This window comes from Mastacembelus armatus, chromosome 6 (genome assembly GCF_900324485.2).
Source record: "Mastacembelus armatus chromosome 6, fMasArm1.2, whole genome shotgun sequence".
Lineage (NCBI taxonomy): Eukaryota > Metazoa > Chordata > Actinopteri > Synbranchiformes > Mastacembelidae > Mastacembelus > Mastacembelus armatus.
The window spans coordinates 14,307,400-14,379,488 of NC_046638.1; the positions used below are offsets into that span (position 1 = coordinate 14,307,400).

The window sequence follows — 72,089 nt, forward strand, 5'->3', positions numbered from 1 at the left end:
AAAGATGCTTTGAGCTGATCCACTTACATTCACTTTTTTGTCTGTTTCAGCTTATCACTCAGAACTGACTCTTGCTGGCAAAGAAGAAGCTGTGTGGTCAACAGTAGTTTGGATGATGACTGTATAGTGTATAGATTGTTGATTTGTTTTCATAGAAATGTCTAACGTGAAATAGAGACAACACCTTGACTTTCGGCTCTTAACATGGAGACTACCTGAATCAGATGTGTTCAGCCAGTCAGAAGATGGATGGACAGTATAGTTCGAAAACAAGCAGGGCAGTGGTCCTTGAGGACCAAAGTTCGGCACTTCTGGTTTACAATATGGCACAACAGCAGTAACTTCATTAATAATTTAAATCTGCTGCTGTGACACTGTGATCTCACTGTAGCCTCATTAACCTAAATGCTTTTCTGCACAGCACGCAGCCAGCTGCTGCACACAGATTCACTGTTTCTACACTGAAACAAAGTGGATGCGTTCAGGATTCCAGCACCATCAAAGCTGCCACTGCTGTTTTATTTTCAGCATAAATGTTGTTGAGGGGTTTATCACAGGGAGTTTTCAGTTTTATTGCTAATATCTGCAGCATTACTGTAAGCATGGAATTTATCAAATCATTAAAATATAATATAAGAGATAGTCACCTAATGATTATATGATATAATTTTTTTCTTTTTTTATGTGTGGACAGGAATTTTAGTGTTTTGTGAACCATGAATTCAAAGCAGAGAAAAATGTCAATGTAAAGCAATGGCAGTGTATTTTGGGTCTGTGTAGCATAGCCTGGTATTATTGTCTCAAACAGTCTTCTGAGTTTATAATGGAAGCATAATGCATTTGTTCCCCTCATTCTTTTAAAGGGTCACTTCACTCACTTATCACCAAATAAATAATATATTTTTTATTGTCCCTAGTTGTATCTGGAAAGTTGGATATCAGACTGTAAAAAGTATCCCTTATAGTTCAAGGGATGTAATGGGGTTTAATTTTTGATACAGTGAGTAATGTAAACTTTTGTTTAATGCAGGAAATTCTGAGTGAGTGCTTAAAATTCATCCACCTATGTAAGTTAAGATTAAACCCCAAACATCAAAAGTGTATCAATTACACACTCTGCTAACAGCTACGGTATATAAATATAAACTTTGCTCTTGTATTTTATTGTAATCATTTCCCTGCAAGTAATTTGTCTCAAAGTGTTGAGATGCGGGTAAATGAATATCTGGTGAACACTCTATCTCTATCTTTCTATATGTCAGTTATGGTTAAAAATACTAGTGCTTACTGCACATGCAGAGATATATCCTATTTTGTGTTATAAAACATTTTAAATGCACAAAAAATAAATATGTGGTCAAACACCCATGTCTTTCTGTGTGTAGCAGCAGACTAATAACATTGCCTGCCCTGCCATCAACAGGGACACATTGATTATATCTGTCCCATCCAACCCTGAGGGTTGATGTAATGACTTGTAGTGATCTGTGTTACCAGCAGACAACATTACAGTGCCTACGGTAGCAGTTGTGCTAACCACTACAGTAATGTATTGGTACGAAGCACCAGCTTAGAAAGGTAATTCAGCAAATACAGAAACACTGCAACAGTCAAAACACATACAAGAGAGAAACGCTGCATATTTGTGGAAAGGAAGTGCGCCAGGCCTCTAGGCGGACCCCAAACTGAGGGATGCTATGAACAAAGTTTGGCTAACTTTTACAAACCCATAAAAAAGGTACCTTTTCCATGTATTTCTTTTTAAACACGTGGCTGTCATCTTTTACAATATTATAAAAGAACAATATTGTAAAAGATGATGGCCAAGTGTTTAAAAAGAAATAAATGGAAAACGTACCTGCAGATGTCCCACCCTGCATAAACACCCCCCCCCCCCCCCCATGTCTCCCAACGTTGTATGACACTTTTGCTCAAGCAAACAAATGTAGTAGAACATTATTAGCACATATTAATGCATATGAGAACAATCATCAGAGGATGCTCATTCTGTTGTAATTCAAAACTATAGCTGCCTCTCATTGTGCAGCCTCTGAAATGAGACGCGGCTTATATCACACTACATGTGTCTTGGTTGCTTGCACTATTTCCAGGCTCTTGTATCTAATTTGTATCAGGGAGCTACTATGAATATGTGGGAGACACCCGGAACTGTAGCTTTTTTATGTTGCCTCTCCAAAAGTTAACCACAGTTTGTTCATAGCGTCCTTCTGTTCAGGGTCTCTCTAGAGGCCTGGCGCACTTCCGTACCATGAATATACAGCGTTTCTCTCTTGCATGTATTTTGGCTGCTGTAGCATTCAGCCGTTGAGGCCAGTTTGCCCTTGTCAGCCGCCATACTCGCTGTACAGGCACAGGAAACCCAAATAACTGTATAAAACATATTAAAAAGTTAGTTTTACATCTTGTGTCCTCTTCAAGGTAAACAATTTATGCTTCATGAGTGGACACTCAGAATATTACAATATTACATACAACTGACGTATGAAATCAAGCTATGAAAGCCAACAAAAATTTGTAACAAACTATGGAGTGGGTTTGTAACACTGTTCAAAACTGTTTTGCTTCTATTTCAGTCACTGGTTAGTTGTTAGGTAAAATAAGAGCTGAGTACCATCCTATGGTCGAGGCAGCTCACTGCCCAAACTGAGCCTGGTTCTGCTGGAGGTTTTTTCTTCCGTTAAAGGGAGTTTTTCCTCTCCACTGTCGCCAAGTGCTTGCTCATAAGGGATTTGTTGGGTTTTCTTTGTTTTTCTTTTGTAAAGTGCCTTGAGATGATTTGAATTGTGATTTGAAATAAAATAAAATTGAATTGAATTGAATGGCTTTTTCCAAGTGGTAGCCTGCAGGCCTGAATTTTGTTGGCTCATTTTTTGTGCAACAACAATAAAACTAGGAAGTCACCAACTATTGTATATGCAGAAAGTGAACAGGATTTTTTCTCACAGAACTGTGGACACCTGAAATAAAAAATCCATTACTGTGTGACTGCCAGCAGCACAGACATGAATGGCGCTGCTGTGGTTACAAATGGTGTCACTGTGGGTAAATCTTGTAGCTACAGCTAGACAGATCTTTATCGTGATTCTGTAAAATGTGGCCAAATGTTTAAGCAATGTGAAAGAGCTTCAATATTGCAGTAGTGTAAGTCTGCAATATAAAGGTACAACAGATAGTATGTATTTTTTTCCAGCTGGCATAATAATCAGGTGCAGACTGCTTTCCAAAATCAGGGGTAAATGTAAACACACACACACACATTCTAACAGAGTGGCCTTTATACAGTGAGTACAGAAATATCTCTGTGTTGTCAGTATTTCTGTCTAAACTGTAAACACAGACCATACACCACAGAGCAGCTGAAATAGGAAGGTACTGTATGAGCGAAAAGAACATACTACGAATCCAGTAACAGCAAAACTGCTGAAGCAGGTTTAGCTACACCCCAAAAAAAGGGTTTGTTTCACTGAAGAATACCTCTGTATAAATGTGGTTCTTAATATTTTATCTACAGAATTTAGGCAGTCGAGTGAACAGTAGGCAAACATCTGCGAGTATCTTGTCAGTGAAACAGGATTTTGAATTATGAGCCAAACTTCATGTTTGACACTACAGTAACTCATTACAAGACAAGATAACACATCGCGAATATAAATCTATCAGTTATACAGCACAGGATGTCTGTGTGTTCTTTATGCGTGTTGAACATGAAAAACATCTGTGACACAGTAGCACACTGTGGAATAAAGTTAAATAGTAAAACTGTCTACCCAGTGTGTAAATTAACTGACATGACCGAGCATACACACACCACCCACATTCCCTTTCCATCCACCCTGTCATTTTAAGTGGGGATGGTAAAGCCTTTCCAGAGTTTGCTTGGAACAGATTTGAAAAACGAAGTATTTATATCATCTTCTTCCAAGAAGCCTTGTCATTAGATGGCCTCATATAGCAACAAGGCTTGTTCCGCCCATCACAGCTCCACTCCCACACCCCTTTCTCTCTGTGCCTCCCTCTGTCATCAAGGCCAGCACCTTAGTGGTTTTGCCTAAACAGGGAAATCTTATTACAGACATGTGTGCAGCTAACTGGAAACCCCAACTTTCTCACTGTATCTCCACTTTTGTTGAGCCATAACCAGTGTTATGTGGGAAATTATGTTTGTCAAAATCTGTTAAAAACATATGAATTCTCCACTTTCTGTTTTTTATTCTGCTCTTGATGTTTAGTCCCTCTTAAATCCCTGCCCTTGTTGTTTAATCCCTCATCCTAGTGCAACCAGGCATAGATTTTTATGTGTTTTATTAAATGTGGGGAAAACATTTTTGCTGAAGGATTGAGGCTTCCTCACAGGTAGGACAGAGAGACAATTTTTTGTTTGTGCAGTGACTGCTGCATGGTGAGCTATTGTGGCTGGGTAGCACTGCAAATTTTACCAGTAGCTGAATGAAATGATAAATGCATCAGGGATCCACTGATGATGAGTAAATCACCATGAATGGACATACATGGAGGTAGGAGAGAGGTGGGTAAGGATGGATGTTAGAAGGAAGAGGAGGGAGGCTGGGAGAGGTTCTGACAGCCAAAGCAAGAGGTGCAGGTAAATTTGTTGTGTAATTACTCTTTTACTCCTAAATTAGAGTTGTCAACCTCCTGCTGTTGGACCAGCAACCCTCCTTCACTCCTTCCCCTTTTGTTCCTCTGCCTGGTGTACAACATAGATGATTTCTGCGAGCCTGCCATGATGCCATTTTGACAATCATTTTAATTTATGAGCTGACAGAGTGCCTTTTAGGTTATGCAAGAGCCATTATGCAGAAACTGGCTGTGATTCAAAGTAATGCAAGGATTTGACATCTGGATGTCAAAGAAAACAAGGCCTCTGGAACTAGGATGAGGGATTGAAGTGGCATTGATTTTTATGTGTTTTATTAAGTGTGAGGAAAGCATTCTTGCTGAAGGATTAAGGCCTCCTTACAGGCTGAGCGGACAAGAACAAGTTCTGTTCTTAAAATAACATAATTCCATAATACAGAAAGTCCAAAGAAGAATTCATAACAACTCAGTTAGGTACGCTTACAGTGTATGAATATTTACACTTATATGTATGTATGTTCTATCATTATGCAACATATTAGCAGATTATAGATGTTTAAAGTAGTCAAGGTAATATACTAATGAGCTGATAACACCTGCATGCATAAACAAAACACAAATTGCAACAGACTCACTAAGTTCTGGAGGCAGCTATTAGACAGTGTCAACTATCCAGTATTTACAATTTCTTGTTCTCCACCATCTGGTTGAGAAAATGTTCCGCTCTTTGGCTCCTTAATGCTCAGCTTTGTGTAATGTACCGCCCGTGCTTTTCTTTTCAAAACAAAGTGCTTTCTGTGACTGAAAACCTGGTTCACAAGAGTGGTGAGTTCGAACCGAAGCAATAAAGTTTCAGGCTGAAAGCTGAAACACATTAGCTTGGTGATATGCAAAGCTGAGTAGGCAGGAGAAGAAAGCTTTTGCCAGACTGAGGGTGAGAGGCATTATTATGTCCTGGAAACAGCACATGTCTGCACGTAAGCCTTTTTGAATACTGAACCTGACTGAAAGACTGCAAAAGTACTAGCCTGAGAAGATTCTTTGCTGTTTGTGCAAAAATGATAGCAATATAGTAGAAACATAAACTTTCACTCTGTCATTGTCCTCCACTCTCTTCATAACTCTTGAAATAGCAGGGTCCTTTGGTTTTTTTTTTCAAATTTTACATCTTCATTCAGCTACAGTCACAGTTACTGTCACTGATGACTGTCTCGCAGTGCATCTTTTAAGTCCAGAGCTTTTCCAATTTCCAGACCCGAATACAATTTCAGTCAAGTTTATACTTCACATTAATATATATGAACATGCACAATAAATATTCGAACCTGATCAGTTTGTATCCAGAGAGAAAATTTGACAAGATGAAATGTGTCTGTTTTTAGGGGAAACTGATTTTCATTATCCTCTTTTCATCCAGTCTGTGCTGCTCTGTGTTCATTCCTCTGCTTCTGTCAGACTGGAATGGAGGTTGTTGTGTGGATTAATGCTCCTCACACACTGCTGTCACAGTGTACATGCTGGAATACAATATGGTAACCTACTGACCTATGTATGACTGGAAAGCATAGCACAGCATTTAGTCTGTGGACTGTAAGTCTCACAGTATATCAATAGAGTATATTCTTCCAGCAGGTGCTGCATGGGGGATCCCTTTCCCATAGGCTGCACTCAAAATATTGTAAAATGTTCAGTCATAACTAATGTGTTATGTTGTTACAACGTGTTTGATTAAATTAATGTAAAATGACACACCTGCACAGAACAGTAATGGTACAGTTGTGACTCTTCTCAATCAGTGGTTGCTGAATCTTGCATGTTTGTTTCTAACATAGGAAGCTATGCAGAAATCAACCTGCCATGTTAGTATGTACATTAGTATGGATGGTCACGTCCTTCTCTTGGTCCACCACTTTGATCTTCACTGAATTATCTCAACATATATAATCTGGATCAGTGTGCAGACAGGGAACACTCCTCTGCAGCAGCCTGTAATTTTTACATGTAACCTGGCCTATTACAGCTTTAAGGAAGATGGTCTGGTAGCTCATTGCAGGGTCGGTGCATGTCAGTCATTACTGGTATCTGTATTTGATACTGGCAGCGAGTGATAATGGCTGTGTGTATCAGGTGGACTACATAATGTGACCATTACATATTTATGGGTAATGATGCTGTGATGATGTGTAAAGGTGAATATGCAAGGTCATCATTGTGTGATCCTGCCCTGGAGACCGAACAGGATGGACTTCCTGGCACTACCTATGACAATGTACTGTAAGTGCAACACTGAGTGCATTTTATTGCATTTTAACAAAAAGATGTTTTAAAGTCACTGCTTTGGTCTTCAGTCACTGTTCCGACAGAAACAACTTTCTCTAGCTCATTCAATGGGTCTGATCCCACTGGCCTTATTATTACGTCGCCTTTCTAGCAATGAGGAAACACAGTGGACCTGTGGCGAGGCAAGCTATGAAAGGCATGCTGAAGTAAGGTTACAAATCAATTAAAGCAGTTCCAGTGGGATTGGCGTTAACACTTGTTACAGTATAGTGTTCGTTAATCACCTTGCATCTAATCCTGCTGTTAAGAGTCAGTAGCCATGCTAGCTGCTCTATGTGGCTGTATTTAGGCACAGTGGTTCATGTTTATCAAGTACACTGTTTAATGTGGTCATTTTCATGTAGTGTATTAGCATGCTAAGGTTTGCTAATTAATAGTAAAAAAACAAGCCCGATGGGATCACCATTAGTATGAACAGAGCACCAATGTTGACCTTTTGATGACACGAAATCAAACGTTATTAAAAGTCATCCTGAGAGGAATTAGAGTTTAGCATTTGGCAAAACCAAACAGCAGCTTCATGTTGGCACAACAATACACTGAGGGTCATTAGGATTCATCTTCCAGGGACAATATTATGGTGGCCCTCAGTGCAAAACACCAGCAGAAAAGAAAGCAAAATACAATACCATTTCACATTTGCTGTTTTATGAAATGCTGTGTTTTCTCTTTTGCTGTTGTGTTTTGCACTCTAAGGCCACTGTAGTATGTGTATAAAATTAAAATTTTAGAGGAACCCACTCAGAGGTTGTTGCTATAGTTCAGTTTGGACAGACTGACGGTTTTCACAGTAACTGATCTGTTCAGCTCTTTACAAACTGAGTAACAATGATGAAAGAGAGGATTTAAAGATTAAAATTATGACTGAAGGTTACCAAAATGTTATAGTACCTCAGCACATCAATCACAGAACATGTAGATCCTCCCCAGCCGATTTTCCTCATAAAGAAACATGAAATCAACCTGACCACATGCTCGGTAAAGAGTAGACCATTATGGTTAGTCCTGAGCCAGCAGGCTGCTGTTTGGCTTCTCTAAATCTGCAGGGCAGCAGGTCTGTTATTATGTGAGTAGGGCTTTGGGTGTGTCTGAGAGGCTGCCAGCCAGAAACAGGAAACCAGGTCACAGCAGCAGAAACATCTGTCTTTCTGACTTCAGCGTGAGAGCACACCGCCCCCTGCTGCGTACAGCTGGTACTACAACTGCTTCCATGCCACATGGCTGATGCTTCAGTCATATATGTTCAATATGTAAACTACTTCACAGCACAAGATGTAGTCCTGTAGCATAGGATCACAGGTATTTGATTTAAATATGGCCTAGCATATGGCCTTCCTACTTTGTGCCCATGCAATGCTCTGTTATTAAACATGTGATGAGATGAAGAGATCAACACCAGTCAACTGGACTGGTGACAGAGATGATGTTTAAAGCCTACCTTACTTTAAGTATTCAAATGCTTAAGCAGGGAAAGTCCTTGGTTATGAGGACAGGATGTCGCTGCTGAAATTTTACTTGGTTTAATAATGTAATATGCATCACAAACTACTTTTTTTCAGTAAGTTTTTTCAGTAAGTTAATGAGTTTGCATGTTAATGTGTAAATACGTCGCAATTCTGAATGGGACTAAATAGGTCCTTTCAGGTTGTTTGACTGATCCCTTAATAGACTGGAAGACAGGCAGCGTAGGCCAGTTAAGAAAGAAACAAGAGAGACCGGCAAGTGGGACAGGAGAGAAGAAAAGAGTTCATAGGAGAAAGAAGACATTTATTACTTCATCTGTCTGGTGTAAGTGTCTGAAGCTCTGGGTGAATATTCACTGTGGAGGACGGACCATCTCTAGGACAAGAGTGTGGGTAGGTGACTTCAGGTGGTTATGCAGGTGTGTGTGTGTATGTGTGTGTGTGTGTATGTGTGGAGTTGTAAATAAATGACTGCATGGTACATAAAGGACTGCGGTGCAGATTTTTTGTGAAAAAACCTTGTCACATGTAGTACCTACATTCACATGTAGTACCACTGTGAGTCACCACAGTCCTTTATACACCACGCAGTCATTTATTTACAACTTTTGGTTGTGGTAACCATAGGTGAAAATTGAACCAGGCAGTTGTAATTGGTGTTTTCAACCAAAATTTATGAACTGTTGTTCTAGTACTGGTGTTTTCTTTGTACCAATACACAACCTGAGTAAGAGACTCACCAGTTGAGTTTATTGTAAAGCACAAAGAAAACAACATATATTCATTTCAGATTGTGAATATGAGTGTGAGGTTTTAGAACTGCTCATTTATCATTAAACATCATAAGATAGATAGATAGATAGATAGATAGATAGATAGATCACTGCCACCTCACTGCTCTTCTCATTGCTCAGCATTATACTGCACTCTGGTGGGGAAAAAGGGCTATAAGGGTTATGGTTTTCCTACTAGTCATTGAAATAGATTTGGATGAGATAAAACATCAACAAACATCAAAAAGGTATTTGATTGAAGCGTAAAGGTATTCTAATGGAGGCAACAATTTCTTATTGTTACATCCATCCATCCATCCATTATCTATACCACCGTCCTATTTATGGTCATGGGGATCTGCTGGAGCCTATCCCAGCTGTCTTCAGGTGAAAGTCAGGGGTACACCTTGGATAGGTCAGCAGTCCATGCAGGGCATTGTTACATACAATACTTTCAATACTTGACAAGTGTAAAGATGCAGCCCAAGGCGAACTGACCATTGCTCTTAAAGAGTTCTTTATATCTTTCCTTTTTATTGATTTTTCAGCTTTATTTCACCATTAAGTGTTACATACATGATACGTCTTTAGCATTTCAATTTGCCAATTGCTAACATGGGCTAATCCATTATTCTGTACTGTACTGAATATATGAATAGTCTCTAAGCTGTTGTGAAAATAACATGGAAATAATTATAATTAGCCAGTTACAACCGGTTCAGATCAGAAGTGTGCCTGGTAGGCCAGCAGATAGCCATCGTTATACATGTAGATCTGCTTGTTGGTGGGGTTGTAGTTCAGGCTGGCCAGGCCTTTGGCAATCTTCTCCAGGGGCAGTGCTAGTGAGGTGTCCTCTTTTCCTGTTGCTGTGTCAAAGGCGTAGAACACCTCCTCATGGATTTCATCCACATAACGAGTGGCATACAGCACACCACACACCATGAAAGCATTGCTCACTGCCCTTTTGAATAGCCTCGTCTCCCAGGTTTTTGTGATGTTGAGTGTCTGGGCCTCATTGTCCCAGACAAACTGGCTCACCACTAGGTTACCATGGTTACCAACAGTTGCATAGATGGCCCATAGTCCTGTCTCATCTGCCTCCACATCCACATCACTATTGGGACGACAGTCATAGTAACAATATGGAAACTTGTTGTTGAAACCCACTCCAGTGCCTGGAAGTGTCACCCGTTTGACAGTGTTGGTGTTGAGGTCATAGCGGCAGACATCTGCAGAACGGTAGCAGTGATAATACAGTGCTTCACCATACAGGACAGCGCTGGGACCTTCGATAGCATTGGCGTCCGTGTAGGATGAAGCAAAGGTAAAGTCTCTGTGATTGGTAGAGGCCATGAAGTCTTCATAGGTTTGGTATACACGGAGTGTGTTTCCCAAGATATTGCTGCTGAACAGAACCTGAACCCAGTAGCTGGACTTTTGCCCTTGACTGTCCTCCTGGGCCTGTTTGCCCCACGAACCAGAGATGTAGTTCTTACCATTGGGGGCAACCTTAGTCACAACAGGTTCACTGATGTTGGTGATCAGGCCCTTGAGGCAGTACCTGCCCTGGCCTGGAAACACAGGGATATTATACTGTAAGGCTCTGAAGATCAGGTAATGTAAAACAGAGTCTAGAGTATTACTGTTTATTGTATTACTGTATGTATTGTATTACTTATTATTGGATGTATTACTTGGGTTGTTCGTTCTGTGCTACTGAAGAAACATGGCAGCATGGCTCTACATTGGTTCTCAAATGAGTGAGACACTTTTGTGTTTACAATCAGCGGATAACACAACGCATAGTATATGAAAGGAGTTTCAAATTCTGGAGTTATTTTTAATTAAGATCACCATTCCCTCCATGTAACTCTCATCCATCCATCCATCTATCCATCCATCACTTATGGATGGACAATTTAGTCACCAATCAACCTAACTGGCTCCAAACTGTTTTCTTTGTTCTGCATAGACAGTGCTCTCTTACATTTTTACACACATATATTTTGTCTTTGTGTAGATGTGAGTATAAACATAACGTATTCAATAGCCTGGTTTTCTAACCCTAACTTAAATCTTATTCTGACCCTAACCCTTAAAGCAGCCTGTTGAAGTTGTGAGAAACAGGTAGAATATCCTGTCTTCACATTAATAGTGTCAAAGTAAAACACATAACTAGAAAAGACACGTTCACACACAATCACATTTACCTCTGAAGTCTTCAGGGATTGACTTGCAGGACTGAACACCGTTCTTCAGATAGCGCAGTTTCTCTTTTACAGTCTTCATGTTAATTGTGTTTGATGTTTGCATCCTGTCTACATCTCTACGCAATTTAACCACCTAAAACACACGCACACACACACACACACATACACATTGTATGCAGTTAACATACGTAGTACATACTGTGTGATTTTCATGTTTTCATATTTATTTTGTTATATTTGATATTACTACATTTCAGATAGATTAAAATTAGAAATTATGAATAAATAGACCTTTATTAGACCTTTTTGCTGTAATGTATTGCTATTTGCTGTTTTTACTGTACCTCTTTTGAGATTTTCTGTGTTTGGGCATTGTTTAACTGACTTTGGACGATGCTGACGTCAGCCTCCAGCTCACTGAGCTCCTGGCCCAGCAGGCGCAGGGACAAGGCTGAGTACAGGCCCTGGTGTTGCAGATACCGGAAAGGCTCCAGACGAGCAGTGATGTTCTTAACCACAGCTTGCATCTGAGGGAGCCGCTCACTGGACAAAGTCACCTGTGGTGAATCACACACAGAGACTCCTGTGATGGTGCTTGACATCCATCCATCCATCCATTATCTATACCCGCCTATTCCTAACCAGGGTGACAGGGATCTACTGGAGCCTATCCCAGCTCTCTTTGGGTGAAAGGCAGGGGTACACCCTGGACAGATCACCAGTCCATCACAGGGCTCGTGCGTGACAATTAAATGTATTTTGAGGACTCCCTGTTCATAATCTGAAATTTTCTCATTTCCACAAGATAAGCAAGTGAAGAGTCTGAACTTCTGATTTGTAATAGTTACAGCTAGATTACTGCTCAGTACCAGTTTTTACTATAATCCAGGAAAGTAGAAGTGGAATAGGACTGGACTCATGTAGTCTAAATTAAAACCCACATTCAACAAAGTATATCAGTAGACCCTCTTACCTGTTCCTGCAGCTTGTTCAGAGAGTCTTCACAGGACTGCACCTGCTGCAGCACAGCTTCATACTTTACAGTAGGGAACAACCACATGCTGGATTTAATCTCACACACACATGAGCCATTGTTTTTCTGCCCCACCACGCGCTCAGCCTGGCCGTCAACCTGCAGGCACACATATAACACATGCTACATTACATAGGAGAACACAACACAGCTGTATGTTGTCTAATAATGAGCTGAGCTAAAGAGTAGCTAACAAAAAAACTTAAAAATAAATAAGAAAATACTCTCTAATCTTATAAATTCCAATATCTTCATCATGAGTCCAGCTTCTTATTGACAGTAGGACATAAGGTGTAACTCACTGTAAATGACAGCAGCAGTTGGAGCAGCAGCAGCATGTTTACAGCTGGAGAAATCAGTAGTAAACTGACAAATACAGGAGCTACTGGTACTGGAATCACTAGCCCTCCTCTTTTCTTTAAAACATGCAATCATCCGGCTTTTGCTGACAAATGTAAATGTAAAACCCTAAAATTGTGAAATTGTGTTTCGTAAGCTCTGGAGAAGTCTTGGTTAACCAGGAGTTTCCAAAGTTTACTCCCCTGTCTGAAAGTAATATTTATCATTTTCTCTTTCGCAATTTTGCAGAAATGATATACTTTGCAAGCCTTTATGCTTTGCACGAGTGTCACAAACATTCATAAACACCATTTTGAGTCGGATGACAAGTCATCTTAATTAAATGGCCCTGCACACTTTTGAGTCCCGCTCTTGTTGATTTATGTCATGATTATTTAACACAGAAATATGTTATTTATTCCCTAGTCTAGATAGTCTAGATGTCATGAATGAGCAATAAGTGAGATAATATGCACTTTCTTACCTTACAAATATTAGTGGATGTTATTAATAAATAGACATGACTGATTGCTTCTGTTTGCCTTTCTTTATTAACTGCTACCAAGGGCACAATGCACAGCAGCTTCTTTACTTCTTGTTTTACTATATACTATTATGCTGTTTTCATGTATTTAGTACTTTATTTTAGATATGAGGGCAGCACGGTGGTTCTTAACCCAGCAGGGATCTTTGACTGGTGACTCTAATGGATAATGGATGGATGGGTTTGTGATCATTGTCTTAAGTGTATAAATAACTAATATATATAGCATGCATCTGTAGAGGTAGGTTATGCTGCAATTAATATTTTAATTATGAAGTAACTTTTTTGTCCCATTTTAGAGCAAATATTTCTGAAACCTTTTATACATTTAGTATGAGATCTGCTTGGAGACATGAGAAACTGTGGAAAATGTTTTTCTGACCTCTATAATAATTGTAAAGACAACTGAATAAGATTTCTGGCCGACAAGGGGCAAACGCGCCGCAATGGCCAAAACACATGCAAGAGAGAAAACACAATGGAAGTGTGTCAGGCCGATAGGGGGACCCCGAACTGAAGGATTCTATGAGCAAAGTTTGGCTAACTTTTACAGAGGCGAGAGAGACACATATAGTGATATAAGTCGCGTCTCATTTCGGAGACTGCGCAATGAGACACAGCTATATTTTTGAATTGCAACAGGATGAGCATCCTCTGATTGATTGTTCTCATATGCGCTAATACCTTTTTTATGTCACCTCTGTAAAAGTTAGCCAAACTTTGTTCATAGCATCCCTCAGTTCAGGGGGCCTGGCGCACCTCCGTGTTTTCCCTCTTGCATGTGTTTTCGTTGTTCTAGGTATATATAGTTCTTGTTTATATGTGTATGCAATTTTATAATATGGAGCACACTTTGACTCACATCATCAGTTCAATCGTGCTCAATATGTTCAGTCATTTGTCTTTTGTTAATATCAGACTGCTCCCAAAGTGTGAATGTTGAGCCCTTCAGGAGAATGATTATAGATATATAACAGGCTTATCACTCAACAGCTCAGCAAGTACTGTTGTTACAAATAATACATGGCATGTCTGACAAACCAGAGAATAAAAAATAACATTGGCATTCTGAATATGCACAGAATTTCACTGCACGACAGTAACTCTCTGTTCCTGAATCCTGTTACTATTTATTCAATATTGCTAATGTAGCTGCATTACTGTATTACGCCACAAACCAAAGGCACATATTAGTCACCACTCCTCTTCACTTCACTTCCTCTTTTACAATTCCTTCTCATTCAGATATCTCAGCCCTGAATGAGCACAAGGACCTTGTATTTAATAAATGTAAATGACAAATAAATGACATAAAAAAATTGTGGCACCGATCATGAGCAAAATTTAATCTAGTTTAAATATTTTTTTCAGTCCTGTTAATGCATGCCAGCCGTCCATCCATTTTCTATACCCGCTTTTTTCCTGAAAGCCAGGGTCACAGGGATCAGCTGGAGCCTATCCCAGCTCTCTTTGGGTGAAAGGCAGGGGTCATCAGTCCATCACAGGGCCACATAGAGACAAACAACCTCAAACATTCACACTCACTCCTATGGGCAATTTAGAGTCACCAATCAACCTGACATACATGTTTTTGGACTGTGGGAGGAAACCAGAGTACCTGGAGAAAACCCACACAAGCACAGGGAGAACATGCAAACTCCACACAGAAAGGCCAGGTTGCGAACCCACGACCTTCTTGCTGTGAGGCAACAGTGCTAACCACTCAGCCACCATGCTGCTACATAATGGCAATTAAGGTCTAAGCTCTGAATGGGCCCCTGCAAAAGGTACATTGTTTCCTTTGAGGTTATTCTGTTTTGTCGCTCAGAAACGATCCTGTGGGGTAACTTGATAAACTTAGTAGTGCATGATCCCTTTGATAATGACTTTGATAAGTAGCCCTACATGATAATGCTTCCTCCTCTAATTTAACTTCAGACATTAACGTCAGACAAGTTAACCAGCACCAACCGCACAGTTTGCACAGCATTTTTTTTGTTGTTCCTACATCCTCACTAAGAAAAGCAATGTTTTTTTTTTTTTATCTCCATAGGGAAATAATAACAATCAGTAAAAACAACAAATAATCACTGTTTTTATTATCATTATTAGATCCCACAATTTGTTTGTATGGGCCCTGTGTTCAACCAATTAACTCAACAAGAATCTGCTCTACCAAAGGGTTAATTAGACTGGATTCACATCATGTAAAAAGTCCATGTATTGCTACAGTTCCAACCACAAAGAGGAAGTGCTCACTCGCTGACATGCAGAGATTAGTGGGAGTGTTCACATGTTTAGAAGCTGCAGCCACGGTGCCAAAGTCATTTTCAAAGTGTGTTGAACGGTTTCATTTAGCTCTGCTGTCTGAAGCACCATGAAGCTGTATGTGATCCTATTTCTATATGCTCCGTTCACTCTCACCAAACAGGTAAGAGATCACTGGAAATATTGCGTTTTTTTATCTTTTTTAACATTTCTATCAACTTATAAAACAGGTCATGCATTTGGTTATTGGTGTTTATTTTTTCATGCCATGTCTAATATATTCCTGATTTCAGGCAGCCCCACGTGATAGTTGTGTCTGTGAATTGACTAATTCAGAGCAGGAATTCCCTCATGCCAAACTTGATACAGTAGAGGACAATGTATCAAAATGCATCACCAACATCACCCCCAAAAAGGTAACTAGGGATGTTATTTTCTAAGCCAGACTATGAAGAGTAGATGCTACATGTTCAGCAGTGATGTGTAATCCAAGGATCTACCTGCTCTCCATGCAGGTTCTGGAGCTGGAGAGCCTGCTGCTGGGTTTGGAGCGCCGTCTACCCCAGCTGCAGGAAGATGTGTCAATCCTAGAGAGGGAAAATGATGGGGAGCTTTATGGCGTTCTCAGCCTGCAAGTGATAGAGAATGAAATGACAGATATCATGGAGCTCATCCAAAAGCTCAACAGCACCATGCTGGGACACCAGCACCTGACTACAAGAACCACTCAGCAGGTTGATTCACAGCACACACCTTGCTGCATAACACTGATAGTAAAGACAACAGTGTCTGTGTTTAGTCTTAATGTTCATTTATCTATTGTGCCTAATGTTCATAACTAAATACATATATTGGACAAATATATATAAACAAATGTAGGCCTACACCATTTATAGCAATGAAATAATGATGCACATATAGTATTTACAATTCAGATCATTATTTTAACGAAATAATTCACTATGTTTTAAAACATTTCTTAATATTACAACATATTAATTGGAAATACTTTGTGTAAAAAAATATAAAAAATAAAAACGTAGTGATGGAAAACCCTTTGCTGGAGATTGAGTGGAGATTTAGGTGCATCATCGGCTATTTGTGGTGAGTGCTTTCACCTTTATCCAGGGCTGCTAACACCTGCAGGTGTTAGATAGAGCAAAATGTTTTTCAGTCCAATTTCTCTGGACAGGCAAAAAACTGTATAAAAATGCTTCTGTGTTTGTAGAAATAACTTTGAAAGTTCTAAATGTGATTGTCAGATTTAGTTTATATACAATATATATTTGATCACATTTTGTGATGTCTGCTGTGTCTCTCAGGTGGAGGGCCTGAAAGCAGAGATGGAGGAGCTGGAAAAATATGACAGCACGCAGGTGGTGAAGAGTCAAAAAGCTAACAGGATTCTGAAGCGAGATCTGGATGAGTGCAAGAACAAAAATCAACTCATCACCCAACCCACAAATCATCCACATGGCAAGTCCTAAAACCAGCCGACTTGCCAGAATGTTGTTTTAACTGCTTGTTTTTAGGCCATTCTTGTCCTCTGCATTTATAAGTGGTCACTTACAGATGTGAACAGCCTTCCACACTTATGAAAGATTTATCAGCCAGTGGATGACCACGCTCTCAACCAGCTGTGCTACATTTTTCACAATTTATTTTTCTATGATTCAATGTGAATTTCTCCCTCAGGTCAATGTTCCCATGGTCAGTTTGTGAACATCACCGGGCCCAGGGTGTCCACAGCAGGAGAGTATCCTGGTTCCTACAAGTATGGAGCCTGGGGCAGGGACCCCAAACCGCAGGCAGGGAAGGAAAGCTGGTTTTGGGTTGTAATGATGACCTCCAACAACAGACACTCGAACTATGTCCGTCTCTACTCCAGCCTCAGCTCTCTCATTGTTGGGGTGAGCGGGCCAGGTAAAGAACTGTTGAGGTGTTAGTCAAAAGGGAAAAGTTGGTAGGGGGCAGATTTTAGTATTTTTTTGTTGCTGAATCTCTACAAAACCTTTTAAAATGAGCCCTGCAGTGGTGAAACGTGTTAATGACAATATATTCCATGGTTTTTGGGGACTATTTTCAGCAGCCATACTAATGAGTTTTTCCATCAATAGGACAGTGTGTGTCATTTAAAAATACACTATAAAGTATGTGTTCCTGATAATGAAGGCACTGATTACAATTAGTTAGACTAATTGGTTGGTTTGGGTCTTTTCAATAGTTATTTATAAAAGATAAGGCAGCCAAAACTACCACTACTCTCTATAACTACCTACAATCTACTTAGGACAGCACATTCACTCTTCATCTCTTCTTACAGGTAATATCATGATCCACTCCTCTAACCCAGCTACGAACACCATCCAGGGTCCAAATGTTGTTCTGTATGGAGAGGCCTTATACTACAACTGTTACAACCAAGATGCTGTTTGTCGATTCAACCTCACCACCAAAACTGTTACCACCCTACGGCTTCCAGAAGGCACCAGGTTCATTGTCTGCCGTGTCTTTCAGTTCATTCATAATTCAATCCAGTCAAAATGTTATTGATTAGAGAGAAAATAAAAAAATTTAGAATACAGAAAATTAATTATCTCTGTGAAATAAATACAACATTGTAGCATGAACTAATATAAAATAAAATAAAAAACAAAATGTGAATTTTGAATTGACTTGAATTTGGATTTAAAGGGCATACATTACAAACAGTACATGTATGTTTGTATGTGAAGAGAAACCACAAAATAAATAACTTTTGTTCTTTGTCTTATCAGGTTTAACTCAAAGGGTAACTTCTGCCACCTTGAAGAATGCTACCCATTCACTGACCTGGACCTAGCAACAGATGAAACTGGCATCTGGGTGATCTACACTACCACCAAGGACTTTGGCAATCTGGTGTTGTCCAAGGTGCTGGAGGGGCAACCACCAACACTTGGCCATACCTGGCACACCTCACTTTACAAGGGTGGCGTGACCAACACCTTCATGCTCTGCGGTGTGCTCTATGCAACACGCTATGTCGACAAGCAGATAGAGGAGATCTTCTATTCGTTTGACACCGCGACAGGGGTAGAGAGATTCAACATTGGTGTCTTCATCAACAAGATGGCTCCCAACATTTATGCCCTGAATTACAGCCCTGTGGACCAGACACTATATACTTATAGTGACTCCATGATGATCTCCTATAAGGTTTTGTTTGGATAAATGGACAATGCTAACAACATTTTCTATAAAAGCCATACTGTACTTGGAATACCTATACATATACAATTCACCGTAAGATTTGCATTTTAACTCCAAAAATAGTCATGTCATAGTCAGTGCTCATGCTGCTCTCACTTTCTTTTCTGCTAAATTCACTCGTGCCTACTTTGTTGTTGCTTCAGTTGTGCTTCCCACAGATATTTTAAAAGTCTTCCAAGACATGGGTAGGGAATTTCATCAGAGCTGCTCGACAAAAAATTGTAATTCAATAGCACTGTCTTAACACTAAACACAAGAATATTAAAGTCGAGGTTTTGAATTATTTATGCCCACAGCCACTGAAACATACATGTGAAATTCATGGTGGAGATGAATAAATCTGATATAAATCTTGTTCAAACTGGCCACAACCAATGACCACCAAAAGCTCTATAAATAATATTATAGGGCATTATCAAGAAAGACATGATGAATATTATAACACAGAAAAAATTCATTCAGACATGTCTAACTGCTTTATTGTGTTCAATGTTGTATGCTTAGTTTGCTCTGTAAACAGTGTATGCATGAAGAGAAAAACAATAAAGTGGGAAAAAAAGGATAAGGCATCCCTACAGTGCCACATATCCAGGCAGAAGCTGTCTGACTGTCAGTCATGCTGCAAACCCACTTTCTCCTGTTGCCTGTCAATGTGTCTTGAGGTTACAGTAAACATCCATCAGTTCCCCAGTGACTCCATGAGATGGCACTTCCTTTACAAAAAAGCAGGCACATATACGTGTGACAGCCCAGAGTACACTACAAGCTCATGTTTTTTTGTTTAGGCCATGTTTTCTTCAGTTTCTTTCCCAGTCTTGCAGTATATGTTATAAAATCATCCTGGTTATCATTCATGTGTTTTCTGATTTTACTTTCAAATATTAAACTCAAATGGCGTTGCAGTAACACCACCAACAACAGCAAAGGTTGAGCAGAGATTCTCAATGGGCAGATTAGGTCCACCATGATGGAATTAATACTGCCTAGCTAGACTGCAGTCTGTATCTGTTGTATTAGACAACATTAGTTTTAGCTAAGTGTACCTATTAATGTGTAATATAATAACACATACACAGTGCTGGCTTTATAGTTATGTTTACATAACTGGTGTATTTATGGTGGACCTGCATGGTTAAATTTCTGAGAAAAATACTATAGAAATAGAATATTTATTCAGGGTAAACATGGAAAACAACATTCTTCGTCGTATCTATATTTTATTAAGCAGGACAGACAGCATCATTGCCTCAGTCACAATGAAAGATCAAGTAAACAACATCACAGGAATTCAAAGTAATGGAGAGTGAAGCAAGTCTTTTCTTTTTCACTTTTGGCTAAAAATACCCAGCTACAGTGGCAGATAAACCATATAATATCAAGAATAATACAATACTAAAGTTTACAGCTTGCTAATGCAATATGGTAGATAGAAGGAAATTAACTTACAATTTCACTACTACTGTGCTACTGTGTGCCTGCTGTGACACTGTCTGCATGTATTTAGTGGACATTTGTACGGCGTGAAATATGAAGCGAACTGAGTTGCTAATGCCTGTGAAGTGTTTCTTTATCTACACATTAGCGCTCAAATTTGTGAAACTGTCAAATAATCTTTAAATGTGTGCTCATATTTATGAATGTATCCATAAATCTGTGATGGATACTTAAGTTTATGAATTTGGTACTGTGCACAAATGTCTAAATCTTAAAATATAAAAATATGTATGTATATGATATGTAAAATATGTAAACGTATGTACTTAATGTGGCCATTTTTAAGATTAATGGAATTATTTTAAATACCTATTTTGATTATCTCCATTTTCAACCAATTGTTGTAGTATTACTTCCTGTCTGCAGTCTCTTGTCACGCACACACTGAAGTTGATTACAATCTAGATTTTGCACATATGTAGCACAGAAATTTACCAAGAGAAATTAGACATCTTTACTTCCTTTCCCTGATGATGGAAACCAGGTTTCTTCAGTTATGGTACAGCCAACTGTAACCAGGTCAACTCATGATTAGTTTGCTGTTTTGATTAGTTTTACTGCTGCAAATAACCCAACACTACCATCAGAAAACTAAGACCAGTGACTCAGTTTGAGAGTGAGAGCAGGGTCTAATCCTGAGTTATTCACACTTTAGTGTACGTGTTCATATATGTGCTTTTAAGTTGCTAAAGTTTTACTATATATTGAAAGAGGCTGTGCTAGAAATCAATGTAAACTCATTTGTCTTAGTTTTGAAAATAAAACATGATTACATTGAGGTCTAACATGATTTTATTTTAGTATGAAACACAGTAGAAAGAGACCTACCCACTTAGTGAGTTTTATTATAACTATTCTCATTTTTAAACAGACCATAGCCCTAGTAACTCAGTACAATCCCCAACAATAAAACTGAGTAGATGAGGATCTACCATGATAATGTATAATTCCTTTAATTCATAAAATCAAGGTTGACCTACTGATGAAGTTGCTTCATGAGAAAAACTGCAAAGGTGCTGCTCTGTTCATTTTATCTAGCTAGCCTGAAACAGTGCAGCTCCCTAAAGTTTCAAAGGTAGCAATCCCTCATCGGCTGGAGAAATAAGTAATTCTAAGTAATAAGTAATTCTCTTACTGCTTATTATAGCAGTTACAGTATAGTGATATTTGCACTTCCAAGCAAGAAAGATAGCTCAAATAATTCAGCTTCTGGGTCGCATCATGATGTTGCGCTACTCCAAGAGAAATAAGTTGATGAAAGAATAAGTAACTTAGCATTCTCACGTAAGGATGGCAGAGTGTGTGTGATGTTTATTTTCACACTGACAGAGAGTTGAGCAAACCCAGTGAGAATCCTTCATTCTGAATTGTTGCTTGATGCTGCTGAGAGCTCTTCTATGGCATGCTGTTAGAAAGGCCTACAGATTAAAAAACACCTCTAGGTGTCTAACACCTTTAAGCTTGGTGGCAGGCAGGGCTAATTCACAGACAACACAGTGCAGAGAAGCTGGAATAACAAAGAGGGGCTGCAGGTAACAGTGTCATATAGTGTAGGTGAGAGACACCGCATTCTGCCCCATTTTTACTTGCTTTATAAGACAATGTGGAAAATTTTAGTTTATGCACTTTAAAGTATTTTTCTGGTATATAATATTCTTGACTTTTCATAGCACAAGAATTAAATATGCATCATTATACTCCTCAGCTGTAAACTAAAGTTGATAAACTATGAAGTCAAGAATTGCGTTAACCTACTAAGATAATTGTATTGCTGTTAATGGTGTACTTATAGAGTCAACTAGCAAATCGCCAACTCATAGCACATCGATATTGGAAATAAAAAGTGACATGGAGATGATATAAGTATTTAAATCTAAATACAAAACAAATATTAACACAAACAGGCACTGAAAGTTGTGTAACCTAACCAAACTGTAGTAACAAGGTTCTCCAAAGTCTACAGGCAGCAGAAAGACAGGTTTGCACTGTGGCTATTTGCTGGAGTCGGTATGTGCTGGTGTGACAGGTCCAAAGTGATAGAGACTGAGAGACAGTGGAAAATGCAAATTAAGACATGCATTACATAGTTTCTTTACTGTATCACTCTGTTTAGCACACAACACAATGCAACATGTTATTTTTTACAAATCCTCACCCCTATTTTCCCCATAGTTGTCTCCTGTAATATGTAAAGAATGCTTAAGTGAAACCAGAACTTAAGGGTTCTTTTCCAGATGAGAAAACCTCAAAACTCAAAATCCTGTAACTATGCTAAAAGTACAGCCTTTGTCAGCAGTATGCATTGGAGTTTGCTTCAAATATGTGCATGAGGCTAGATTGGCCCAAATGTCATTAATTCGGCACACTATACACACTTGTGTTTTCTTTTTTCAGTGACATAAAAATTCTTTTGCAATTATTTAGAGGCACTTTCTGCAAATTAGAACTGTGACTGGGCTAAAATATTTGTGGTATTTTGTACTGTCAGCAAATTCCAACAGGCTTGGTAAATACCTCCCATCATGGTCATTAGTAAAAAGCCATTTACACTGAGGTTTTTAAGTAGGGATGTACAGACACATGTATATTTGTGTGCACTAAACATTATTCTTTCTTTTCAACTCCCCTTACTGTACGTTTACTGTACATAAACACATTCTCAAATCTTGTCACATGGTTATGTAAAGATTCATGTATACATTCACAAATCTGAGTACACATTTAGCAATTTTTGTACATGTTCCCAAAGCCAATTTGGGACACAGTTCTACACACACTGCAACATAATTGGCCCTACTTTTCCTTTCCTTACAACACATCAGCCAGCTGCTCTCCCAGTTGGTGGAATGTTCTGAACAAAAATGTAAAACATCAAAAGCTGAGGTTGGCCTGAGCAATGAGACTGCTAGCAAGCTTCAACTTGCTAACTTAGACTGAACTAACAATAGATGTTAGGAGCATTAGAAGCTTTTGGTACTGTTGGTGTGCAGTCCGGAGCGTGGGTGAGCCACCGTGCTGTTATTGTTGTTGCTCCTGCTACAGTTCTCTTTGCCCCCTGTTGAGGGTCTGCTTTCAAGAATATGGATCTTGCCTTGCTCTTCTTTCATGAAGAGATCTACCAACAGAATCTTTTCCTTGTGAATCTGGAGGCTGATGTCTTTAGGGATGTCTGGAATTAGCCAGTCCACAATGTCGCTCATCAGCATCACAACATTCTGGGGGAGATAATAGACATTTTTAATTTAATTAACGTCATCTTTTCTACTTTTCAACTCCTATAGTAATCTATTTCCTACCTTTCTGCATGTCACCTTACCTGGAAAACTATGACAAAGGCCAGTCGGACAGCCAGCACTGTCCAGAATTCCTTAGAGATCTCATATGGAGTGTCTGACCAAGGGGGCTCTCTGTAGTCCTTATACCTTTAAAGACAAAAATCAATCATTTTGGGGTTTTGTTTGAGGAGCTAAACTTTGTCACACAGTACTTGCTCGAAGGTTAACGGCTGTGATGTTTCCTGTGACTGGCAGTTTGTTTGGTAAATGACAGCCTTTGCTATCATACATCCATTTTAAGCCTGTTAACTAAAACGTTTTCTATGTGCAGCCCTGAGCTGGTACTTAGGAAATATGTTTTCTGATACTTATTTTATATGTCCATATTTATAGTCTACTAAACAGAAGGGTTGTCCTTAACCTAGATTTATGTTGGTTATGTAGCCCTAAATAAAAACATTAAGAGCCTTAAATAAAATAATTGTAAAAATTTATGAAGGTAGTAAAACTGAAAGTAATTTAGTGTACCTAAATTTAGAATATAAATCATTAATTGTGGATAAAGAAATGAACAAGTTTGTCAATAAATAAGGAGATTGTGAGGAAGAGCCAGCACACTTTACATGCTAACATGCAGCCATCACATACTCACAAACATCAATATAAAAAAAATAATTTTTTATACAAAAACACGTATTTAAAAAAGGAAATATATTCAGTTTTTTGTTGTTCCAGTGTTTCACTGTCATCTCTACTGACACACACACCTCTCTCTCTCTCTCTCTCTCTCTCTCTATATATATATATACTGAGAATGGAGGAAGAAGGAGAGGCATATATATATATATAGTTTGGATTTTTGAATAGTAGCTCTCTCTCCATTCCAATTCAATTTAAGATTTGTAAGCAGCAACAATGCAGTATTAATATTGTATTATACTGTGTGAGGAATTACACTGCCAAAACTCCATATTATTACAGTTTCACATCTATGTAGCTGCTGCATTAATGCATTGCCTGAATGTGATTTAATATTTGTTGTAGCTGTCTTATGGTATGTGTTTGTGAGCAGGTTCACATCAGCTACTATTCAAAAATCCAAACTGAGAATGGAGGAAGAAGGAGAGGCAGGCTATTACCAGTGCAAAGTACTTTCATGATTTTCAGTTTATCTCAGTAAAAAATGCAAAGAACATTATCGTCTGTTGTAAACTTGTGTTGGCAGCAAGATGCTGTCAACCACAAGAAATGCTACACCTTATTTATTAAAGCCTCTGATATGGCAGTACAGCAGTATGAACACTGAGGCCTCTGCTGCCAGTGATAAATGCACTTCAACCAAACAACTGGAAATGGGCTTTACAGCAGGACACACATTTTGATTGACAGTGGCACACTGATGTTTAAAACTGAGATTCATTTCCCACCTGCAAATCTCAACACGGTAGCCAAGGTGTAATGGATCCATGGTTTCTTTGCCATCCTGGAAGTGGCTGACATTAAAATAGGACAGTGTATGGTTGACAAATCCATGCATGGTGCCATCAGGGCTGTACATATACTGGTAGACCATCCGAGGTATGAAGTCTGAAGTGAAGGAGATGACAAATGCCTAGGAATTGTGGTTGGGAAGGTGGTGGTGGGGTAAGGGTGCAGAGATTAGGGACAGAAATGGAAGTTAGATTATGGAATGTAATAATAAACAGTTTCATATTGCAATGAACTCTGGACCATACTAGTTGCATTAAAGATATTTCATCAGTTGTACAAAAGGATCCTTTGCATCTATTAACTAGGAGACCCAGTCATTGTTTAAACTAACTCATTGTTTTGTATTTAAGGTCACAAGGCATTCATGGGACAGTCATCAGAGCCACATGAAAACAGGTTTGAACTGATGTAAAACTATCTGAGAATGGCTACCTGGCTTACTGTCAGTATATCACACAGCTGTTATCATTATATTTACTACTATATTTATATTATTTCTTATTTTCTGCATTGTTTGATGCAGAGACAGAATACAGTAGTACATGAGATTAAATATATTAGATTTTTTTTTAGTTTTTATCAAGGTGGGAGTTAACAGAAGTTTAACAGGCTGATTAATTAGCCCTCTGTCTGTCTGTCTGTCTGTCCGTTGATGCATTTTTGATTTCAGTCTGTTCTGCGTTGCATTTATATCTGCATTGACATTTATTTTTCTAGATCCAGATCACATATCCATGAATCTTAAAAATAGAGCTAATAAGAAAGGAGGAGGTGTGGTATGTAAACAATTATTTGAAACGTGAACCAGTAGAACAAATTGCAATACCAGAACTAATGGACTATAGCATATGATATGTGGGGATTTCAACATTGATTTAATTCGAGCCTAAACATGGAACATCTGATTTTTTAGAAACTCTGTGTAGTATGGGTCTATATCCACTAATCACAAAACCTAGTAGAATTACATCAAGTTTGGCAACAGTAATTGATAATACCTATATAAATGAATTGCAGAATTGCAGAGTGGTTTAATAATAAATGATATGTGATCATTTACCGGTATTTTTAGTATTGACTGCTAAATTAAAATAAAAATAGGTCCAAATATAAATATTTAAGAGTAAGAACTGAAGAGGTAATAAATAAATTTAGAGATGACTTAGTAAAAGAATAATGGAAAGGGGTTCATGTAGAAGATGCTAATAAAGCATATGAGGTATTTTAGAAAGAGTTAAATTGCCCAATAGTACAGAGAAAGAGAAAAAAATAAAAATAATGAAAAGCCACGGGTCATAAAAGAATTAAATAATGCATGAAAAAGAAAAATAGACTTTATAAGAATTGTATTATAGTGCAGTATAGAACTGAGACTGAAAAGCAATATAAGCTTTATAAGAATAAATTAACTATAATTCTAAGGCAGGGAAAGAAAGATTATTATAATGAAGTATTAAAAGAGAAGCAAAATGACAAAGGTTCATGGAAAATACAAAAAAATATAATGGGAAACAATTTTGGGTCAAGAGAATCTTTCATTGACTTTATGGATGATTATACTATAAAACAGAATATGCAAGATGTATAAAATGAATTTAATCAATTTTTTGTTAATATCGAGCCCAAACTGAGAAGAGCTATAAAAAAGATGAAGGGGGGAAGTGAAGTTGTAGAGTCTATGTTTTTAGGGAAAGTGACTGAAAAGGAAATAAGATCAATTGCTGCAAAAATTATAGTCCAGTATCTCTATTACTACAGTTTTCTAAAACAATTTAAAAAGTGTTAAAAACTAGATGATTTTCTTAAAAAGAATAAATTAAGTGACAATCAATATGTATTTTATATGAAGAGATACACAACATTAGCATTAATAAAGATAACAGAGGACATCACCACAGTGATTGATAGTAAGAAACATACAATTGGGGTATTTATTGATTTTAAAAGATTATTTGACACAATAGATAATAAAATACTTGTTTCTAAATTGTGGATATATGGTGTGAAAGGAGTTGTTTTAAACTAGTTAAAAAGCTATTTGGATAACAGTATGTACAGATTGATGGGAATAGATTAGAGTATTTAAAGATTGAATGTTGCGTGCCACAAGGCTCATTTCTGGGGCCAAAACTTTTTATTTTGTATATGAATGGCATATGTAAACTGTCAAAGCGTTTGCAATTTGCTTTATTTGCAGATGATACAAATGTCTTTATACAATAGATAATGTAAACGTTTTGTCAGAAAACACTGAAAAGGAAATGGCCACATTAAAAAATGGTGTGACATTAAAAAAGATGGTTTGGTTTATTGATTTATACTGATGGAGAAGCTGTTGAAAGAGTATCTGAATGTAGACTTCTGGCAGTAATAATGGATGATAAACTGATGTGGAGATCCCACATAGCATATGTGAAGGCAAAAGTGTCTAAGAATATTTTTATATTGAACAAAGTTGATATATTAGATTACAAGGCATTGTGAATTTTGTATTGTACACTTGTGTTGCGATATTTGTAATATTGTGTTGAAGTCTGGGGGAATACGTACATGACAAAGATAAAACAATTGTTTGTTTTACAGAAAAAAGCTACGAATTATAATAAAAATAAGGTGGATGACCAAGAATATACTGAATTCTTTATTAAAGTCAGGTTTATTGAAATTTAGAGAAATTAGTGAGTTGCAGACTTTGTTAGTTTGTTACTTTTGCTTAAGGCAAAGAATGGACTTTTACCAGAAAATATTCAAAAGTTAATTTTATTTAATATAAAAGATGAAGATCATAGAAGGAAATTTAATTTTAAGCATCAATATACTAGGACATTAAAACAGATGTGTAATGTGTAATTCCTTACATAATGATTTAAAAAGAGTATTCATCAAAATGTATAAAAAACTAAGGGAAAATATGAAACGAATATGTAATGTTTCAGTGTCTAGTATTACTGGAGACTATTTGTTTAGTCACAAGGTGATGGAAGGAGGTGATGCATAGATTGGGGTATATATTTTTTTGTATATTTTTGTATAATATTTTGATTTTCTGTTTTGAAAGGGACTGGTCAACATATAACTTTCTTCATTCAGTTCCTTTTCAAATATGGTTGATGGTGAATGGTAGTGTGATGAGAGATATTTGATATTCATACTCAAAATAAAATTTATAAGTTAATACATGTTTTCATTCTACTGTAAATAGTGTTTACTATTTTAGTAATATATGGTCTTGTGCACCATGTTTAATAGATCAGTGTATAATTATTTATCTGGTGCAGTACTACATGTATGTTTGTACATCCACAAACAGGCTAATAGGTCTGCAGACTTGCATGTTGGATTTTTTTAGCTTATTGAAGGGTTAAATCTAGTCTTGCAAGGTGAAGTAGAAAGATATTGCAATTCCCTGCTGTTAAAAACAGTACAATACCTCATTTTATACATATCAGTACTTGATTGATTAATAAGAGCCATATATCTGTTGCTGTGTATGTGCATGCAGGGCTTTTTTTTCCTCACAAAATTTTCTCTATAATCTCACTAGATTGGACTTTTGTCTTTCTATTTAATAGCCGTTTTCAGTGTATGTCAGTCCTGTTTATATATGCCAGTAGGTCCCTACATACCTACGGGAACCAACTGAACCAGCTGGTAGGTTCAGTAGGTTGTTTTTATTCCATAGGTCATCATTGTCATCATTATGTACATTACGTAAGTTACTTCCTTAAGTATAAGCACGACAATTACTTGGTTATAGTGCTCTTCTTCCTGACCAGAGGTGGACAGTAATGTAGCAAATTTACTTGAGTACTGTGCAGTTTTTGAGAATTTGTACTTTACTTGAGTAGTATTTCTTGGGGAAACATTACTTTTACTCCACTACATTTGAAAGATAAATATAATACTTAAAACCGAAAGACAATTGACTGTGTTCATTAAGTTTCTTTTTTGGTTGTGGTTTGTCGCACTTACACACCCTAAATATACACACTCTGGTATAGTAGGTGGCAGTGGGCACCTTTGAATGCTGGTTGTGACCCACCAAGAAGAAGAAGAAGAGTGGAGGAGTTTCAGTATCTTGGGGTCTTGTTCACGAGTGAGAGAAGAACGGAACTTGAGATTGACAGACAGATCGGTGCAGCAGCAATGCGGTCAATGTACCGGTTTGTTGTGGTGAAGAAGGTGCTGAGCCGAAAGGCAAAGCTCTTGATTTCAGTCTACATTCCTACCCTCCCCTATGGTCATAAGCTCTAGACAAGATCTCAGATACAAGCGGCTGAAATTAGTTTTCTTTGCAGGGTGGCTGGGCGCTCCCTTAGAGATAGAGTGAGGAGCTTGGTCAGCCTGGAGGAGTTTGGAGTAGAGCTGCTGCTCTTCTACATCGAGAGGAGCCAGCTGAGGTGGCTCTGGCATCTGTTCCGGATGAGTCCTGGGCGCCTCCCTGGAGAGGTGTTCTGGGCATGTCCCACTGGGAGGAGGCCCCAAGGAAGACCCGGGACATGCTGGAGGGACTATGTCTCTTGGCTGGTCTGGGAAGGCCTTGGTGTCCCCCGGAAGAGCTGGAGGAAGTGAGTGGGGAAAAGGAAGTCTGGGCATCTCTGCTTAGGCTACTGGCCCCACGACCCGGATAAGTGGAAGAAAATGGATGGATTGATTAGACCTAGTTCAGTACTGGTTTACTATTGCTACTTTCAGTCTTTGTTTGGATAGTCTTGATTTGAACATGGTTTCATCTCAGATTAGACCTGGGTTAGACCTGGTTTTGTCCTAGTTTACACTTGTTTTAGACTTTTAGTCTCTGTTTGGTCCATTAATGGATTTACACTAAAGAAACTTTCCTCTGTTTCTCATTTAGTGAGTGCGTACTCTTCTGTTCTCCAGTGAACTAGTACAAATACTGCAAATAATAACATTTGTGAATTTTTTCAATGCGAAAACTAAAATGAACTTTGAAATATGCCAGTTGGCAGAGTTGCACTGGCTTAGCGTTTGATGAAACAACATAAATGTACGTCTTGTGGTTCCTATTGTACTGAAAAGTACCCATTTCAAAGCAGGAGATAAAAAAGTCTCCTAAAATAGTGTTCTAAGAACTATTACAGTTGTCAGTTCCCATAGTTCCTACACAAAAAAAGGGAATGTAAAAAAGTTTCTCCACTGTGGGAGCACCTCCTGTTATGCTATCAGTCTTCATGCATGTGTCATGCCCTCCCTGCAATAAATCCATGCCCCATAGGGGTTGTGCCCCCACTTTGGGAACCACTAAAGTAGCCCAACCCCAAACTGTATATCTATGGACTGAGGGAGGAAACCAGAGTGCCTGAAGAAAACCCACACAAGCACTTGGGAACATGCAAACTCCACAAAGAAACGTCCCAGGTTTAAATGGCATTCAAACCCAGAGACTACTCTACCCTGACCATGCTAACCACTGAACCGCTGAGCTGTCCACAGCTGGATGTAGGATTTTCAAAACACTGGCTGGTCAGCACTGTCAAGACAGACCTTGTTTCCTTTTACACATGCAGCCCAAATTTTCCAGGTTATCAGCTACTTAGATTGCCAAACTGCTTTCATACAGACTCACATTTTGATTTATGTAGCTCCAGTGACTCTCACAAGATTTCCATGTGACCTTAACCACTTACTCACACTATGATGAGGGGGAAAGGGGTTATTAAACACAATTGCTAGACTTGAGCATGGAAACAGGTATTTGTGTCATAATAATTTCAATATTAAACTGCACTATACTAAATTTTCTATAATCTATTGCTATAAACTGTTACAGGTTACAGCCTAACACTGACTGTGTGCTTCTGTTTCCATTGACTTTATTCATCAGGTTGTAAAATGTGGAAATTAAAACCAATCACTGATACACAGAATTCATAATATTAGTACATGCTCAAAATTATAAAAAGAAGCAAATTAATGCCATGCAACATGTTGTGCAGCATGTACAAACTTGTGTATGTTAATTCAGAATCACAATGTATACACAGACACAATGGGTGATGAAAACAGACAACATTTAACAGACAGGAAAATTACAACAAAAGATGGCAATGGTCCTTGGTAACCATATCCTAACGATAATACTGTTTTTCTATCAAAAAATTGGTTAGACAGAAATGGTAAGGTTATCGGCTTATTTGTTGGGATAAAAATGTCATTATAGAATAATTTAAAAGTAACATCAGATGAAGATGTCTTGGAGACAGAGCAGCTTTCTAATCAGATTCATGTATTTGGCAATACAGTGACTATGAGGCCTGCCTCTGTACAAAGCTTGTTCTGGTGTACTCTGCTTGTGTCAGAATTTCTTCAATTTTGTGGCTTCTTAGTGCCTCCTGTTGCCCCCTCTGTCTACCTGTGTGTAATTAAGAAATGATGAGTGATATCAGTATCAAATCCTAAACTAACCTCAGCTCAGTGAAGCCAACCTTCAGCCTGATGTCTGACTTGCAGTGGTGCTTGCGTTCTTTTGAGGGATCTCAGATGTTGCACACAACTAGAATTATCAGCTGTTACATTTTTTTATTTTTAGTTTTTGAATTTTTTATTTTATTCATGCTCATGAGTTGCTTTCATGTGTTGTTTTGTGTGTATGCGTATAATTACTGTACATGGATTTGGCAGCATCAGACAGATGATGCTTCATGAGAGGCCCTGAATCTGATCATATATACTGTATATCTTTAGCCATATACTAACTAGTTTAAACATTTATCTTATTTGACTTAATTTCATAGTAAATTATTGACAGTGAATTCCGGCAGATCATTTGCGGATGTAGTGTTTAGGTTTGTGTTGTGGGTCAGGCACCTGTTTTCATGCTTTTTACTTTTTACTGTTAACAAATTTCAATGCAATTGTGTTTGTAATAAAAGGTCTGAGTGGATTTTAATGGATGCTTCATGTAATGCAGATAGATCAGACGATCAATTATTCAATTGAGATTGAACTTTCTCAAATACTTGAGGAAATTCACATACATACTTTTACAGTACCCTGAGGATCATGTCGAAACCTTGAAGTACTCCAACATTTACTGTATGTTTTAGAACAATGTTTTGTACATTCATGGTCATATTTTGATCGTTTAGTATTGAACAGTCCTAAATCGACGAAAGTGGTAAAACATTTATATGCTCACTGTGCTAGCATTGTCATTCTTAAGATGATAACATGCTAATGCTAGCATGTATCACCATTTTTTTTCTTATTGTTTATTTTATTCTGGACTAAACTAGTTTAAACAAGAGCTGAGAGCATTGGTAAATGAGCAACCTCAGTCAAGAAAAACAAAATGAAAAAAAGAATGGCAAGTTAGCAATTTGCACATATCTGGGGATGTGAACACCCTTAAATTAAAGCCGAATTTCTGCATCATTACTACATCATTTCAAATCAAACATCATAGAATAAAGAGGCAAAATAGTACCTACATACATGCATTAGCAGAAAATAATACATTCATGCATTACTTACATTAATGATAACCGCCACTTTTGCTACCCCTTTTAGTATGTTGTACCATATACCTGTAGACATACAGTATTAGGGTGCATCATATTGATGTGTCAGCATGATTTTCTTTTTTCTACAATGAAAGAAACAGCTTCATTGTTTGTTATGAGGAATATGCACTTTCAGTAACATTATATAAATCCATGTAGTCCACTGAATTTGAGGTCTTTTTTAAATAGAAGTTATAATATGTTGACTAACACCTACCAATGTCTTTGGCTCTTGCTGCTACTGGTCTTCGCAACTCGGTCACAAATTTCTTGGCATCAAGTCGTATTTCAATTATGTTGTTGAGCAGTGCAAATAGTGGAGCCAGGGGGAAGGATGCCACAAACAACGTAACAAAACCAAACTGGATCACTGGACAGATGAATACAAAATAATACATTAGACAGTCACAGCTACTATCTGCTTAGCCTTATATCTGTGATTAAGTCTAATTTAAATGGTTGTAATTACTAAAGCACTATACAGTATATTAACAATGCTGTGTATTACAATGCACAATTAGAAGATTGTACTGGAAACTAGTCTTCCTCAGTTCAGAACAAGGGCCAAAAAAAAAATAGACTTAAAACTGACAGTGCTCATGCATATATATTTAAGATAAAGCATAATCATAAAATGGAGGTGAAAAATTATTCTCTTTTTATTTACAATGATTAGTGAGATGTTTAATAAGTTCTTTTATTTTTGGACCTCTAGACCTCTATATCGACTTTATTTCTACTGGGGGCGAGGATTGGAGAATACATGATTAAGATTAAAGGACTTCACAAGTCCAGTTGGTTCAGAGGAACCAAGACCTGATGGTATCTAAATTCTGCATAGTATGATTTGGTCGGGTCGGATTCAGTTTTTTACTACAAGTCTGTGTGTCAATATGTCAAAACCCAATTGGTCAAGAATGAACTTAGCTTACATGGTATCAAGTGCTTTGAGACAAGGGGGGAAATGTGAACAGCTTATAGGAGGTTTGTTCTGATGAGGAAACTGAAGCTTATTTAATCGAAGACCAGTTCATATAAGTTTGTCCTTGAATTTCAATAACAAATCTAATTTCTTCCTTTGCATGTTGGTTCTTATGCCTGCTTGTAAATTGATCAAATTAGTTTGGGTCAACTGCATTTTGGAACCAGTCTAATTATTCTCTGGTCTTTTCAGATTGAATCTCGCTGTTCCTTCTCTTTTGAAAATGAATACTACACATGTTGTTACCAATATACATGATGGAATATTCCAAGAAATGGGTGAGCTTCATGATACTTGTATTATCATGTGGCCCCAAAGATGGGTTTCAGGCCCTGCCATCATAAATCTTCAGGGCATCATGACAAGTCCACCCGCCAACCCTAACCTACCCTAATGTGCACATCCACTGTTTTCATAGGCATCACTGTGGGCAAAATGCCAGCCATTCTGCTGGCAAAGACCACTGGCATGGTTACTTATACTCAGTGGCAACAGGACAGCTTAAGCATCATAGTTATAATGACAGTTGAGTTCGTGTAGGTTTTCTGTCAGTCTGTTTCGGGTTGGGTTCAAAAAAAGGACCTTTAAATGCTTCTAATTCAGACTAATAAAACACTGGTGGTCTTTATTTTACTGTATGACCACATAAAAATCATACTTTACTTTTGCTTATCTTGTGCTGAGATCATATATTACTGAGTGTGTTCATGTGTGTAGGGATATTGAGTGTGTGGTACTGACTCATTTCCATGTATTCAGGCGTTAATCCAGCAAATGGTTCCAGAAAGTGGTCGGTTTCATATCGCTGCAGCTTCTTCTGTCTCTCTTCTTCTTGAAAAGCACCTTGTTTTGATCGAATGTAGCGGATAAGCTTCTTCAGCTTGCTGAGGGACATGTACACACACACACGCACACACACACACACACACACACACACACACAAACAAACACAAACACATACAAAAAAATGCCATCAAACATGTAAAGCTGTGCAATTAATTAAAATTTGATATTAAATTCTGCACCAAATGATGACAAAAACAATATAATTGAGAAAAAATTACTATTTAGCAACATTGTTTTACTTATTTTTGTCTTTTCTGAATGGCAAGAATTTTCACCATTCCAAAAGCCTAAACTCACTCAGGTATAGGCTATATACAGTGGGTACGGAAAGTATTCAGACCCCTTTAAATTTTTCACTCTTTGTGTCATTGCAGCCATTTGCCAAAATCAAAAAAGTTCATTTGATTTCTCATTAATGTACACTCAGCACCCCATCTTGACAGAAAAAAACAGAAATGTAGAAATTTTTGCAAATTTATTAAAAAAGAAAAACTGAAATATCACATGGTCATAAGTATTCAGACCCTTTGCAGTGACATTCATATTTAACTCACATGCTGTCCATTTCTTCTGATCCTCCTTGAGATGGTTCTGCTCCTTCATTGGAGTCCAGCTGTGTTTAATTAAACTGATTGGACTTGATTAGGAAAGGCACACACCTGTCTATATAAGACCTTACAGCTCACAGTGCATGTCAGAGCAAATGAGAATCATGAGGTCGAAGGAACTGCCCAAGGAGCTCAGAGACAGAACTGTGGCAAGGCACAGATCTGGCCAAGGTTACAAAAGAATTTCTGCAGGACTCAAGGTTCCTAAGAGCCCAGTGGTCTACATAATCCTCAAATGGAAAAAGTCTGGGACGACCAGAACTCTTCCTAGACCTGGCTGTCCAGCCAAACTGAGCAATCGTGGGAGGGGAGCCTTGGTGAGAGAGGTAAAGAAGAACCCAAAGATCACTGTGGCTGAGCTCCAGAGATGCAGTAGGGAGATGGGAGAAAGTTCCACAAAGTCAACTATCACTGCAGCCCTCCACCAGTCGGGGCTTTATGGCAGAGTGGCCCGACGGAAGCCTCTCCTCAGTGCAAGACACATGAAAGCCTGCATAGAGTTTGCCAAAAAACACATGAAGGACTCCCAGACTATGAGAAATAAGATTCTCTGGTCTGATGAGACCAAGATTGAACTTTTTGGCGTTAATTCTAAGCGGTATGTGTGGAGAAAACCAGGCACTGCTCATCACCTGCCCAATACAATCCCTACAGTGAAACATGGTGGTGGGAGCATCATGTTGTGGGGGTGTTTTTCAGCTGCAGGGACAGGACGACTGGTTGCAATTGAAGGAAAGATGAATGTGGCCAAGTACAGAGATATCCTGGAAGAAAACCTCTTCCAGAGTGCTCAGGACCTCAGACTGGGCCGAAGGTTCACCTTTCAACAGGACAATGACCCTAAGCACACAGCTAAAATAACAAAGGAGTGGCTTCGGAACAACTCTGTGACCGTTCTTGACTGGCCCAGCCAGAGCCCTGACCTAAACCCAATTGAGCATCTCTGGAGAGACCTGAAAATGGCTGTCCACCAACGTTCACCATCCAACCTGACAGAACTGGAGAGGATCTGCAAGGAAGAATGGCAGAGGATCCCCAAAACCAGGTGTGAAAAACTTGTTGCATCATTCCCAAGAAGACTCATGGCTGTACTAGCTCAAAAGGGTGCTTCTACTCAATACTGAGCACAGGGTCTGAATACTTATGACCATGTGATATTTCAGTTTTTCTTTTTTAATGAATTTGCAAAAATTTCTACATTTCTGTTTTTTTCTGTCAAGATGGGGTGCTGAGTGTACATTAATGAGAAATAAAATGAACTTTTTTGATTATGGCAAATGGCTGCAATGACACAAAGAGTGAAAAATGTAAAGGGGTCTGAATACTTTCCGTACCCACTGTATATATACTGCTTGAAAAAATTTAAGGAACTCTTTAAACACACATCAGATCTCAAAGAGAAAAAATATGCAGGATATCTATACTGATATGCACTGGGTAATGTGTTAGGAACAAAACTTTTTTTTTGTTTTACTGAATAAAGGTTTATGTTATTAATCGATATAAACACTCCACATTTGTGACATAATAATCTGGTTGAAAATCAGTCAAAGCTCCCTTTAACAGTAAACAGTGATTTAAGACATTGTTGCGTGTACTTAATGACAATGTGATGCGTAATTATACTGTAAGTGGTCAGTTTAAGGCAATGCATACTTACGGTACTCCAATCTCAAAAAGGTTATTCTGAATTAGCTGCTTTCCCAACATGGTGATACTTAGTTGGATACAAAGCTCCATCAGACAGCCTCCATGAGCACACTGTAAAACAGTCAAAAATTACTTTTAGGACACAAGTCTGTAACTACTAGCTACATATATGTAAGGGTTCAAAGCATTGCTGCCTATGAAAGGACTGGTTTTAAAATAAATTTGGAGTTTTTTGTTCCCTGTATTTTTATTTGCTGAGCACATACAAGAAGTAAAATGATGCAGTTGTCTTTATGATTTTAAAAAGGCAGACACAGGTTCTGCATGTTCAGTTTTATTTTGAAAAAATGGCCAGTATGTCTCAAATTGAGCCAGGCAGGGGTATGTCAATTTATCAGCATAACTACCAGACACACTTGAGGTATTTTCTCTACAAAAGATATTAAATATTGTTCAGAAAATTCATCCCAATTCTGTTGCAGATATTCCCTCAAATGTGTAGGTTGCTTTGCTTTCATCCTTCTGCCCACTTCATCTCAAACCAGCTTAATAAGTCTGGAAACTTGATGCTTTAGTTCTGCCAGACCTCTTCCTGTCAGTTTCCTCAAATTTCCAAAAGTGCCTTTTGGTGCTGCAGGAAACTATACTGTCATCTTGGCTTTCTTCGAATTTTCTCTAAAAACAAGACTTACACTTTTAGAGGTTATAATGGTCTGCCTGTCTTCCTTTGCTAATTACTTTCTTTTTGCCATTATGAGAGCAATATACTACTTACTACAGAACAGTACCAGCCAAATATTGCTATACAGGATGTTATAGCACAGTCTGTTCCAGCTGTTTTTATACAGACTGAGGGTAATCAACAAAACTGGGAAACCTGTGGGAGTTGTTAGCATCAATTTTTGCTGCACAACAGCTCTAAGTTGTTCATCTGTTACTTTTCCCCTGGAAATAACCTTCTTGTATAACTCTGAAATTTACATTATTTTCCTCTTTTTAGTAACCTAAACTTTTTTTCACCTCTGGCAGTTTACTGCATATCTTTGTACCATTTCAATTTATTTACTGGACATGAATTGCTTAAACTTCAATTGAACCTGGAAAAATGGAGGTGTCAAAACTTTTGACTGATAGTGTATTTAAAGGACCATACTAAGTTGCAAATTCTGATTGTACCAAATTCAAAAGAATTTGTTTATTCCCTTTTTTGGCAGTACTAAGAACTTCTTGAATCTTGAACGCAATTTTGGAGACTTTTAAATAATAATGTAAATACAATCATTGTATAATTCTAATGTTTTAGGATTCAATTTCATTGTAATGTCCAAAAACCTGTATACCAATGTGCAATGTAAATGTCAGCAAATGGCAAGAGGTTATGCTTAATATAATTTGTTAAAGTATAAAACCTACCTCTTCCATTCTGTAGGATTCAAACACATAGAGGTAGCTGCCTGGTCTGCCTACCAGTCTGGATGGGAAAATGAATGAAAAGGTTATGCCTATATACAAAGTGTTGTTTCCATTTATTTACCATGTTTATTTTTTAAAATTATATGAGCAGTTGAACATTTAAAAAAAAAGTAACTATGAAGTCACACTTTAAAATATAAAGGTTACTAACCTGCCCCTGAAGAATGCAATGTAGATGATTGGAGTGAAAGCATTGAAAAACTTAAGAATGAAGGTCTTGAAGATGAGTCGTTCCTCAAAACTCTTGTCTGTTTTAGGAACCTCTGAAAGTGAAGAGTTCATTTATTTTTTATAAAAAGATAACAGTGAACGACTAATCTTGCTTTGTTAAAAGGTTCCATTGTCCAGTGTTGCCTGAGCCACTTTTACAGCTAAGCTAACTCACCTAACACAGTGAGCCATCGTGCCACAGCTCCATACACCTCGTCCAATATGAGGATGACTACCAGGTTAATAATGGCTGCAGTAGTTTTAACTGTCAGTTGTACATTGTTCCGAGTGGTGGGATTGGAGCTCATATGGAGAGCGGCTTTGGTGGAGATCCGGTAGAGTATCACACCAAACACAATGGCAAATGTAACACCAATCTGACAGTGACAGTGAAAAGGTTTGTAGGATTACAAAGCATAGACATACATGTACATAGACTCTGAGGGAAAAGAAAATAAACATGTCACATTATTTCAATTAATCATCAATTATGTACAGTATAGACATGTTTTTCATACCATCAACAGCATCATGACAATGTTAGTCATGTAGGCTGGAAGGCGGTCTCGGCAATTAAGCTTTTCCATCTAAAAAATAGATTAAAACATATTCACTACAACTGCAACATGTAGATGTAATGTACCTGCACACATTTTGTAAATATGCAATCTTGCAATTTTGAGAGAACATTGAGATGTGTTTTTTTATAAATGTGTTTTCTTATAAAGCTGCATTAGATCAAATCAAGTCATGACTCATAAATCTGCAAAGTAGCTTCTTTAACATTTGCAGTGTGTCACAATCTGCATCCACTTCCTCCTGTTGGACTCTTAGAGTTTCCTGTTTTCTGTTCTTAACTTTACTGTGTCTAGTTTTACTTTGTCATTAGCATCCTGGTTAGTTTAACATGTATCTTGTTAGCTTTCCTTATGTTTCGTATTTAAACCCCAGTCTCTTTGTTCTCATTTACTGGTCTGTTGTTGTCTTGTCAAGTAGCTTGCATGTCTTGTTGTGTTGGCATGTTACCCTGAATTTCCTAGACCAGGGGTCTCTGACTCCTCAAGGGCCACTGTCCTGCTTGTTTTCCAACTATCCCTGCCCTACCCACTGCTGGTTACCTGGATCAGGTGTGTTCAGCCAATCCCAATCCCAATCGGGATTATTGTTTGGACTCTGTGCACGCAGTTACCTGCTACCCCTTGGACTCACTTCCTTGGAATTATGCTGGTCAGGTCAGGTTAGCATTTAGTGTTTCCGTGGTGTATGTTCCCGTTGCCTGTCTGTACCCCTTGTGTCTGTAGTGCATCCTCACATCAGATTTTCCTGTCCTGTGTTCTGCCTGCATATGAGGCCTACTCCTGAGCAAATCCGAGTTTCTTTGGTACAAGTCTAACTATATGTGCAAGAGGTATAAAGACAAGTGCATAGTGAAATAATGTAAGGTTAAAATAAACTGAAAAGTTGTAAAAAAATTACCTTGTGTTGTGATTTTTGGTCTTTGCTCATAGACTTCTGCATGACCCTGAATTCATATTCAGCCCTGGGGTGGTCCTGTGACATTGACATGAAAAGGAATGATAGTTGAGTGTGAAACACAGGGCAGTTAAAATTGAATTGTATGGATATGTACACCTGTAAGTAGAAGAGACTATCCAAGAGCTCTTTTAATTATGTAAAAGAAGGAAAAAAAAGAACAAGGCAAAGGTTACAGCTCATACACGGTCAAACATACCTGCTGATGTTGCCATAAATGCTGAGACACATGCTGATAGAGAGAGCAGTGCCCTTTAAGGCCACCATTTAAACTTTCCCACATCCTAGCCTCCCCAGTACAGCATTAATGCTTCCTAGCCGCATACACATTCACACAACACCAGAGTCCAGACTCACCACCTAATCCACTAGTCATGTTATAATATAATACAGATTTTTTAAGAACTGTTTGAAGAAGTGAACATTCACAGCAAGAGCAAAAGTGAACAGAAAATAAAGCTTGAGGCCAAAGAAAATAATTACACCAAGAAAGGACACTATGCTGTAAAGGTTGACAGAGGTGATAGCAGACACTGCTTATGGAACCTGGGAGTGGGATTTTTCTAATCATGAATTATGCAGTGAAACGCTTCATATACTCTACAATAAAAACGTGTGGTTACTAGTAAATTCATTTGAGTATCAAGTAAATATTTTTTTCGTTGTTAAATATTAATGTTTAACAATTCATTTTGTCTTTTTGACAGTTTTAGAGTGTGGACTCCACTCTATGGAAATATACAGTGGTAGACAAGAAATCCCAGAGTTAGTTAGTTACATATTTTGATGATTTTGTTTTTAAGAGATAAAAATCCTGCTGCACACAGACATTTCTTCAAATGTTAAAACACAGTTTGTATTTCAAAAACTTAAGAGAAAAAAATGAAACAGTAATTTTGTGTGTACAGAAGCTTGAGTTCCTAACTAAATCAGTAATTAGCCCCTCGTTTAACAGATGTCAGAGCTCTTTATGTTGATGTAGGAACTAGGTAACATATTGATGTCACCCTTCCTGCTGGTCATTTCAGTTTCTGAGATATTTTAGGATTTTTATGTCTGCTTGCTTCAGGGATTGCATTTACTTATTCTTACTACAGAATCAACAAAATATGTCATGCTACTACTACATAATACTATACGTTGCCTAATTTGTGAATTTAATGTTGTATGTAATTTTCTTGTATCCATCCCAGGCTTAAGTCAGTGTGAGTGTCAGGGAGGAAACTGCAAATAAATACCGTATTTTCCGGACTATAAGTCACACAGGAGTATAAATCACTTTTAGCAAAAAAGAGCCTTGTTGAACACAAAAAAAAAAACATACATAAGTCACTTCGGTAAATAATTTAAATATACTAATTAGAGTCTAAATTAGCCAATGAAGAAGGTAGGCTAGGCATAACAGCAAACAGCAGTGCATTACCGGATTCATTCATCTGTGTGAAGTAAACGTCATAGAATCAAACGTCAAACGTCAGGGATATATACAGATATAAGTTGCTTCGCTTTAAAGTCGCACTATAAGCCAGAGGAGAAAAAAAGTGTGACTTATAGTCCAGAAAATATGGTAAGTAAAGTGATTCAGATGTGAAGCAAACATGGAGCCAATGTTTTCGGGTATGACCTCTCACACCTGCAGTACAGCAGTGTTTCCAAAAATCAGCTAACAATTTTTGTGTTTATGCTTGGTAGTTTGTGTGTACACATCAGTTCACATCAATTAATACATGATCCATGATACATGATTGCATTTGGATATATTGGAACAAGAAATATTAAACATTTTATGCTTGGGCTGTAATCTATTCAACCATCATCAGGTATCTGGGAAAACATATCATCTATATATGCAGAACTTCCCCCAAATTATACAATTAGATCACCATAGAAATCAAGTTTGTGAGTGGGTTTACCTTCACTACACTCATCTTCCCAACCATTTGGACATTTTGTTTTTGTACAAGCCAAAATAACCTTTTCTTCAAATCCTAAACTCCTTAAAAACATTTAAGGTATTTATTGTATTGTTATTTATGCTTGTGCTTTAAAAAAAATCTATTACTGAGCTTTAAATAATAATCACTTTTTTTTTTAGATCAGATATACTGCTAATTGGATCAGTCAGCTGAAGTCTTTTGACTTTGTCAAAATATCCATCCATCCACTATCTATGCTGCTAATGCTACTGAGGAAAGCAAGGGTGCTTGAGCTAATGCTTTGTCAAAATACTGCTTGTAAAACTACCCTAACAATGAAAAACTAATGGAGAAATTCTCAATTATGATGTATACCATGCAAGAAGAATGACTACATCTGCGAATGTAGTCTGCAGTAGTTTACAGTAACACCATAAGTCTTGTGTGATGTGTTATGATCAGAGGTTGGCAGCAGCTGCAGCAGAAAAGGCTAAAAAAGAGTAAAGGGCTTCATCTAGTAATATAAATTATCCAAACCTTGAGAGCTTCCTGTGAAAAGTAAACCCAGAGAGACAGAAAAAGAGGGATGGGTGGACAGGAAGGTGGGGGTGTGGAGGGTAGGATTATGTTAGAAAAATAACCATAATAACTCTGTATATGGCAAAATATCACTGAATTGAATTCTGTGTTTATGCACAAATAAATTTAATTTTTAGTTACTTTTTCACAAATTACAATACACAACCAGTGGTTGCAACCAGTCATCTAGTAAATATAGAAAAATAATTTTTGTCTTGTTGCAATTTTGAAGCCATAAAAAGGCAAATACAGCACAGTGTAATTACTATAATTCATTTACTACATTTATATATAATGTAATATATGAATGTAAAATTAAAACCAGTAAATGACTGTGATAGAAAAGGTCCAGAAATGACCCTGCTGATAAGTGCTGGTATCAGCTAAACAGCATTTGCACTTTAACAAAATAAAAGTTTGTTGTGCACAATTTAGCAAATAAAAAAACACTTCTCCAGTTAAACAGAAGATGCAGACTCCTGATACTGTCAATGCAAAGAGAAAGGTCATCCTTTCCCCTGGCAGCCTGGTGCTCTGGTTTGTCTGGTTTTTGTGAATTTTTCCTCTATCCATTTATACAGGAATTCAAAAGCTATAGATGTGAATGTTGAATATTACCTTAAATTGATTCCTTCAACCTAGGGCTATAACCACCAATTTGAATAAGGTTCAAAGGTGTTAATTTATTACAGTACAAACTGAGTAGTGACTCATCAATGAATGGATCAGCATTAGCATGGATGTCAGTTTAATGCAAGAACAACAGTAATATTAGCATTTGATTTGTTTGTGGATGTCGTATATCATTTTATCAGGAAAATCCTGGCATCTGCAACTGTAACAATGAGAGCAGCCTGGAGATATGGGGTAATGGTCTTACACTGTAGTACAATATATATGTCCACATTTGTTTGCTCAAGTATAAATTGTAAGCAACATTACAGGAAAATCTAATTTGCACTATTGGTCCATGTATTACTTGATACAGGTATAGCTCACCTTTCTCTTTTCAGTTTTCACAACTCATCTATTCATTCTCAGGGTGGTCTACTATTTTTGATTTGGGAATCACTCACCTCCTCATCTTCAAACCCAGTCAGGTCCCATTCATAGTTCAGTCTCATCTGCCTCCTCTTCCAATGCTCCATGAACATGGCGGCTTTGAACCAGAGAGAAAGATTGGATGAAGACAAGTATAAATAATTAATATAAGTTAAAATGAGTGGTAACAGACCCTCCCCCTTTTCTTTTTTAAATGTAATGCTGTAATGCTTACTGCTACTTTTACTTGATAAACTTTATAGATGAATGATGGCTGAATTTAAGAGCAGTTCTATGATATGCTGGTAGTATGAAAAATAATGGTTATCATGCTATGTACATTTTCTTATTATCAGTATTTAAAAAAGGCAACAAACAGGTAAAAGGATGTGTCCCATTAATAACCTTAATGCCCAACTAAAAAACATGTTAACATTTATACGGCAATTATAAAATGCACTGTCTAAATAACTGCTGCCCCATTATCTATGGTGGCCGTTCAGTAACATCTGACTTTCAAACACACACACTGACCCAGATCAAATCCCATTAAGAAGCATACACATAAGCTTTCCCTCCTCGGGGCTGAAATAAGTGTGTGTGTGAGCCAAGATCAGACTGGCTGCTGTGGCGCTCCTACAGTAAACAAGAGACTATTTTAATTAATGCTTAGAGCAAACTATCAGTCGAGCAATGTAGAAAATAATAGATATGATAGTTGCAGTTGGATACAAATTCAGTCAAAAGAGATCCACCTTTACAAACAAAGAAATCCTGCTTTTACTTTGACAAGACATGGTTAATAATATATAATAGTCTAACAGGCACTGTGAACATTTTCTGCATTGAATACCTTTCATACCTTAAGTACATTTTCATGATAATACTGCATTTTCAATGCAGGACTTATACTTGTAACAGTAACTTTTACTTAAAGGATGTAACTACTATCTGTACAACTAACATGTTATAGTTACTGTATGTAACGTGTTATAGTTACATGTTAAAATAATAAATGTACACGACACCGTGATACCATGGAACCATGATATTTTCTAAGATGGCTATCGTACATAGCTCATAGCTCTGTAACCCTATACTGACTGTATATGACTGATTGTATATTTTTGAGAGTGCTGATGTGTGTTAACTCACCCCACAAAGCCATAAATATAGAGAAGAAAACTGTGGCAGGGTTGTCAAACAGGTGGCTGGCTCGAGCGGTTCCACAGGCAGTGCTAAGTTTCCAGTAGCTGCACACTCTGTCACACAGAGGACACATGGTGATATTGTTCCTTGGGTGGCAGATCTCCATGCTGAAAAACAACACACAGACCCATATACACATTTAGTTAGATGCTTCATCATTTAGAGTCACAGTGGATTGCAGAGTAAGACTTTTATTTAAAATATTTCAACATCAGTTTTCAGTGCCATGAAAGCCAAATCACAATACAGAACATAGTCACTGAAACAATGCTCAGTTGTTTTGAAAAATGTTGAAATAAAAAGTTTTGAGCTGATAAGATAAGATAAACTTTATTCATCTCCAAGGGGAGATAGGTAGTCCTGTAGTTTATTAGTTTTTGTGACTCCAGTCACTGAAGGATTTTCTCAGGCATCTGTACTCCTCTTCCTGTCCATTCATGATACATGCAACAATAGCATAGTGTCAGAATACTTCTGAAGGTGGCAACACTCAGAATTGTATGTGAAGTCTGCTGTGTACAGTGTGTACAGGAATGGAGCCAAAACAGTCCCCTGTGGAGACCCTGTGCTGATCAAAAAGTTACCAAAGATGCAGTTCCCCAGCCTGACAAACTGTGGCCTTTCTGTCAGGTATCTGTGATCCAGGAAACAAAGGAGGGGCCGCCCAATCCCTTTGAGCATGTCTCTGAGGATGATTGGTTGGATGGTATTGAATGCACTTGAAAAATCAAAGAACATAATCCTCACACATCTGTTTTTCCAGATGAAACAAAACAGAGTGCAGCTTGTAGAGGACAGCATCATCCACACCAAGCAAACTGCAGGGGATCTGTATGTTTAAACTCAAGTCTTAGTAGACAGAGAATCATCCTCTCCAGGACCTTCAGGATGTGGGATGTGAGAGCCACTGGCCTGTATTCATTAGGTTCAGCTAGACGCTTTACTTTAGGTACCGAAACAATAGACATTGTTGAAAGACTTTGTTGAAGACATTGAGGAGGAGGAAACCCAGGAGGAGACCCAGTATTGAGGTAATGGCTGGTTCTCAAATGACTTATCTCACTGCTTGTTGCTCTGCTTCAACTGGCCATATTCTTGACATCCAAATGACATGTTGTAACTTTTGTTTAATCTTTTGTCTCATTCATGAAATTATGTCTCCCAGGTGTGAAAATGTTGTAAGATCAGTCAGCTATTACGCCCACTAGATGTTAATCCCCATGACATGATTTCTGTGAGGCAGTCTACTGAAGCAGTGAACTTCCTGACACTGTGTACGCTGAACACAATGGGGATCGTTCTGAAAATGATAGAGAGGGGATCTGGTTTGTCTTACTGTGTGGTTGTGACTCTGACATTAACACTTCAGCTGAGCGTGTGTGGTGTGTGTCTGCAGTGGATATAAATGTGTGCCGGCAGCATGTGTCATAATATCCTGTGGATGATGAGGAGCAGATAGAGGAAGGAAATGAGGCCATAGCTTCTCATTCAAACTTTTTAAATTGTCTTTCCTTCTCTGTATTTCTTTCCATTTTTTCCATTTATTCATCCAGAATTATTTTCTTTTACTTTACCTTAGGTTTACATTAGCAACTTTTTTTGTCTGATTACTGAGCCTTAATATCTAATCACCCGTATTTGTTATTCCACCATCTCACTAAGTTTAATTATACTGTTTTCCAAAGGAATCCTAATGTGAGGCATTCTTAAGTATTGACAGCATAACATAAGGCGCCTCCAGTGGACCTCCAAACTACCAATGATTAAAGAATTCAATGTGCTGACATTCAAGTTGCCTAGTTAAAATAACTCACAGACTCACTTGCTTAATTTCCTTGCTCATTAAAGTGAGTACAGTGTGTATGTGCTCATGCATGCGTTTGTCTTTACCTTGGTATGTTGTCATCAACTGTTGCACATCCATACAGAAAGACAATGACCCCCACTAAAGAGGCAGGGATCAGCATCTGAGTGTACAGACCCAACCAGGCGAAGTACAGACCGATCTTCTCACCAAAATACTTCCTAGACAACACAAAAAAAGATGTAATCACTCTTCATAATTGTGAAACCATCTGACCAAATCACTATAAATGGTAATTAATATGCACATCTCTGCTGTGCATTTTACTATATTGGCATTTAAATTCAAGATCCTAGAAAAAAATTAGACACAAAGTGTGAATGTCTTCCTAACTTTACTAATACTGTAACACACAGCCCCCCTGGCCCTCAGTGAGGCACCAAACCAGCTTTTAAAATGTACACACTCTGTAGGAAAATTGGAATAGCTCTGATGTGAAGGTAGAAAACTACTTCTAAGACGGTATGGGGGGCTGAAATGGAGAGAGTGTAAATTATAAGCCTATTTCTTTATGATCTTACCGCACAAGTCCAATTGGCTGGTATTTGTAGAAGACGCTGTAGTTTGCCCACTCTTCATACAAAAGCTGATAAAGACAACAGTATTTAGTTGCATGAACTGTGCAGTTTCATTCTATCTTTTGCCCTTCTCTGCCATATTTGTCATTAACAACTTGGGTTGTGCTTCCTTTCCTGTTTCCTTAACAGTGACCTGTGACATAAACCTGCAATAACTGACATTTTGACCCCATCTGGGGAATGGATACAAGGTGTGTGTTAGACAATGACATACACTATCATCACCTATTTAAGCTGATATAATGAAGCTGTTAGCAGAAGGTTGGTTTTCACATTTAACAGTTATGGAGCACCTTTCACTAAGCACCAAAACTATGTTTAGTGATGTGTTTTTAATAGTTTTGGAAACTATGGACATTTACCAGAGGAAAATATTGTATATCAAGCCTTAGCTATGCACACAGTAGAGAATAAATTTACTCCTGGTTTGGAAACCTGGTTTGCTAGAAATTTATCCACAGAAAATGAGTGTAGTAATGTAGTAGTAGTATGTGTCTCAGTGTAGGCTCTACATGTGCTGTACAGATACAAAACATGAACACCAGCCTGTGTAGACTTTTGTACTGGCCTTTCAGAAATAGCTGTCTTACCTTTCTGTCATTAGGCTCTGCACTCTCCTCATTAATATCTCCCTGAAAAAGCAAAGAAAAATGCAAAAGCTGGGTCCTGTACACACTGAGTGCAAACCAGGATTTAATCATGTAGGATGACTACAGATAAGGCAGAAGTAAAGTAGTTTAGTGCTAGAAACTTTTCTCATTATCTTTCAGTGATTCCAGAAATGTGCCTATTTACAACAACTTTAAAACACAAGGAAACAGTACCTCATACAGTAATAATGGTCTATTGACAGCATCACTACTACTCACATCATGTAGAGGGTAAGCTGCTGTATAGACACCACTACCAAGGAGGCTGGTAATACCTGACAACAGAAAGGGGTGCCACATTTGTTTTACCCTAGCATTAATAAATAAATAAATGCACACATAAAGACAGTGTACTGTATATTGTCTGGTAATAATAACATGTTAATCATAGCATTACTAATGGATTTAAGTTTTTGGCACTGAAAGAACTGATACCTCCCAGCTCTGGCTTTAGTCTATTGAATGCTATGCATTTGTTATTTTGCAACAGATGAAGGAGATGAGGGATTAACTTGTGTTCCTCTGTGGGAATGAGAGCTGGTGTGAGACTGGAATTCATGGTTGTGCTAAATTACTGTGAACTCAATTGGTGTTATTGTGAATTTGTTGATTTTGTTAGCTTTCCAAATGGCTGTCAGGGTTCTAGATTTTTTTCTATAAATATATTCTAGACAAATTTTAAAATAACAAGGTCTGCAGTTGAGATATTTGACATGTTGGCAAGTTGTGAGGGATACTTGAGAACTGATAGCAAAAATATGTTGGGAACCACTGATTGTGATGGCCTGTCAAATCCATTAGAATAAATGTAATTGGTTTGCTATGAAGTCATGTGGCACAATTGGCAATTTTTAATCCACAGGTGAAAATGAAGAAGAAACAAAAATTTGTGGCTTGCAAACACTGGTGTGACAGCGTATGAGCTCTTACTAGACACCTGGCAGGACTATGAGGAAATGTGTGGAAGCAGTGTAGATTGGATAATATATTTAAAAAGTACTTTCATTTGAGGCTAACTCATTGAAACCTGGATTATAATTAGCAAGCAGTCAAATTTTAATAATACCTGAAACCTAAAAAAATGTAAATTTTATTTCATCACCAGGAGTATAGTTTTGCCAAGAACTGATTGTGAGACAGACATCCAGACTTACCCATGCTGTACTTTGCCTTGCATTTTATTCTTTTTAGTATTTCATAAACCTGAAAGAGATTGGACAACATATGAACTAAATATAATTCATCATGCTGCTTAAGAAAATATTCAAGTGTAATTTTTAGTAACACTGAGGTAAAGCTTATCTGCAATAGCAATAATGATCTCAAACACATTCATAGTTTCTGTTTAAGCCAGAATGGTTCAGGACACTAGTGCAGGGCCTCTGTGAAAACTCTTAAACAATAGCCACTGAGCATAATGGATTGCAATGCAGAAAGGCCCATCCATCCATCCATCCATCCATCCATCCATCCATCCATCCATCCATCCATCATCTAGAGTCAACAATTAGTCTAACCCCAAAATGCATGCACTTGGACTTGGAGTACCCAGAGAAACTCAGACAGACAGGGGGGTGGGGTTGGGGGGGGATACACATTCCACACAGTAAGAGCCCAGTGTTGAGCAGGGTTTGAACTCAAAAACTTTTTGTTGTGAGATGACAATTGAGATGATGTCTCACAATTAAGAATGTTGACTAACACTCAAGGCCAAGGTACATCCCCATGTTTGGCCATTTTAGTAATGACAATGCTTTTGATATTATAAATCTGGCAGCCCTACATGTCTACGTGTTATGTGAATCAAACAAAAATGTTAAACAAACAATGGACTATTTTTAAATTATTGGAATATCAAACATTAAATATTTGACAGAGAATAGCATAAAAATGCATCTGATGATGGTTAAAATATCTTCCGACATAGCTCATTTTATTAAATTCACCTCTTAAATCATGATATAGTCATCTTGCTTACATGACAGTATTAGCTATAAACATTACTTTAATATCAACATTAGTATTAATATTAGTCATCCTGGCCTGGTATTACTTGATATTGGATCAAAACCAAATTTGGTGATATTGCCCACACCTGCTTCCTTTTGGAAAAATGCCCCACCCCAAACTATGACATCACAGGTGTGAAGTCATGGTTGTATGACACCTCAGTTGTATGACACCTCAAGTTTAGTTTGACAAAGACATTATGAATTAAAAAAATGAATTAATTATTTAATCAACATTAATTAAAGTGGCCAAGTTTGTGGGTAATGGATGACAGATGAATTCATGACTCATCCTGGACTTTAAAACAGTTGCCAGGTAGTGCTTTCAGCACCTTCCATCATGATACACAGTACAGCTGTGTGAGAAATCTGTTAGCAAAATATCCATAGTCATGCATAGATATTTTGGTGGATAGATCAGAGACAAACTTCAGGGGACTCACTATTGAACTCCTAGTCTTGCTGTCAAAGAAGCAGTCTTTGTCCGAGAGGTCAAACCTGCCAAAGCCAAACAGAAAAGTAGACACACTTCTGTTACACTGTCAATGTTAACACAGAGTTTTTGAAAATAACTTAAAATATTGTGGCTCGTTTTTTTGTTGGGTGTTTATTTAATCTTTCAGCCCAGATTTTAGTTTCACCAAAATGTTCTTTAGTCTTTAAATATTTAAAATATTACATCCAAATTCTGGAATAATGTTTAAAGCACAGCAGGAATCCAGTCGACAGACTTTGCAGAAATATGAAATTCAATTTTCAAAAAATGTTGAATGTCACTGAAAGTTATTTAAAACCATTTTGCCTCTTGTAGCTCTTTTGCCATTACTGTCTACTGTCATTACAGCTGTAAACATCACTGATTCTTTTATTGTAGGTATACTTACAGGTGTTGTTTTTCCCTGGAAAAAGTGTGTGAGAGGTGTTTGATGTTTTTGGGTTGATGATCCTCAACATGAGGGTGGAGAGGATCCAGAACTTTACTGACAAGAGAGCTGATCTTCTCCACAAACCCCCTCGACTGCTTGACTTCATACCTCTAGAAAACCCCACAGAACACATACATTCAACAAATAAGAAGGATACAACAGCAGTCTTTTTAAGCTTGTCACCAGAATGGCAAAGTAAAATCTGTTTATCTAAGAGGTTTCTGATGCTAGTACAATTACATGAAGCTTGCTGGAGTTACTGGGTTTAATGATACAATTCAATTCAAACAATTCAATGTTTGCCCTGTGACTGGACATAGAAGTAAACTGCTACAGAAGCTGACTGGCCATGCATGTTTAAGGGGATGCTACTAGGGGGCTGACTTAACTTTCAAACCTATACAGTAAGGCCACTGTCAACCAGTGCCATGCAAGCATTTCACCTGGAAGACAAAGCCTTTCCGTAATATACTGTACAGTGAGTGCAACCAGTGCAAAGCAGTACACATACAGACAGTTAGTAACAATGTTAAATAGTATTATGGGTTGCTTCTTTCTTTATTCAGACAGACAGAGTGGGAAAAGCCAGAAAGTCTTACCTTCTTGGTGGGAATCTTTAGCTTCATGAATTCTGCTTCTCGACAGAGAACGTTCCAGGGAGCATGAATCTTCACAAAGCCCACCCCTGGAATCTTGCTCTGAGTGACATATAACATTAAAAAACAACTCACACATATTTACTGTCACCAAGAATAAGAAAAAATACTTTATTAATAGAACGTTGCAACCTGCATGTTAAAGATAAAAATGAAAAAAGTATGTCATGTCAAGTACTTGGTAATGAGAGTGGTGTGAACAGGTGGGAATGCCATTCATATAAGAGCACCACACCAGTTGTTGGCAAGAAGGTCATTTGATAAGTGTCAGAATCATGTCACTTCACTACCACTCTGGTGATTTTATTAGCAGAAACAGTACCAGGGAAAAGGCTTAAAGCATAAATAGACAAACAACACAATAACAACACATATATAAACCAAAGTCTGGAAGCCCACAGCTTCTGACCAAAGCCTACTACTTTATGCATTTTGCAGTCACACCAAAATCCCTTTGGCAAAATGTACGCAATGTGGCCAAAATCTCCTGAATGAGGGGCCAAAATAGTTGGACATTGAAAAATCTTGCTCTTTCTTATGTTGGACAACATGTGCCTATATGCCAATTTGTCTGGCCTTGTTTCACATAGACATGAATGGGAAGCAGCAAGTGACTGTAGCATTACACTTTATTTTACTGCTACTTCTGGTGATATGCATTCTTCTCACTTAATGTGCATGCTTGTGCATGCTGAAATTGTCAATGTTCTCCAACACTGTCAGCTGAACAATGAGGCTCAGAATGACACAGCATGTGTGTTGTTGGTCTATCAGTTCTGCACAGGTAAGTGGATTGTATCACAGAAATATTTATTTGTCAAACACTGATTTAGCTCTCTATTAATTATTGGCCCAAAATCAATACACCTGTGACACCACTGTAAAACAAACAAACTTTAAACTGGTAATGACATATTTGCATCACTTTGTGAATCCAAGTTTGAACCCAACAAGGATCTCTTCAAACTTCTTCATAAACTGCAGCTGTTATCATGTAATAACTGCAAGATTAGCTGCATTACTAAATATGCGGAATTGGAGTCTGAAATGAAAAAGGCTATATTTGTAAAGTGCTTACAGAGGGAACTGAAAGATGCTTGTGTAATCTCACTGTTGGGCACACCCCTGCTGTGCTTGATACCCTAAGAACATCTGGTTACACCAGGGCTGTATTTTCCTGCCAGTGCCAGGGGCTGGCCATACAGAGCTTTAAAGGATATGATTTTAAAGACTGTCTGAAAACAACAGTCAAACACTGTAGATGTAGATTTGGCATGCGATAATTACACCTGATGTTCATGCTGTTTAGATATCCCTTCATAATGCTCCTTTATGTGAGTAATAGGACAAAATACACAGCCACTGTTTTTTCTAAGGAGAAATGTACTCAAGCATTGCCCTGCCACTTACATCAGCAGCCTGAAGGCCAGTGCATGCGTCTGTGTCCACATGTTCACATGGGTCCATATGGTTCTATGTAATGTAAATTTTCTCATTTACTTATGCTTATGTCCATGTCTGTACTCTGTATTCCTACTAACTTTGTTTTCAGCTCTTTCTGCAGAAGTACACTGGGCTCAGTGTGGTTTACTCTGCCACCATTGGTAGACTAAAATCTAAAAATTATTGTTTGCAATGGCAGTTTGCATTTGTCCTTGAACCCAGTTTCAGGAAAATAGGAATGAAGACCTTCTGTGTAGTAACAGCGGCCGAAGGTCAGCCATTTCAGGTCACTGCTGCAGAGAGCCTTATTTTCTATTTATATGCTGGCATTAGGACATCTTATACATAGACAGAATATCGGTTTACACTTTTACGCAGAGGATACACAAATATATTTAAGTTGCAACCTTGCAAATATTTTTACAGAAATTGTCTGCCTCGTAAATTCTTGAAGACCCTCAGAAGTGGATGTCTCCTAGCTTCTTATATTGAAGTATAGTCAAGATTGAAGCCACATACAAACTTGTATATAATACTACTAATAATAATAATAAACAATGAGGAAAAAAAACACCATTGTATTTTATACATTACCTTTACATATGCCACCATTCTGCTAAACAGAAGCAAATGCCCAGGCTTGTTTAGATAGAGGAGAACTCTTTGCCCAGGTATTGTACTTATTGTAACTGTATTAATTGATGGTGATGTGGATTAGGCATCAGCCTAATAGGGGGTACTCCTCTCATTTGAATGGTGAGCTGATTTGTATGAATTAATCTAGTGTCTGAATATATGTAAATGCATTTACATTGAAAACTGTTAAGTGTAGACAATTAGCTAACATTACCAAAAATGGACGCTTGATGAAATATGAAGGGGGATCTCTAATGTGTTAATTTGTATTACAAACATTTGGATAATCGGAAATAGTGTTACTGGGTATAACCTGAACATAAGTCAGTTTACAAACACAACATTGATAGGACTTAGGAAACTAGCCAAGAAAATAAGACCCAGTTCCTAGTACACTAGAATCATCCTTAAAACACATACAGTAGCCTAGTACTGAATTAATTTCTGTAAATGAAAAGTCACTGATGGCAACAGCTCATGTCTACATTCACAACACATGTGATCCTACTGTGCAAACTGAAGTCTGTACTATAAATGTGTAAAAGTGTGTCTACCTCAAGTCAGGATATGGTAAGAATTTAACAGAGGAATTGGTTTTAGAACATCCATCCATCCATCCATCCATCCTTCCATCCATCCATCCATCCATCCATCCATCCATCCATCCATCCATTCAATTCAGTTTCAATTCAATTAAATTCAGTTTCATTTGTATAGTGCCAAATCACAATTCAATCATTTCATGGCGCTTTACAAAAATGTGGCGACAGTGGAGCGGCAAAACTCCCTTTAACAGAAGAAACCTCCAGCAGAACCAGGCTCCATTATCCATCCATCCATTATCCACACCTGCTTATTCCTATTTTAGGGTCACAGGGATCTGCTGGAGCCTCATATTTAGGAGAATATATTTCAAATATGTATTATTATATTACTTATTTCATAAGCCTAAAATGAGTTGAAGTATGTGAACATTATGCTAGTGTGTGAACTCACATCTTCATCTTTCTCCAGCTCCAGCCCCATGTCTCTCAGTTTTCCCTCAAACTCCTGCCTCCTGAACGCCTTGTGATCCTCATGGCTGTTGTAGGTTTCACCCTCACAGCCCAACTCCACGTCAGCCACACGTGTTGATGGCAGGGACGATGAGTCTCTTGTCTTTTGTGCTTGGTGGCGACGGAGATGTTGGTCACGGTTCTTGTGGCCACGACGTAGGCTGCGGGCAACAGCATTTTCAGTCAGGAGGTACACTGATTGTCGACTGGAACGGGCCCCTCCTGGCTTCTTCAAGTGGTAGGTGAGCACATAGTCGACACGCCGCTCACCGTCATGGAAGTACAGGCCATGCTGGCTGTGGGTGTTTTCCTCTGGGGTTAGGGCCTTCAGCAGCTGGCAGCATGCAAATGGGAGAGGGAAAGGTGAGGCTTTAGGATTTTTGTTTATGTGAAGAGTTTTGTTTTCATCATATGATATGGAACCACAGGTGATTATTGGATTTTCAAAATTCAACATGATAGATGTTGATTAAGGAATAAACTGCTACATTAAATAAATAAAATTGCTACACTACTGAATGTCAGACCCTTCATATTTAGTGCTTAGCCTAGGTAACTGGTCAGGTTGTGTGTGCTGACTGTATGAAGTAAGCCAAGCCCTAGGTAGGTTCAGTACAATAAAGCAAGTAAGTCCACTGAAGAGGGAAACAATTTAAAGAAGCTCATGCACTGCTGAAATGAAAGGAGTGCACACATAAATTATTATAATTTTATGATGCTCCTGCTTTGTGCCTTTATCTTTGGGAGGTAGGCCCTTCCCTGGGTCATGCCCATTAGGTTTGTGAGCTGCAGTTTTGGATTCAACCTTACTTCCTGTGTACAGTTTTATTACTTGCACTGGACATTGCTGCTGGATGTAACTTGTGAGATGCAGATTGATTAAAAAATGGATTGAATTCCAATCATTGGGGGTGTTTACACAGATAAAGCTCATATTCCATTAGAATAATGTTATAAATCAAAATCAATCAATTTAAGCCTCTCATTAGATTCTAGATTCTGTGATTGGATGTTAAGTTCACTATTTGTTTGACAGCAGAAGGAGAGAGGAGGACAGTAATGGAGACAAGTGCAGAGAGCAGGTTTGAGTCACCAGAAAGACTTGTGGGAGAGAGTATAGTATTGAGTATAGTATAGAGTAGGCCCTATGTAAATGCCACTTTTTCCTTGGGGGCTGAGCACCCCTTAAGATCTGATACTACAATCGCCCCTGGTGCTGTGACTTCTGAATTACTTTCATATTTGAAGAACTTGAAGGACCCAGAGACATGATGAAGGAAAGTTATGAATCCAGTCACTAAAGGGCAGTTCAGTGTTGTAGGGGGCAGCTGCACTCACTATGGCACTTCAGGACTATGACACTTGAGAGTAAATTGTACATGAATTATGAGCCGTGTCATGACCTTTGCCTAAGACAGTATTTTCGCTTATGAAGTATGGCAGCAGATCAGAGGGAAAGTGCCTACAGATCAAACTACAAACAGGAACCAGGTTTTAAAAAGAAGATCAATTTACTTGTCTTGAGTAGGGTTAAGTTCTGGTTGCTGGCTCCTTTTTGGATCCAGTTTGTGGGTGGCAAAATAACCAGATTACCTAAGCTCTGAATCTAACACGTCTCATCAATGTAGAAAACATTACATAACCACTTCTCAAAATATATGTTAATGTAGAGAAGTGCTGGGAAGAGGTTCTGAGGATCCTGACCCTCTCCCTTCTAACCAATCAGTGAAGGCCAAAGTCAGGGGTGGGAACTCACACCTGTCACTAAATACACAAATGTGATTTGGATGCATTCTTCCCACATAGAGGTTTCAGTCTACTATTAGCTGCTGGAAGACGTCACACAGGCTAGGTGAAGGGCTGAGCGGAGTGCGATGGAGCAGGGAGAGGGAAGGCCCTGATTTTCAGAATTTGCATATTGTAGCTTTAACATTAAGCTACAAGGAAACTTTGCTGTTGTCTGATTAATGTGTTCTATGAAGCCAGCAGCCTGTACTCTGAAAAAGCAGTTTGTGAGAGAAAAAACAAACATTATACTGTTATAATTTTTGTGGGATAGCACATCTTCTTCCAAAGAAAAGATTGGATCACTTTAATTTTAGGAGCATGTACTAGTTACATTTCTATCCGATGTCATATTAATATTGTATTCTCATTCAATAGTACATCTGTAGTTCTAGTATTTGCATCATGATCATGAAAAGGAGGTGCTAAGATCCGTTTGCTGAGCTTTCATTGCAATGTGCCTCAATGATTTCATTAACAATTCATAAGTGTCTTTTGATCTCGCAGAAAGTGTTCACAGACTTCAGCATTTTGGTATTTAAAAGAGAGGTGCAACTGAAAAGTGCTTGGTGGTATTATGGGAAATGTAGAATTTTTAGACTCCCTCACAAGGAACTACAAGTCAGGATGAGTAAATCAATTAATTGTATGAATGTGCAATAATAATCCAGTATAGTATCTCACGTCCAGACTATGAATTGGCACTTTAATATCCCTCAGTGTCTCTACTCAGAACCTCTGCCCAGGTATCCTCAAACTGTTGTATGCATTTTATTTGGTTTCAGTATTTGTACCAAAGGATTCTTTTTATACCTTCCTGCAAAATTGTTTTTTATTTCACATAGGAAGCCATAGCTCTCAATGGTTAAATGTTAAATGTCTGAACAGTTGCCAGCAGCAAAGATTTCATCAAAGAACAAAATTATGATAGAACATTCCAATGCAGCTATTTGTACAGCCCTGACCCAGATAAACTGTTTGTTTTGGTGAAAATTCAGCAGTATAGAGTGACAGGATTGGACAACCTGGCATGTGGGCATTCAGGTTCTACTAGCCCATTTGCTGTTGTATCCATTCCACATGTTTGTCACGTTTGGAAGTAAAAATAGCAATGTAATTTAAAATTAGAAACCAAAAAACATCTGTCAGCTGTCACAGTACTAATGTCACCAAAACAGCACACCGGTATGGGGACACTCTCATCATGCACATTGGAGAATGCTCCTCTCCAAAAACCAGCGATCAAAGTCAGGTGTTTAGCAACACAAAATTTTTAACCACAGTTTCAAATTTTAAAAACAGTGGCTTGATGCCATGTGTCATCATTTCATGTCAAGTAAGTCATTAAATCACTTTGGTTTTAAAGAAGAACAAAACGAAAAGAAGAAACCAACAAAACAGTCTTAACACAGGTTTCTAAAACCACTTCTCTAACTATTTGTGGATGTTGTTCCAGCTCACAATCAAAAGTTCTTTGTTAGTTCGTGCATGAGTTGTGATCAGAACTGATCTGAACGTGTACAAATGATCCATAAAGGAGTGCCCTATGTCTCTTTTTTCCTTGCAATAATCCTGTCTCTCTTTTATGAGCTTTTTGCTGCACAGACCGCCAGAGAAGTGTCACACATTGGCTGCTGCTGTGTGCACGGTGAATTCTCCTGTCAATAAGCAAAATGAACATGTCCTTGAGGAGGAAGCAGCGAGGGTGCAGGATGACAGGTCATGAGCAATATCAGGGAATGACTTACTACACTGTTTACCACTCTGTGAGTACAAAGGCAACAGTGGGAATCCCAAGTGCCTAAATGGCCAGAATCTTGTCAGTTTGAGGTGAACACTAAACAGTTGGCTAGAAATCAGATGCTGTCTTCAAGAATATTTCACTTTGGTTAAGTAATTTATGTTTAACGTCATTTTTACTGGGTGCCATTGTTTTGTTTTGTTCTATTGAACTATATGTTTGCACAAGTGAGACATTTATTAACGCTACAGATTTTTTCGTGTTTTTGATGGCTGCACCACTCCATGCAATGGAAAGATCTGTCTCATGTTTATTTATATCCTCTCATATATAAGCCTAACATATTTGGTATCTTTTGAAACACAATTCCAAATAAACTTTTGTCGGTCGGTGACTGAACATTATTGCTTGACTAGTGCACGGGGAGGTCAGTGAGCTGATAGAGGTTAAAAGATCAGATTATAAATTCAAACAATTTGTTCCCCTCATATTTTGGACAGTGTTTCTATAATATGCACAAAATATGCCCTATAACAGTGTTAGTGGTCAGTCCACACAGTCCAAACAGATTCCACATCTCTACCTGAACAGATTTCATTCACTAGCTGTCCTGCCTCCTTCTTCTCAGTCTCAGACACTCACCTTGAACTTGCCATGGAAGATGACATCTCGGAGAAAATGTGGAGCCTGTTGCTCAGACCTGGAGGTCGAGGACAGGTCAGCTGCAGCGTCTGTTTTCTCATTCATTGTGAAATCCTAGCACATTGAAAGCAGAGACAAACTGATATGGTGAAGAGTTGTTTGCAAACAGAATAGTCCAGTTTGTGTTCTTCTTCTCTCTACATCTGCGTCTCCTGTTTGATATGTCTTGTTATATGATAGTGTCTGGCATTAAAGGCCCCTCCCCTCCCTCTCCTTCTTAATTTCTTCTGACTTGCCGCTTTTCTGTAGCTTTGGAGCTGGGTTTCTGTCTCAGTGGTGTGGCTGAAGTGAGCCTACAGCCTTGTTACTTGAGAAGTCTTCTGTGAGCCAAGATCTAAACTTAGACAACGATAAAACGCTGAACACAAGTTGCCCTCCCTCTCTCTGTCCCTGCTCAACTGTAATCACTACAACATCAACCACCCTAATACACATCAAATATCTCTCTCTCTCCCACTCCACTCTCTGCCAGTGGCTACTGATCGCTGCAAGGTCAAATGTGATGCATTATATGTGAAAAAAATGACAACATGGCTCATGAACTAAAAACATTCCTGAACAACAAACTCATCAGTCAGTTGGAGATTGTATGCTACATGATATCAGGGTGCAGACTGAAAGAACTACTGGTCAGCGCTGAAGACCTTCAGTGATCTGGTGACAGACAGGAGCAGTGGCAGTACTAGAGAACAGAGATGACGGGTGGAACTTCTGCTGTAGTGGGCACCCTGTACACCTCTCACAACACACAAACCAGGAGGTTACAGGTGCTGGACCACCACCAGTTACTGTGCCCCAGTCTACTTTTACGCCACTGGCAGCTTTAACAACACAGCAATCCCAGGCAGTGGTTAGGAGTTTATAACAGAATATCACTGCTTACTACTCCACTAGTCACAACCTACTGGACTCAAGAACAAGACTACACTTGAATACTCTTTAAATTCTGCTGTCTTAAAAAGCAGCTGAAGACCCTGTTGCTCAAACAGGCTTTTAGTTGGATGTGGTTCTTTATGGGAGTTTGTTTTATGTCATTATGTTTGCATTTGTGGACGTGTTTTTTTGTATTACATTATAAAATTCACTTTACTTTTTCTGTGACATTTTATTGTGAAGCACTTTGTGATTCTTTCCGTGAAAAGTGCTCTATAAATAAACTTAACTGACTTACTTACTACCTTATGATGGTCTAAACCCTGCTCATGTTCCCTGCTCATGAATGCTTTTGTTACTGAAAATGCATCTATAGTGTGCTCAATGGTCATGCCAACTAAAATTTGCAGAAAAAGAGGTATTAAAAGGCTCTTGACAATGACAAAATGTATGTCACCAAACAAATATACTGAATAAATCTTACACTTGCTGAAGGTATTTATCTCAGAGGGCTCATAGGGTTCTGCTTTTCTCATGTGCCAGTAGCACCTAATGTGGCTAATGCTGGAATAACACGCAAAAACATAGTTCAATGGATTTGCAGAATCAGCTGCTGCTGAACTATTCTTGTGAAGTTGCCTTTTTGTTGTTAAGAGACAATTTGTTGATTTTATTGTCAACCCATCAATCCACCATACACAACTCCACAGAGGGGATTTATTTTCATTTTTGTGGGGGGCATGGTACTACATGTACAGTAAATATTGCAAACAAGGTAGTCAATATAAGGTGCAAAGAGGTGACAAGTGCAAAATTTCAGCAAAAGGTAGGACAAAAACTGTTAACATAAAACACTGGACCCTGTCTGCCCAGGAGAAAAAAGCTGTTAAAAACTCAGACAAAAAACAACCTTGTGTTGAAACAATATGGAGGACTACATACCAGTAAAATATGGAATACTATCTAGGAAGTCCAGTTTGAGTAACAGATTAATGCCTTAAACATCAGATGGGTGACCAAAACACTGCTCAACAGTTATGATCACTGACTGGGTTTTTCATCCCTGCAAGACTATTGTAGTGGCACCTACTTTATCTTTTCTTTTGCCGATCATGAGATAAAAGAGGAAATACATGTATACATGCATGTAATTCACCAAAAATGTATGCTTGCATGTGTTTGATTGGTCAGCACAGTGCAAATGTTGATCCGAGCTCATTCCAGTGGGTGTCAGCACTCAGTTTAAGTATCCTGGAGATGTTTTACCCTGTACACTAACAGACTGGAGACTTTGGGTCATAAAATCCAGGGTCGAGTTACAGAGAAAGCTGTTCATTCCCAACAGACTCAGCTTCCATACAATTTCTGGTGGAATTATTTATGTTGAATACTGAAGAGAAGTCTACTCAAAGCATTCTGGCTAATTGGGTTCAAGGGCAGTGGAGATTGTTTTACGACAGTTTTATGAACACTGACTTCGGTGAACTCAGTGCTGCCAGTCTGAGTTAAACACCTGCGTGCATATGGATATCTACTGTGAAAATGAAAGAATTATTTAAAATTTATATGAAATTACATATGGATTTTATTTTATTCATTTATTAAATTGAATGTAGATAAACAGTTTCATTTGTGTCTGTAGATAATTACAAAAGTATGAAACAGTGAACTACCTTTGCATCTACCAGTCCATACTGTGGCAGTGTGCAGCAAAGCATTTAAGGCATTCACCTCTGTGTCTGACTGCTTAATTAAATCTGGGAAGTTTGTCCTGTGTAGCATTAACAGCTGAAAAAAATCATCTGTGAAAAATGTCAGAACATCTCTCCACATATTTATGCAGTGTTTGTATCACCCAATGCCCAAGAGATAGATAGGACAGAACCGGTCATACAAAATAAAGGACATCAGGCAAAGTACTAAAAAAACAATGGAATCTCACCAGTAAAGGGTTACTGACTTATAGTTTAGTACATTTCTGCTTTCTAATTAAGTGGCTTAATTCTTCTTGGGCAAACAAATAAAATTGTAATAAATAGACAGGATTTATAATCCTGTAGTGATATTGGCTCAGTTTTATTATATACTGTAAATCAATCTGAAAATGTCTTGCAAGAATAACTGTGTGGATATTCCTTCTAAAATAAGTCTGATATGGCTAATAAATTAATACAATTTTTCTATTTCTTTTGACTAGAGAAATCTATATTAATTTGATCACAAAGCAAGAAAAAAATTTTTTTGCCTTTTCCTCTGCAGTTGCACAGGGAATATCTAATAAAGAGAGGCTGAACAAAGACATTATCCAGGACACATTTCTGGGGATGAAAGGACATGCTTTTATCTGTGGTTGTTGTACGTGGATCTCTGTAATAGCCTGAATACAATTTTAGTAATAGACTCCTTTTTTGTTAGTGTTCACTTTTAAAGTGGAGCCCAAGAAACCTGTGACATTTTTCAAGTATATTAAAAAGTGGCCAAAGCATGAAACTTGAAGTTAATTCTGTGTAGATTTTCTTCTGTGAAGCCGTTCCAGGAAACTGTCCTATCTTCAGTGATTGTTTATTCTGTGAGAACTAAGACCCAGAAACTTTCTGTACAACCTCTCATTCCTGACACTTCAATCTCACAAGCTTATGTAACACAGCAGCAACATCCGCACTCAAGTGTATTTTTAGATTTTAAGAGTTAAAAAAGATTCAAGCAAAGGAAAGCAGAGACCTTGTAGAGCACAGGCCGCCAAGCTCCCAGGGGATATCATGTGTCTGACTCGATGCTGGGAGCAAGATGTTGGGGTCAAAAGTCAGTTCTCACAGGAAACAGAAGGAAATGGCATTCATGTTCACATACTGTAACTCAGCTTTTCTAACAACAATGGCCTAAACTTTGTGGATACCAATCAAATTTTGATTAATCTGGATTTTACATGTCTTAACAGGACAGAGTGTTATTTTAACAATCACAGACTCTATCACTAGAGAACTAGTACACTACAGTGTGAACGATTACAAAGAAATCAGGAAAATATAGATAATGAAGCATTACAAAGTAATTCTTGAATAACTCAGGGCTAAATAACAGCAGTATCTTTAACACCACATAAAAAAAAACACTAATGTAAAGCTAAGGTAAGATAAATTCATCTTTTTTGTTGGAAACAATAGTATAAATATATTTTTTTAATGTTTTGTTAAAAGTAATTTATAATTAAAAGGGAGCAAAAAGGTCTGTGGAGAAATATTCTCTTTTTTCTTCCAAGCTGCTGTTGTACTGTGTAAAAAAAGTGATGAGGTAAACAAACTTGCGCTGTAGCTCTATGTCATAGACAGACAGTGTGTTGTTAGTGGTACTGAAGAGAAGAAACTACATGCTGCTTTTCCCCAGTGAATGTTTGTCTGGTTGTTTGCTCAACAGGCTGAGGTGGAAGACTCCGCGGTCATGTTTGTAAGTTTGACTCAGAAATATACTAAGTAGCCACACAAATGAGAGTATGAACTGTCCACTGTCATACTGTAGCAACACAGCACTGTTGAGCAGCAAAGTGTTTGTTCATGTTTTCTTATCAGAAGGCTTAACAGTTTGTAGGCCCAGAGCCAGAATGTGCAGCAGACTTTACCAAGTTTGATTTTAGCCAGTTCAAACAATTAATCCCCAGATTAAAAATGGAAATTCAGGGTCAAATCAATGCACTGTTATGGGTCTAAATTTGAATTGTGTTTTAGGGCCCCTTCTTGATCAGGTGTCACCTTCTGGTTTTCAAGCTTGGCTGGAACAGCCACTGATGTGCACAGAGGGAAATCAATCCTTGCTTCAACTGTGGATGTCATGATTTCGATATCAATTTTTATGGATCGTAACCTCGTCTACACAAGCAACCAGGAAACAGAAGCAGATTGAAGCAAAGTTTATTTAATATACACAACAATGGAATGTGAAGTGGAATGCAGGCCAGTGGTGAAGAGTTGAATCCGAGGGGGGTCGACAGGAGATGGTTTCTCCGACGGCCAGTTCCGGTACCGCCGGGCTGGTCCTCGGAGGTGGGGTGGTGGCAAGTCCGAGCCGGGTCCGTAGAGCAATATCTGACGAGACTGGGTTCCTCTGGGGCCCACCAGAGGTCGGGCGTTCTCCGAACTCAAAAAACAGAAAGCAGGAAAAAGCTAGGTTAATGTAGGAGTGACACCAGCAAGACCAACAGTATTCACCCCCGAGACTCCACAGGGGTGAGCGAACAAGAGGTGCTAAAATAAAGGCGACCCCAGTCAACTAGTAATCCAATAGAGAAAAGCGTCCCCCACGTCGAGTCTATTCCTCTTCGTGAGAGCACAGACAAAAGTTAGCTCATCCGAGCTACACAGGGCAGGCGATGCGAAAAAAGGTACAAAGGCCTTGAGCTCTAGTTTCCTCCGAACAGAGCCTAAGCAAAACACACTAACATACGAGAGTAGTTACTTGCCGTAACGAATCCTTCGGGAGTCCAGGACAAACAATCCGGCAATCTGTGTCACCACGAACCCAGCTACTTAAGCTGGGACTGCAGGTGACACAGATCAGCAATCAAAACAAGCAACCAAAAAACAACCAAACCAGTTCCTGTCATGATCCACAACAAAAACAAAACAGGAAGTCCCGACAGCGGATCATGACACTACCCCCCCCCCAAAAAGGCCGGCTCCGGACGGCCTTAAAATACAAACTCATCCAAACCAAATCCACGAACAGGGCGGGCGGTGGGCGGTCAGGAGGAGGGCTCCCAAGGGCGGGTGGATGGGCCCAACAAGAGCCCCCAAGCCCTTCAGGGCCAGGTCCCTGAGTCGCTCTGGCGGACGGCCTCTCCGGCAGGCGAGGGTTTGAGACAGCTCTGGCGGACGGCCTCTCCGGCAGGCGGGGATTCGAGACCGCTCAGGCGGACGACCACTCCGATAGACGAGGACCCGGAACCACGCAGATGGGTGACCTCTCCGGCGGGCGTGGATCCGGGACCACGCTGGCGGGCGACCTCTCCGGCGGGCGTGGATCCGGGACCACGCTGGCGGGCGACCTCTCCGGCGGGCGTGGACCCGGGACCACGCTGGCGGGCGACCTCTCCGGCGGGCGTGGATCCGGGACCACACTAGCTCTGGTGGCTGTGGCTGCAGCAGCTCAGCCCCCTCAACTGGACCCTCTGGACACTCTGGACACTCTGGTAGCTGCAGAGGAGGCACTGGCTCAGCCTCTGGCTGCTGAGGAGCCTCTGGCTCCGAACCCGGCAGCTGTGGAGACCCCGGTTCCGACTCTGGCCCTGGCTCCGGCTGCTGAAGAAGCTCTGGTTCCAAATCTGGCTGCTCTGGGAACCCTGGCTCCGATACCGGCTGCTGCGGAGGCCCCGGCTCCGACTCTGGCTGCTGCGGAGGCCCCGGCTCCGACTCTGGCTGCTGCGGAGGCCCCGGCTCCGACTCTGGCTGCTGCGGAGGCCCCGGCTCCGACGCTGGCTGCTGCGGAGGCCCCGGCTCCGACGCTGGCTGCTGCGGAGGCCCCGGCTCCGACGCTGGCTGCTGCGGAGGCCCCGGCTCCGACACTGGCTGCAGAGGTGGCACTGGCCCCGTCTCTGGCTGCTGCAGAGATACTGGCTCCGACACTGGCTCTGGTTCCGCACTCGGCAGCCGTGGAACTTCTGGTCTTGGCTCTGCACCCGGCAGCTGTGGAGACCCTGGCTCCGAAACTCGCTGCTGCGGAGACTCTGGCTCTGGCTCCGCACCCGGCAGCTGTGGAGACCCTGGCTCCGACTCGGACTGCTGAGGAAGCTCTGGCTCCGACCCCGACTGCTGCGGAGACAAAGGCTCTGGCTCCGCACTCGGCAGCCGTGGAACTTCTGGTCTTGGCTCTGCACCCGGCAGCTGTGGAGACCCTGGCTCCGAAACTCGCTGCTGCGGAGACTCTGGCTCTGGCTGCTGAAGAAGCTCTGGTTCCAAATCTGGCTGCTCTGGGAACCCTGGCTCCGATACCGGCTGCTGCGGAGGCCCCGGCTCCGACTCTGGCTGCTGCGGAGGCCCCGGCTCCGACTCTGGCTGCTGCGGAGGCCCCGGCTCCGACTCTGGCTGCTGCGGAGGCCCCGGCTCCGACTCTGGCTGCTGCGGAGGCCCCGGCTCCGACGCTGGCTGCTGCGGAGACCCCGGCTCCGACGCTGGCTGCTGCGGAGACCCCGGCTCCGACGCTGGCTGCTGCGGAGACTCTGGCTCCGACACTGGCTGCAGAGGTGGCACTGGCCCCGTCTCTGGCTGCTGCGGAGATTCTGGCTCCGACACTGGCTGCTGAGATGGCACTGGCCCCGTCTCTGGCTGCTGCGGAGATTCTGGCTCCGACACTGGCTCTGGTTCCGCACTCGGCAGCCGTGGAACTTCTGGTCTTGGCTCTGCACCCGGCAGCTGTGGAGACCCTGGCTCCGACTCGGACTGCTGAGGAAGCTCTGGCTCCGACCCCGACTGCTGCGGAGACAAAGGCTCTGGCTCCGCACTCGGCAGCCGTGGAACTTCTGGTCTTGGCTCTGCACCCGGCAGCTGTGGAGACCCTGGCTCCGACGCTGGCTGCTGCGGAGACCCCGGCTCCGACGCTGGCTGCTGCGGAGACTCTGGCTCCGACACTGGCTGCAGAGGTGGCACTGGCCCCGTCTCTGGCTGCTGCGGAGATACTGGCTCCGACACTGGCTCTGGTTCCGCACTCGGCAGCCGTGGAACTTCTGGTCTTGGCTCTGCACCCGGCAGCTGTGGAGACCCTGGCTCCGAAACTCGCTGCTGCGGAGACACTGGCTCTGGCTCCGCACCCGGCAGCTGTGGAGACCCTGGCTCCGAAACTCGCTGCTGCGGAGACACTGGCTCTGGCTCCGCACCCGGCAGCTGTGGAGACCCTGGCTCCGACTCGGACTGCTGAGGAAGCTCTGGCTCCGACCCCGACTGCTGCGGAGACAAAGGCTCTGGCTCCGCACTCGGCAGCCGTGGAACTTCTGGTCTTGGCTCTGCACCCGGCAGCTGTGGAGACCCTGGCTCCGAAACTCGCTGCTGCGGAGACTCTGGCTCTGGCTCCGCACCCGGCAGCTGTGGAGACCCTGGCTCCGACTCTGGCTGCTGCGGGGACCCCGGCTCCGACGCTGGCTGCTGCGGAGACCCCGGCTCCGACGCTGGCTGCTGCGGAGACCCCGGCTCCGACGCTGGCTCCGACACTGGCTGCAGAGGAAGCACTGGTACTGGCGGTGGCGGCCGCGGCTCGGGAACCTCTGGTGACGGCTGCGGCGGCTCGGGAACCCCTGGTGACGGCTGCTGTAGCTGAACCAAAAGCTGGGAAAAAGCATAGTTCAGCGGCAGGTCCAGCTCTTGGCACCTCCGGACCAGATCCATAATAGATGACAAGGTCGAGAGAAGGTTGTCCCTGCAGACATCTGGGGAAGAATATTGCGCGACCTGTAGTAGGCGCTCACAGGCGGAAATGGCTTGGGTGTGGTTGTCCGGATCCAGTACTGCCCCAGACAAAACCCCGGACAGCTGTGCCCGCCAGTACCCCTCGAAATCGTCGATTGACACGACTCCCTGGACTGTGGGGACGAGAGACGGAGCCACAGGCTGAGAGTCTGGAGGAGGGGACTCCGTAGGCTGAGGGTCTAGGGGCAGGACTGGCTTGGGCGCCTTAGCCCGACGTCGGTTTCGCTTCCTCCTAGGGCCCCCAGGCGGTGAGCCGACCCGCCCACGAGCTGAGGGTTGCGACGTCGGGGACTGCGGAACTAGGGGCGGTGCAGGAGGTTCCGGTGGCCGCGGTGGCGATGGAGACCTTGCCGCTGGACGCTGTGGGACAGGGTGCGATCGCCGGGACCTACACCTACGAGGCAGACCCTCACGCTTGATAGCAAGGCGGGTTCCGCGAAAAGCGTCTCGATGGTGGCTCCCGACCCCGTCGTCCTCCGCGAGGGGCACTTCGTCCACAGCTTCGTAACGGGTCTCCCACCCCGCCTCCCAGGAGGATGGAACAGACGCTGGGGAATTACCAGGCCCAGTGACAGGCTCCTCCCCGGCGTCATCGCAGGAGTACTCGCTGTCCAACGGGTCATCCAAAAAAGACCCCGGGGAGTAACCTCGACCCGGCCGCCTCTCAGGGAAGGGCCCGCTAATTGGGGCGTCATGGAGCAGAGCCCCAAACCTACAAAAGGGAACCGCCGTCGCGAACTCATCCTCCGAGTCGGCCTCGCTGTCTGGGGGGTCATCCAAGGGGGGCCCCCTGGAGTACCATGGGTCGTGCTTCTTTGCCTGATCACTGAACCAAGAGAGGGGGTGAACTCGATCCGTCTCTTGCTGCGAAGGGACTGACAAACATGGGGAATTAGGCTGAGACTGAGTGAATAATCCCCCCATCCTTAAACACCTCACCGCAGGCGCAGGGGGGGAGCACGGCTGAGGCAGAGGAACCTCTTTGGACTTAGTCCTTCGGTTCCGACGGGAGTTCTTCCTTAACTTCCCTTCACGGGCAGAAGGGGCAGACTCCACTTCAGACTTCCAGGGCACCGGTGCAGGCGAGGCGTGATCCATTTTCGTGCCGGATTGTTCTGTCATGATTTCGATATCAATTTTTATGGATCGTAACCTCGTCTACACAAGCAACCAGGAAACAGAAGCAGATTGAAGCAAAGTTTATTTAATATACACAACAATGGAATGTGAAGTGGAATGCAGGCCAGTGGTGAAGAGTTGAATCCGAGGGGGGTCGACAGGAGATGGTTTCTCCGACGGCCAGTTCCGGTACCGCCGGGCTGGTCCTCGGAGGTGGGGTGGTGGCAAGTCCGAGCCGGGTCCGTAGAGCAATATCTGACGAGACTGGGTTCCTCTGGGGCCCACCAGAGGTCGGGCGTTCTCCGAACTCAAAAAACAGAAAGCAGGAAAAAGCTAGGTTAATGTAGGAGTGACACCAGCAAGACCAACAGTATTCACCCCCGAGACTCCACAGGGGTGAGCGAACAAGAGGTGCTAAAATAAAGGCGACCCCAGTCAACTAGTAATCCAATAGAGAAAAGCGTCCCCCACGTCGAGTCTATTCCTCTTCGTGAGAGCACAGACAAAAGTTAGCTCATCCGAGCTACACAGGGCAGGCGATGCGAAAAAAGGTACAAAGGCCTTGAGCTCTAGTTTCCTCCGAACAGAGCCTAAGCAAAACACACTAACATACGAGAGTAGTTACTTGCCGTAACGAATCCTTCGGGAGTCCAGGACAAACAATCCGGCAATCTGTGTCACCACGAACCCAGCTACTTAAGCTGGGACTGCAGGTGACACAGATCAGCAATCAAAACAAGCAACCAAAAAACAACCAAACCAGTTCCTGTCATGATCCACAACAAAAACAAAACAGGAAGTCCCGACAGCGGATCATGACAGTGGATCCATCATGAGGCACAGCAGGGGCCCATACAGGTTAGAATGTATTCATTTTCTGACTTCCCTGACTCTGACTCTCCTACCTTTTACAGCACCAGCATCCTCACTTTAATTGGCATCAGAACAATGACATTACATTGTATATGACTGAAGAAGGCATAGCCCAAAACTCAGAAATAGGAAAATTGTGATGATGAGGTCTGTGCAGTTAAGTCCTCATACTGAATGAACTGGAAAAACTGAATAATAAGACATTTTTGACAGTGCCAGGTCATTACTTTTATTGAGGGCTTTTCAATGATTCTGATGCAAATTGATATGTGAGATTAATACACTGGGATGTAGGTGCTTAATGAGGTTTCAAACAGCTTCTACATAAAGCTTTACTAAAGTGGAGGAAAAGAAAACATAAGGTTTTCTGCTTCGCTTGGGTGGACATTTTACAAAAACTCTTGATGCACCGCAAAGTTATCAGGAAATCATCTTAAACACAGCCTCAGCCTGCACAATAACACTCATCTAATTTTAGTTTATTTAGTCTCCTTTTTCTACTTTTGACTCAGTTTTATTTAATGGTACAGTTGACATAATAAAGGTGAAGTAAATCCTTAGCTCAGCAACCCTGCATATTGAGTCTGCTGCCTGAGAAGACTTTTCTCTTCAAACACATCCAGATTGATGTGTCCCAGAAGCCGAATGGTTTTAGTGCATATAACATAATAACAACATGCACAGTTCACAGATAGACATACTGTCTATTCACTTTCTTTGTCTCACAAAGACACATCACACCATAGTATAGACTTTCACTGGTCTAATGTCCATTCCAAACAATGTAGTTCTTGTTGATCTCCCTAGTGATGATTTATTAGCACCAGTTTGACAATGATGGTCTGATTCCCACTTCGGTCTAATTGAGATGCCTTATTACAGCCAATCTCTGATCTCCACATGATTTAATATTAGCACACACTGTTTGTTGACCCTTGAAGCGTCAGTGTGTCTATGGTTACGTTTTGTGATCATTCAGTGCTGATTTCTGTATTGCTGTGCACCCTCAGACAAATCTGTCACTTATTTGATCTTTTTTCTACAGATACTGCTGAACGTTTTGTCATCTTCCCTTCTCACCCATGTAAACTCCTGCACCCACTGAACCCGGGATTTCCTCTTGACCTCTTTGCTGCCACGTGTTTCGTGACAAACATTATCAGATGTACTTATTTGTCTTTCATCCTCCACCGCATCAGTCCCTCTTTTTTCACCTTCTTTATCAACAGCATCACAATTATGTTTTGTTTTTTTGTTTTTTTTTGACATTTCTCAAAAGTGCATAGCAACATAGCCTAGCAATCCATGGATAAAGCTATTAACACAATATTCAATTCAATCCCAGAACCTTCTTGCTAGGTTGCAAATGGTAATCACTACTTTATTGTGCCGCCCTCAGCCATATTAGGTAGCTACCTCATTAAGCTGCTTACGATACTGTCATCTGTCAAAGCTGACACATAGAATACACAGTGGGTTCACATGGGTTTTCATTTAGAGAAATAACAGAGGAGTAACTTATCGCAAAGTAACTGAAAACTTGTGTTGCATTACCTTTTCTGGTTGAAAGTTTTAAATATTTTGTGGGCACATGTGTTTGCACTAGAACCACACCATTAAGGCACATGTGAATCAACCTCTGTCACAGGGAAACATCAGGGCCTGCTTACCCATTTATACCCAATTATAGGTATTGAGGGCCAGGATTGTATACGTCATTAAAAATAATAAGATATTTATATATTTAAATGCTGTCATTGTAAACAGACATCAATGAAAAGCAATGGGCCCTGATATAGTTATAATACTGTATATAATTATATCCTGAATTATTGTCATAACTAGTTGTAGTTGCATTTCCTTGTTGCCAATTTCAAGAAGTGCTTTCTTTCTTGAGCTTAACTTTTATTACATTAAAAAAGGCACTTGTTTACTAGAGTTTCACACTGAAATCAAAAGTAAGTAGCACATTAGCCCTAATGAAGTGACATGCTTTCAGACATGCACATAAACATTGCTAGACATTGTTCTGGTGAGCTGCAGGTAAAAACACAGTTGCCCGAGCAATACAGACAGGATTTAGCTGGATATTGCTCCTAAGAGCTCACCTGTAAAAAGTCTGGGTTGTGTCGTGGTGTGCAACAGTCAGAACAGACTGTTGGAAGCCCTGGGGACACTTCCCGGTGACCTGTGGTTAATAACATAGCAGCAGGATAAGATGACAGATTCTCAGAATCCTCACATCAAGAAACAAAATACCGAAAAAAAGTCATACCATCGGCAACGCATGAAGCAACTATAGTCCAAATCAACCATAGTCCATAGCAACCATAGTGCATAGCACCTGCTTGTCCATCAATATCAATTATATTTGCTGGCCTAAGAAGAAATTCCTAGTCTCCTGCTGCAGCTGCATGTGTTAAAATGACAACTCCAAACTGTTTCTGGACATGATGGTCATGACGCTGTCCAGAGTTTATATGTGAAAACAGAAACATTCCACACCAACTCCGACCTGCATCAGTCATCAGAACAGTGGTGTGTGTGTGAGTGTGTGTTTCACCATCAGCTTGGCAGGCACAGTGGCTAAAAAAGCTGGCTGTCCTTTATAGGCTGTCTTCACAAATTCACTAAATGCTCCAGGAGAAATACACACATGAAGCCTAAAAATGTGGAGGTTAAGGGTGACATGGGTCTCATGTCTTACAGTCAGTGTGGACTGACAGCAAATAAAACAGAACCTGTCTGCTCAGTGTGATGCACAAATTACTGTGTCAACTGGATGACTGATTATCTGACCACATAACAGAAAAACTAGAACAAGAAAGCACCACCACTATCCACATAACAGTGTGAAAATTGTTAAATTATGGAAAACAAGACCTACACTCTTCTCTGCTTCTGCCATTTTTGTCTCCACAACTGCTCACCCTGTCACCGTGTGCCATCACAGCTAAATCACTAGACCTAACTAATCGGTATATACATTTGTTATCAACAATTTTGATAATCCTTTTTATCAATTTTATCAATTAGTTGTTCCAGAACTAGTTGGGATGATG

General features: G+C 39.9%; 3 protein-coding genes across 5 annotated transcripts; 1 reads left to right on the forward strand and 2 right to left on the reverse strand.

Annotated features, from left to right (window-relative positions):
* Nucleotides 1–9,687: 9,687 nt before the first annotated feature.
* On the reverse strand, nucleotides 9,688–12,862 carry olfm4l2 (olfactomedin 4-like 2). The gene is made up of 5 exons (XM_026310443.1): nucleotides 12,739–12,862; nucleotides 12,377–12,535; nucleotides 11,748–11,960; nucleotides 11,404–11,536; nucleotides 9,688–10,764 (listed from the first exon to the last, which is right to left on the reverse strand). Exons 1-5 carry the CDS (start codon nucleotides 12,772–12,774, stop codon nucleotides 9,917–9,919), a joined length of 1,389 nt encoding a protein of 462 aa, XP_026166228.1. The 5' UTR covers nucleotides 12,775–12,862; the 3' UTR covers nucleotides 9,688–9,916.
* Nucleotides 12,863–15,622: 2,760 nt separating this feature from the next.
* On the forward strand, nucleotides 15,623–19,689 carry LOC113132481 (olfactomedin-4-like). Its single transcript, XM_026310574.1, has 7 exons — nucleotides 15,623–15,750; nucleotides 15,881–16,003; nucleotides 16,103–16,321; nucleotides 16,910–17,063; nucleotides 17,283–17,510; nucleotides 17,911–18,079; nucleotides 18,365–19,689. Exons 1-7 carry the CDS (start codon nucleotides 15,697–15,699, stop codon nucleotides 18,798–18,800), a joined length of 1,383 nt encoding a protein of 460 aa, XP_026166359.1. The 5' UTR covers nucleotides 15,623–15,696; the 3' UTR covers nucleotides 18,801–19,689.
* A 2,497-nt stretch (nucleotides 19,690–22,186) lies between these two features.
* LOC113132479 (anoctamin-1-like) lies at nucleotides 22,187–59,073 on the reverse strand. 3 transcript variants are annotated; one of them, XM_026310571.2, is made up of 25 exons: nucleotides 58,655–59,069; nucleotides 54,428–54,820; nucleotides 51,296–51,394; nucleotides 50,655–50,806; nucleotides 50,214–50,268; nucleotides 48,916–48,964; nucleotides 47,981–48,036; nucleotides 47,702–47,743; nucleotides 47,055–47,119; nucleotides 46,560–46,694; nucleotides 44,616–44,776; nucleotides 43,496–43,578; nucleotides 42,378–42,389; nucleotides 39,868–39,942; nucleotides 38,910–38,978; nucleotides 38,567–38,768; nucleotides 38,333–38,444; nucleotides 38,122–38,179; nucleotides 36,719–36,819; nucleotides 34,346–34,488; nucleotides 32,840–32,992; nucleotides 32,594–32,646; nucleotides 25,036–25,220; nucleotides 23,650–23,755; nucleotides 22,187–23,548 (listed from the first exon to the last, which is right to left on the reverse strand). In XM_026310571.2, the coding sequence occupies exons 1-25, from the start codon at nucleotides 58,757–58,759 to the stop codon at nucleotides 23,294–23,296; spliced, it is 2,919 nt and encodes a 972-aa protein (XP_026166356.1). In that variant the 5' UTR covers nucleotides 58,760–59,069; the 3' UTR covers nucleotides 22,187–23,293. The 3 variants fall into 3 exon arrangements, with proteins under 3 accessions (XP_026166356.1, XP_026166357.1, XP_026166358.1); XM_026310572.2 differs by lacking the exon at nucleotides 42,378–42,389; XM_026310573.2 differs by lacking the exons at nucleotides 22,187–23,548; nucleotides 23,650–23,755; nucleotides 25,036–25,220 and having other exon boundaries at nucleotides 32,593–32,705; nucleotides 58,655–59,073.
* Nucleotides 59,074–72,089: the final 13,016 nt, after the last annotated feature.

Excerpts from the sequence above, each read along its gene's own strand:
- LOC113132481 (XM_026310574.1), top strand. The coding sequence starts at position 15,697 with ATGAAGCTGTATGTGATCCTATTTCTATATGCTCCGTTCACTCTCACC. Across the intron at positions 16,004-16,102 it reads CCAACATCACCCCCAAAAAG|GTTCTGGAGCTGGAGAGCCT; the intron begins GTAACTAGGGAT and ends CTCTCCATGCAG. Across the intron at positions 16,322-16,909 it reads CTACAAGAACCACTCAGCAG|GTGGAGGGCCTGAAAGCAGA; the intron begins GTTGATTCACAG and ends TGTGTCTCTCAG.
- olfm4l2 (XM_026310443.1), bottom strand. The coding sequence starts at position 12,774 with ATGCTGCTGCTGCTCCAACTGCTGCTGTCATTTACA. Across the intron at positions 11,537-11,747 it reads CACAGAAAATCTCAAAAGAG|GTGGTTAAATTGCGTAGAGA; the intron begins GTACAGTAAAAA and ends CGTGTGTTTTAG. Across the intron at positions 10,765-11,403 it reads AATCCCTGAAGACTTCAGAG|GCCAGGGCAGGTACTGCCTC; the intron begins GTAAATGTGATT and ends CTGTGTTTCCAG.
- LOC113132479 (XM_026310571.2), bottom strand. The coding sequence starts at position 58,759 with ATGAATGAGAAAACAGACGCTGCAGCTGACCTGTCCTCGACCTCCAGG. Across the intron at positions 38,180-38,332 it reads ATTGCATTCTTCAGGGGCAG|ACTGGTAGGCAGACCAGGCA; the intron begins GTTAGTAACCTT and ends TTTCCCATCCAG. Across the intron at positions 36,820-38,121 it reads AATCCTACAGAATGGAAGAG|TGTGCTCATGGAGGCTGTCT; the intron begins GTAGGTTTTATA and ends ACTGTTTTACAG.